A 53,364-nucleotide genomic window follows, 5' to 3' on the forward strand; every position below is an offset into this window, starting at 1 on the left:
TCTGAACTCACTTCAGCCTGTCGACTTGCTCAAGCTCTCCCCTCTTCTGACATGCCGTGACTTTTAGCCCATGATTGCCTAGGGCTCGTGGCAAATGGTGTTCTCTAAAGGCCACAATAAAAACCAAATATTCAATTGTTTTTTAAAAAAAAACCCACCACACTTATCTAAACACAAAGTAAGTCACACGACACACTGTTGAAAAGGTCTGAGTTCCAAGGTTAAATTGGGTATTAGCAATGTTAGAAATCTTACCTCTGCAATGCAACCTGGAAATTCCTTTCACAGCACCACAGACGCCAACGCTAGCTTAAACTGTAGCAGTTTCTTGCAGCAGTGCGTTAGCTCAGTGTCTCCATGCTGAAAAGCTGCACTGACGCTTAACTCAACAGTACGATGCAGGTTAATGTTAATGAGATTCATTGCAGTTGCCCCAAACAATCACCATGCAACGATTTTTGTTACTTTCCAGGTGCACACAGTTAGTTAAAAGACAAAATAATGCAATCGAAGTGCGTCTTTGTGGCTGAAATGCATTTGGTTAATATCCTACCAAGAAAGTTTTAACTCCACACGTAACAACACCAAACACAATGCCATACTGGGAGCTGTGCTAATGTTGCTAGCTCGATCGCGATCAGCGTGCTCTGCCTCTGCCGACATGTTGCATGCCACCTCTGCAACTTAGCTTAAACTCGGATTAAAGTGCTTATTGAACCGCCAGTCCTCTTTGTCCTCTACGGACGTGTTTCCAGTCACACCCCAATAAATCCCTTTGCAATAATGAATGAGCTACATGCTCAATTCATTTTCGCAGTGAAGCTGGGCAGTCTAATTTGTGCAAACATTTCTTCGGGTGGATGCAATTAACTGTAGTGATGCGCTAAATGTGACACAGCAGAGCCGAGTCATAGCGGAGACGGTGACTCAAAATAGGATCTAATGTGTTTCTCTCTAGTTAAATTCATTAGGGCGAAGAAGTCATTTTCTCAGCAAACTTCGATGGCTGAATAATTAATCATCCCATCACTTGTTTGTTTGACCTGAATGTATAACATTTACCCCTCGCGTTTCACCTCCGAAGGAAATCCTTTCTTTAATTTGAGAAAAATCTTGGCACTTCATCTTTAGTCCTTGATTTGCCTAATGCATAATAAATTGCAATTATATGGCACTTTTGAAATTCAAGGCCAGGAGCACCTTGAGATATAACAAAAGACCCTTTTGAATTTCAAAGTAATGACCACATTACTTCTTCATCTAGGACAAATGCATTGAGAGTTTTGCATGTTTCGAGTTAGTTGCCACTGCGGCGGGGTGAGTCTTCACCTTAATTGTCACATGACTCCCACATTTTGTCACATTCATTATTGACTTGAACCTTGTTAAAGTAATTATTCAGTGTCTGTGTTCAGCTCTGGGCTGGTTGTTGAAAGCTCCGCTGGAGAAAAGTCAATGTGCAGTGTGCCAAGCTGTTGTTGTACTTTAACATAAACACCATATTCTCATACTTGCACTGTTATTTATTTTTTATTAGATCTTTCTTTCTAACATTAACTCCATGATGTCAAGAGCATCAGACACTGTTCCTTGACACATATAGCACATAACAGGATCAACAAACTGATTAATCAACTAATCTAAAAGTTTCTATTTTTCTTGAGCACATCATCTATCTCATATGTAAAAATTTAAATATGTAATGTAACTCGTCACTAGCTCTCAGATGAATGCAGTGAAATACAAATAAGAAGTGCATTTATTATTAATAAAGTATAAAGTGTCATAAAACAAGGTTACATACAAACACCTTAAATATGTACTCATGTGCGTCGATTTTTTGTTGGTTGTTTCTCCTTTTAAAACTATTTGAAAACATTTTTGGCTTTCACTGTGTAATAAAAACATACAATGCTATTTGTTACTTGTTTTGTAAAAGCTGACATTTCAGAGCTTCAGAATGGGGCTTTCACATGAAAAGTGTCAAAACGCCACAACAATAGCAGGTGAAAGTAGAAATAGATTTTGCCTGACAATAACCACAACTAATCCGCAATACACTTCCATGTACAATGGGGTTTTCATGCTTTTAAGCCCAAATGAAGTCAAAATAAAACACCCTTTGTGTTCTTATGTGTCCCTCATTTTCCTAGATTGATTTTCCTTTCTGTAATTGATTAGTGCATGAAATGATACAAAGACTGGCTGCGTACACTGTGTGTTGCAGGGTAACATTTGAAAAAACACAGATCGTGTTTTTGTTGGCGGCTGCAAATAAATAGTCATTTAAAGGACTGTGCTGTTCATTAGAAAATGAATTTTTCAAGGGGTTTAAAGAAATGCACTAATCTGAAATCAAGTATCTCATGGCTAACTTTCCCGCTGGTCGCAGTTTGACCCCCATGTCTTCATTGTTGAGTGCACTGCGATGCTCTTGATGAAAGCAACACAAGCTCATGTCATTAATTAAGACACAATGTGCTAAAGTGTTACTGTTCTAAAAGCGTTATAATGAGCATGCTCTACAGAAAACTGAATAAATACTGGCGACATAGAGGAGAAGCTGCTGCTAATCAAAGGGTCTAGTCAGTATATTTTCTTGCATAAACACTTTGTGTAAAGACCTCCTGAGAGGAGGCTGAAGGCAGAGACATTTGGCTCTCAATCAAACAAGGGCTCAGAAACCCCCTCTACTTCTCAGACGTTTGGATTTAAAAGGGAGCCAAAGATCAAATTGCACTTAAGAGACAAAAGTGTGAGCAGTCCAGAGCCGCTGTTTAATGATGCCCTTTGTTTGTTTTCTGGGAAATTCACTTTCTAATCTCCTGGACTCTGTGAAGGCTTGCCAGAGAGTATGGCCACATAAAAACCCCTTGATTTCTTATTTTATCTGTGGACAACCAAATCGATCGTCGTCTTCCCTGCACCTGCTCCACACTCCCTTCCCCGGCACCCCCCCAAAAAAAGATAGGCCCACGCTGTCCTTCCTGCTCTCCAATCAGGACTATTTAGACCAGGCTATTTCATGTGGAGAGTGAGGCACTGGTCAAATGCTCCTCAGTGTCTCAAAAAGCATTGAAATTTCCCAGGACCTTGACGTATCTAATTGAGATTTCATGGCCTATTTTCTCCGAGATCCGAAAGCTTGCTTTGTTTTACTGTGAGCAGTATTTCCCCAAGGGTCGAGATGAAAGAAATTGTTTTCAAGTTTTATTTGTTTGTTTTTTTTGTTGCTTTAAGGGCTTTTTTATCACGCCGGAGCAGCTTTTCAATAGAAAAGTGCGTTGTTGTTGTTGTTTTTTATGTTCAGTAGCCAAAGTGACTGTGTTTGATTTGATATGTCTGAAAGGTAGTGAAGAAAAGTTTCTTTCATCAGAATAATCAGTTTGACTGCATGAATAGATTTGTTATGATTGCTGCAAAAAAAAAAAAAAAAAAGTAATACTTTGCACAGCTGCTTTCACTGTGTTTGACATAGGATTGAAAAAAGTGATGCTTTTTCACTTCTCCTTTAGACCTGGAATGTTTGATCTGGAGCATATCACTTGTTATTGTATGTGAGCTCAAGAAAATGCAATATATGACAAAAAGAAAAACTGATTTGCTTGTGAAGAAATTCTGCTTTTGGCATTTATTGTCATGTAGGGCAAGGACAAACAATAAATGCACAGACTAATTGATTTTCAATAGCGTCCATTTGTTTCACATCATAAATTCCATATAAATTTGTCTCTAAATTTGTACCATGTGCTACGGTGTCAGAGTCATTTTTTATTTTGTCCCTGTGCTCCTACAATGACATCACCCAGTCTTGCATTACACAGCCCTAACAGTCACAGTGGGAGCACTAGCTTCCCAGCACGACTCATATGAGATGGTCTACAATCAGTGACATCATGCACAAGCATCAACCTCAAGTACCTTGGGGAAATATTTAAAAAGGGGGTAGCGAACTGAGCCCCTCCCAAGGCTTTTATTTCCTCTGGTTAAAAGCAGGTGACATGACAGCAAGACCTTAGCATCAATGGAGCAAAGACATTAAGGGATCTTGTTCTTGGGGGTTTGAGATTTGATGTTCTTTCTGTTTGTTCTTTTTATGCTTTACATCTTCACTGCTTGCATGTAAAGTATCAAAAGATTTACTAAGTTACTTTGAATTAAACATTTTGTATCCAAGAAGGCAGAAGCAGAGGGATGCCGTGTCAAGGAGAGAATAAATACTGGAGCAGAGTCTTCTGAATTAGATACAGTACATTTCTACATTACAGCATGCGTCTAACAAGGTGCAGTATGTAGTATTGGGACCGAGACTGTTTGATAAAGGCTGTGAAGAGGTAGCAGATCAGACGTGTTGGTGATCCGTTTGACCCAAATTGGCATGAAGTATGTGTCTGTCTCATTCTTCCTCCTAGGTAGCAGGTTCCCACCTGCGAGTCTCACCTCTCACCTCTCACTAGCTGATTCAGTCTGAGACAAGAGGCCTCCGCCACGTGAGAAGATCTGGGGCACGAGGATGTCTTTGTTTTCTGTCTGAGATCTGTTGTGTTTGGGTGTGTTGGTAGTGGAGAGGATAGACAGGTCTTCTCCATGTCAGAGAAGTTTGTCCCCAGTCACCTACATTAGCAAAAGAAACTGGAATAAATACACCAAGCGAAGACTGTTTCAGTGTTTACATTTGCACCTCGTTATTATTTTCAGAAAGACTTTAAAAGCTGTGAACCATTTTGTGATATGATACATTTAGTCGACTCTATTGGTCAATATTCATCCTCTCCATTGTGCATGAAAAGTGCTGTTTACTGTGAATAAAAATGACTTTACTTCAAACCATGTCTCAGCTCAGGTATTTACTGTATTTACAGTCACCACTCCTGAGTCAAACCACTGGACTAGTTTGAGCCATGGCTCCTTGTCAAGCACCTTACAGATACTGTATATTAACTTTATCAAGGTCAGGATTGGAACAGGACTCTAGAACAGCGTCATGTCTATTCGATTCAAATGTGATGTTGGGCTATATAAAGCTAAGAGAACCACTGACAACACCCTAGACTTGCCAGGTCATGTAACCTGTACAGTCTTCTTTAAAATTCTGGGTCTACTGGATTTTTGTTCTGACCACAGCAGTGTTTGCTCTAAAGGAGGAAAGGGGAAAAACACACTCAACAAGATATTCTGCAGCTGTTTTGCTAGTACTCTCTTTTTGAAACCATTTGAAAGAGCTCATCTCAACATATTGTTGTCCAGTCCCAGCAGGGAGCAGTAATAATCACCTCCATGCAACACTGAGATCCTTGTCATACAAGAGGCTCCAGCAAAGCAAATGTTAATGTCTCAGGGGAACCACTATTGACATCTTAGTCTCTTTGCTACTGACTGTATTGGGGACACCTTCGTGTGATTAAAATGCTCAACTGTAAGGTTGCCAGTAAGCATGCAGGGAGGGCAGCAAGGTCAGCCACCCTTAATAGCAGAAGGTGGGACCACACCCAACAGTAGTGAGGCGTAGATTCCTCTGGAGCCAGTTTGAAGCCCAGTTGCGTCTTGACGTTGGCACCATATTTTCCTCCAGGATCCAGGACCTTTGACACAAGATGCCTTTACCCTGGTACCTCGGACGGATCGCTGTCTTAGAACGAAAACACCACCCACACTCCCCTTCTGCTACCTTCCAACCTACAAAATGTTATGATGCACACTGCCAAGTGATTTCGACTCTCTGCTAAATGTTAAGACACTTGGCTTCATCCTACAGACATGGTAGCTGCCGTCTGGGTAGGACCCACTGGATCATGGATAGAAATGATTGATGAGTAGAGGAAGAGATGGAAGTGGAAATATTTTATGACTTGCACTTGTTTTTTCACCATTGTGGTTGCCTGTGAAAGAAAACATCAACTTTCCTTAACAAAATAAAATAAAACACAAATGTATTTTTATCACCAGTTACGAGTGAGTTGTTTATATTTTTTACTTACTTGTTCGCTGCGGGCTGCCATTTGGATTCATTAAGTTCTTTTTACATTATAATGTGAAGTTGTGGATAAATATTTATACTTTACTCAGTTAAGAAAAGGTTTTAGTGCCATAGTATTAAAACACATCATTGCAAGTAAATATAATGACTAAGACGTTCATGTTTTGGTTGGAAACGTTTAATCTGAGGTGTAATGTGATATTTTTCATGGCCTGTAGATGAAATGCGCAGCGCAAAAGCCTCTAATAATTCTGAAGTGCAGCATTTGAGCTAATTTCCTTTCCACAGCTGAATACATGTATGACTTTTTGTTCTGTCTCTTGCTGAGTTTCATCTAGTACTCCACTCACTATAACCTAGATTAGCTACAGACCACGAAAAGAAGAGAGCGCCCCCTACTGTGCTTGATAATCCACCTGGATCAAGTTAAAAAGGATTTCCAATATCTACCGCCCAACCAGGTCGAGACCTTGGCCCTCCACATTAGAAAGATGGATTAGGTAAATGACCGTGGCATTGACCTGCGCTCCCTCTGAGAGGCTGTACTGTACATGTTCCACACTTGTTCATATTTGTGGCCCTGATGTACTGTATAAATGGCTTTCTGATCCCCAGTCGGGTTTGTATGCAAGCATTTTCTCTCCATTAGAGTTATATTGCTTTACAGGAATGAGTCCCTGATGAGCCTGTTTGACACCTCTTAGCCCATGGCCAGTGAGTACTGTGCAGCATGCCGTGACCATGGCTCCCAGGTGGAATATTGTCTTATTCTAACCTAAATCCCCTGTACTGTATTATAGCCTTTAGTCCACAGCAGATCACATGTCCACGCAGTTCACATTTTTTTGATACTTATAAAATAGCATCTTTTTTATTTAAACATGCCAAAAAGTAAGTGTAGAGGTTTTGTGTGTGTGTTTTTTTTTTAAAGCTATTCCTTTAAGGCCACACCCCTTAGACAGCCAATCACGGTGTAACCAGGAAACCACCACACTATCAGTGTGCAGGCCAAAGCAGGAAGTTTGGTTCATGAGAGAAGAAGAAACTATGGTTTAAACAAACAAACAAACAAATGTTAAATGTACTGAAGGCTGCTGTTGGTGGGACGAGCTAAAAGCTGCTAGTTGAACACTTTGTCCAGACAGGGGAGTAGCAGGAAGAGGAAGAAGGCTGTGAACTGTTGTTTGTTAGCTGGTTCATCACTGTGAACAGTGTTTGAACTTCCTGAACCTTTCACTTTAACCATTTGTGTCATGTTCACATGTTGAATTCTAATTGTAAACGTTTTGCTCTTCTCCCGATTAATGTTTTATGCCTCCACCCGGAGGAGTAACCTAACTATCTATAGTTAAACATGTCCGCATCTCCCACATTGTTGTTTTTCTTTGTCTCCACGGTGGAATCAAGGTGGTTGTTTTCTGCTCCCTGGGTATGGGATGGTGTAGCTGGCCAGGAGCATGCTGTGAGGCTCTGACAGGAAGATGGTGCTGGACCAAAGCTACAGGAGTCTGGTAGGAGTTTCTAATGATTGTTGCCTTGGATGCCATGCAGGGCAACCTCCTGGGTAGAATAGTATTTAATACACCGGTGCTCAGAGAGTTTTTGCATGTGTTCAAACCCCAGAGCCAAAAATATTGACTGTCAGTCTGTGACGATGATGTCTCTGGATATTTAACTTCACGCAAGTAAGAAGTTAATAAGGAAGTCAGCTGTACTCAAAGTGAAAAATTAGCTTTGCAGCCCCTTTTTATTAGGTGTTAATTTGCTGCCTCCATATTTTTCCTGTCCAACTCTATTCATAGAAACAAGTCAGAAGTACTGCAGTCTGTACATTCCCCTGATTCATCTTGATACACTGACCTTCCTTGTTTCTGATCTTTTAAATATAATCTACCTACCGAGTAAGTCTTTCTGACATTCTTTTGAGACACACTTTCACAAATCACCATTAAAAATAGGGCCAATAGGTCCGTGTTCACTTTCATTTTAAGAATTCTTATATGCTATCTAAATGCTAATGATCTAATTGATATTTGTGGGCATGAAAGCCAGAAACCAGAGCAGCAAGCCTTTAACATGTGCTGTCATCAAGATGTAAAAGCTGGAAATACCAGAATTAGAAGATTGAATTTTTTTATTATTTTTTATTTTACCTTAAAATATTGGACTTTTTTTTAATGCAAATTTTAATTAGCCTGCTGGAGCTGGAAAATTGAACCTACATCAAACTATGTTAACTGATTTTCAGTGGGGCTGTACCCCAGTAATACAGCTCAGATAGTAGCAGGACAACTCTTGTAGTGTTCAGCAGCACACGCGTCACGTCCTTATACATACAGTGTCATGCTAATAGTGTACATTACTGCCAAAGAAATAAATGTACTTCATCATGTTTTACTAGAAGCAAAGAGCACCAGCAGAAGCCATTCAGATGTGACTGAACAATGAAAACACCAAGTCCCACCTTGAATTATCTAGATTTTTAAAACTTTTTAAATTTGTTAGCCATGACCCAAGCTGTTGGGTCAATTTCAGAGATTCGTGATTAAGCTTTTTTTTTTTTTTTTTTTGGAAGAACCTTTCTTTGTACTCATTACCAGACCACATCCATTTTGTTTACTAAAGGAACCCAAACATAGAAACCTATAGCGTATTCAAGAACTACAGGCTGCGGCTAAAACCTAATCAAATTCAGTGATACTTCATTGAATATTTCACTTCCTTCTTTTTCTATAATCTGTCGCTTGAAAGCTGTGCACAGTATAGACACCATCTTGGTGGCTGGATAATTGATTATTTGTTGTTTGCAGTCAATTTACATTGTATGTTAGTTGCCGACTATCGTTGCAGCCGTTCACTGCCACTGAAAGTGAACTGGCTCACTTCAGACATTTCTATAGCACACTTTCTATTTTAGATTAGGCCTTAAAGAAGAATATGGAACATAATAATACCTTAAATTCACAGATACTTATCCTTTTTTCATGCTAAAGGTTGGCTTTTCAGTTTAATTTCTTTACTTACTCTACTTATTTCCCCACCAGGACATGAGTTAAGACTTCAGTAGACACATTTAAATATAAACCGAATGCAACACTGGATGAATGTTGCACCATTCATGACTGTATGCTGTTTGTGTTTAAGGAGCAGGATGGTTGCTGTGTGATGTCCACAGGTGGAGGTGTTTCTGATTTCCATGCAGCTATGTGATTTCATTGTAATGAGTAAAGCACGCATGTGACTATGCACATGAGGATTATTGGACTACATGTTTTCACTAATATTCTATGTTGTATATTAGAAAGTTTTCTGCATTTAGCTCGTGGACTGATAGCATATAATCAGCTTACCCATAACCTGTAGGCTAATAATCTCCCCTCCACGTACATCCGAGCGAGCCTAACTGTTGCTCCACCCTCTGAGAGATGTGCATGGGATAAGTGCTGCTGCCACCCCTGCTGCAAAGTGTGCCTCTCCACTGTGCACCGTGCTCACACTGCTGTAACACCAGTGCAAAAAAGAAAAAGAGAGAAACGCTTAGAGAAAGCGTTTTCTATTGTTTAAATCTGCCAGGGGAGCCCAAATTACCGCCCACCTTTGTTGCTAGCCTGTAGGTCGAGTACCGAGGGCTGACCATTGACTGTGAGGGTGTGAGGCAGACAGTGGGAAGCACGCAGGCTGCTCCGCGGCTGCCGGAGCGGAGAGCTGCGCTGTCCGCGGTGCTGAAACCGCGCAGGACGCACGGAACCGGGCGCAGATTTCCACATGTAGTTATTCTGACAAGTGATGAAATGAGAGATGAGAGTGCGCAAATGGCGCAGGCAGCGAGGAGGAGGAGGAGGAGGAGGAGGGGGACATCATGATGTGGCAAAAACAAAACACACACACAAAAAAAAAAAAAAAAACGACGAGTGCGGTTGGAGCAGTGTTTGTGAGTTGTTTCATTGTCTGGTGGTGTGAAGGTTGCTGCAGCAGCTCACACACACACACACACACACACACACAAAGCTAAAATGACTTTGACGCGTGGTCGTTTGTCCCTTTTCCCGACGGCAGTGGCTGTGGTGTAAAACACATTTGTGAAAGAAGAGAGAGGGTGGTGGGGGGTGGGTGCACGAAATACTCAAGCCAGGGTGTTCCTCCCGCCTGCTGCAATGTGCACGTCTCGGCGAGGCGATGTTTGACTTCAAATGCCATATTTAGGAAAAATGCTTGATCGCTTTGAGTGACTGGGGCGCGGACGAATGGCACCTTGCGCTTTGGAAAGACGGTCGAGCCCAAACGAGGACCGCGCGAGAGCCAATAGCGATTGGAGAGCTTGCGTGTGCATATGAGGTGGATGGAGCCACTCTGGGTATACTTCCGCGTCCAATGCGTGTTCATGTGTAGGTTGAATGGATGAAACGGAGAGAGCGGAGAGGTATAGGCACGCTGTGATACGGCCCTATATATTTGCCGGCAGGACTATCTTCCTTTTAAAGACAACCTCCTCCTTGCATTGGTTTTCACTCAGTGATGTCGCGTATTTGTGTGGCGCACCTGTAAAGAGCGAGACAGGCAGAAGCCGGCTTTTTTAATGATTTGATTCCTTTTATTTCTTCTGTTCCTTTTTTTGCTTTTGTTCCATGCATTTGCTGAAAGGAAATCATTTCTGTGTTTTGATTTAATAAATATTTCATTTCCTCATTTTCTCTTGTTTGTGTTGGCTTTTTATGTTTCCAAGTTTGAACTAAAGAGAGAGCGGAATTCATCATTTCACAAGCTATTGGCCAGGTGTTTCATTCTGAGATTGTTTGCCTAAGGACGTCCATAACTTTCATTTATAGAAACGGTAAGATATTTTTACACATTTGCTCATTCACCTGAAACATTTCAAGTCGATATTTGAGCCTGTGTCAATTCGCTGAGGACAGTGAGTAACGCAGTTCATGCATCCACTGTAGTCTCATCTTATTGCATGTGAAACGCGACAGCAAAGTCACCGTGATGCATTCATGTTTCCATTGACGGCTGATTTTCAACTCTGAATTGCGGTGCCTTGGCATATCATAGACTCACACGGATAGGATAAGTAGACGATCTCCTCACATGTGCTCAATTCAGAGCTCACAAGGTTGCAGACGTGGACGGACGCTGTTATAGTCCTAGTGTGTAGAAATATAGGCCTTGGTAGATTGCTGAAACGCAGGATCCGCAGAGTAGTCGGTTATTTTAACGCATGTGAAGTAAAATAGCGTTTGCATGTTGGAAAACAAAATGGGCTTATTGCGCTTTTTTAATATGCAGAAATCCACATCAGCTAAATAGGCGCATTTTGAATTGTTATCTCTTTCTCATCAATATCAAAAGTTGAATTTTATTTAGGATATGAATCTAAAAATACGGAGAAATACCAATGTGATTTAAAAAAAAAAAGTGGATTTTATGGATCAATTCTTCAATTTCTATATTATATTTGTCACAGAGTAGAGTATTCTCTCCTAATTCAAAAAAGGACCTGTGCTATTCAATCCAAGTTAAGTGAAGACTGTGTGTTGCCCTTGGAGTTGCTGGATGATATTTTGTAAGTTATGCTATCACAGGAATAATTGTTATTTTTGAAATTGAATGCAGATATTAATGTAGTTTGTGGCAGCTTTCTACTTAAGACACACTGGATTTGAATACCAACCTTTTCATACCAAAGGCCACCTATTCGTATTTTCAATTTCTTTTTATTCTTATTAATTTCAGATACCCTGTAGACCTATGTACCTGTGCTGAAATGTGTATACTAGAAACACCAATACTCGCAGCCTTAATTCATACAGCAATCGCAGTGGATCCAATTAAATTATCTCTAATTTTGCTGCTTCCCCCCCCTTAAAAACTCAAGGGACCCTGGTGACGCTATCCTTTAAGGATCACTACTTAAGCATTTTAGTTTTTGTATATGTTTTATCACTGCGTTGACAGTCGGCTTGAAAAGACGCGAGACTCTCCAAAGACCGCTACGACATGCAAGGCAGTGGATCACGTGATAGGGCGAAGCCAGTCGTAGCGGTCCCCGGAGAATCTCAAAGTACACCTGCAGCAAATCAATTAGTTAATAGTGTACTTCCGGGATGGAGCCAGGCTCTTCGCTGATTGGCTGAGGGTCTGATTTGTGACCGCGTTCCCGCCGCCGCCCTCTGTTCCGCCGCGTAGAGCCCGACACCAAAGTTTGATGTCTGCAGAATAAACATCAATAAATATCCGCGACGCCGATTCAACACCTCAAGGTAAGACACCGCAGAGGTTTAGCTGAAAATGATGAAAAGACGGCATCGTTTGTGGCTAAAATAGACGCAGTGCAAACGCATTTCAGGAGTTACGGTAGCTAGCAAAGGCCAAACAAGAGCTGGCGCAGCGAGCGAGCGGTAGCTGAAGAACTCCATTGGAAATTTGGGTGTTTTTTTAAATGGACTTGATGTTTCGCCGTTTTATTTAGTTTTATGCTAGATGAATTAATGGTTGCTGTAATATCAAGAGCAGGACAAAACCTCGGTGCTAGCTAACAAGCAACACTGCTCCTGTGTGTGCGTGTGGGTGGAGGAAACAGTCCCGCACTTAGTTTCGTACACGTTACATGCGGCATAAAATAGCTCGATTTGTGCTCGTTTAAATTTACATTTTCTACACGCAAACACGGTCGAGGAAGGTTTCTTTCTAATTTTGTAGTGATTTTTTTTTTTTTTTTTTTAATTCTTGCATGAGCAGAGTTTCACCCGCAGGAGCACAGGTGTCACAGGTTAACTAATTAAACCAGACCAGTTCAGTCTGTAGTCCACCTAAACCTACAGTGCCCTTTATTAACATGACTGTGGATTTTATTAAAACCTTTCATGCATTTTATATAAGTTAAGTTTTTTTTTTGTTGGTGTATTTTACAGATTAAAAAAAAAAAAAAAAAAGAATGCCCACTGTGTACCCACAATGCATTTGAAGTTTTCGGTTTATGTACAGTACATGAAATTGTACTTAACCATGTGTGGTTATTAAAAGCGTCTTAACCTTAACCTGTTATCGCGAGGAGGCCTAATGAGGGTACTTGTACCAATGGGCGTGTCACGGTTGGCAATCTGGTAAAGGGTAAAGGATGCGTTTGACTAATGCGGCTTAGGCGGTCAACTGTGGTATAGATCTTCTTTTTCCCGTGGTTGATTGTAGTACTGTATGTGGCTTTGAATTTTGAACAGGTTGAATGTGTTCAAGCCACAGACATCTGAGCTGTAGTTGGCAGTCTGCAGTGACTAATAGTCAGTTGGTAGGTCACGGAAAGATTGCATATCGTTGAGCAAGCAGCTAAGCCCCCAAGCAGTTAATTTGCCCAGGGGTTGCCAAAACAGGACATCTTGTGGTCCTGTGGGTGTTGGGGTACAACCCAGTGATAAGGGCAAAAGGAAATGGGTTAGCTTACAGAGGTTTAAGGGTGTGTTGAATTTTTGATGGTGCATCCCTGGTATTCCTTTAAGACGTGTTGGTTTACTTTACTTTCCTGGATAATAAAAGATCCCACATAGATTAAGTATGATTACACATCTAGTCACACGAGCTTCAGCATAGGTTCAGTAGGAGATGCTAGTGTCTCTGTTTCTATGTATATCTGCTGCTTTTAAGCAATTTTTTTTTTGTGTTCATGCAACTTCCAGAGATTCTGCAGACTGTGCTCCTGAGAGGGACACAAGATAAGAGCAGTTGTCTTTATGTATTATTGAGCTCCCACGTTTGCCTTTCTAAATAAAGGCTGCTGACAGAGTGAGTAAAATGCAGGACAGTGAGTGAACTTGCAAAGGCCACATCACTGTGCTCTGTGCAGCAATGTGTGTCGCTGTCACAACTGGGTTAGTATACAGTGGCTAGTATGTAGTGGCTTTAGCAACAAGCCAATTTTACCCCCTTTGTCCTTCTTAAATGTCCACCCCATCCCCCTTTCTCCTCTCTGCAGCTGATTTAATCTGGGCTCTATGGGTGGCGCACAGGACTGTTTTCATTGGGTCTTTATTTTCTGTTGGCCACAGGGTGGCCCTCCCTCTACATGTGTGGGTCATCACTGGAGGCCAACATTGCAGTGACCTTGAACCATGTCACTGCATCACAGCAGCTTTAATAGATCACAGTATCTTGTGATCTTTACATAGGTGTGATGAGTGTTTTGTGTAGTTTAATGTTTGGCTGCAGTAGTAAGTAGGGGAAGTGTAAATATGCCTAGAGTTGTAAACGATGTGTAATTATTGGATTTGACCTCCTATGGTAAGTAACTTTATTGTAACGTCTAAACCTAATTTCATTGTTTGGTCCTTGACTGCTAATTTGAATCAGTCACTTTTGAGGGTATGTCTCCTGTTAAATTGTAAAATAGCTGACAATGAAGCAACATGTCAATGCTAAACTAATCTACATCACTTTCTTTTTTTTGTCGCTTCAGTTATTTTAGTGTCTCTGGAGCACAGTATCCGCTTTCACTATTAACCCAGCTTTACACAAGTCTCTATTTTATGTCCCATGCATCTCTTTATATAATGGCAGACAATAATGTCTGTTCCAGTATCCGAAAATTACTGATAAAGTAAGTGTTACGGTTTAATTATCAGTAAATTATCTAAATCAGTATATTTGCATGGATTACTTGGTGTTAAATACTAATCAGTCGGTTAAGTTTTATTCATACTGTAACTGAGGCTTCGCATATTAACAATTAATATAATCTTAATGGATTTTCTTAATGAAATAAACCATTTCAATGGAACAGATACAGCATTAAGGGCATTCATTCTCAATTACTCATATTTTTTACATTGGTTCTGTAACATTGTCGAGCCAGAAAGCATCAAAACTGCCTCTGGTGAAAATTTCAGAATAAGTCAATATTGATGAACATGTGTTGCAGTCTCTTGTGCAATACGAACTATTTGAATTTTATTTCAGGCAGAACTCACAATTGCATCACTCGCTGTATTATTCTGACATGCTCTGGCTGGCATGTGGGAGCTGCTGCAGAACTACCCTGCTCGTGACTCTGCCCACTGTAGCCTGGCACCTTCAGGACACACTTTAAGTATACATTTATATTGAGACAGTATTGCTAATATTAATTAATAAATGTGAATCTACAGCGAAGGCTTACTATTGGAAGCAGAGTGACAATGCTGGGAAATATTTTTGGGGTGTGGACTGCGAAGAAATGTTAGATATGAGATGTGTCCTGCTGGTTTGTGACAATGTAAATTACATGTGCTGCTGTGTATCTTTCTTAATAAAACTATTCTAAGAATTTAACAGCCCACATTAGACCTTTATTTTTCTCAAGGTAAAACTAGTCTGAACGTCTGTACAGTGTTTTATGTAGCTTTTCTACACTTCAGCGTGTGTGGGTAGACTAGTCACATCTGTGTTTTCAGCTGGGATATTTTGAACCGTTACTTGTGGGCTTTTAGTTTTCAAGGACAGGCCGTGCATGTCAGTGGTGGGCACTCTGGAGTTCTTCACTCTGCAGCTTGTCACGCATACTTGGTCAATTTAATCCTCTGAGGAGCTAGTAGCAGAGTTTCGTGCCTCCTCACTTTAAGTGCGGAGTGTCACATGAGTACACGCTGTTGGCTTCAGGTTTAAGTTAAAGGAGGTTTATAGTTGGTCAGATGACTGAGTTGGTGCTTGTTCCATAGTCGGTACAAAATCTGAACTTTTTATTTAGATTCCTTTCACCAGCTTGGTGTTTAAGAAAAGACGGTACCTAGAGTACATTTGTCTCTATAATCCCTGAAGTAATCTTTGCCAGAAAGGGTGGGATTGAACCAATCATGTGCAGGCAGATTTGTAGATGGTGCTTTTTGTGTTAAAATAGTTTTATAAATCTTTAAAAAGGGGAAAATGACAAATTCCAAGATCTCACTCCGATGACTTCTTTATAATTTACTTTGTCTCAATATTAGTCCCAATGTTAAAGATATTTAGTATACAGTTATATAAAATACCAGAAAAACTAAAGAAAATCACTCACTTTAGAGAAACCGGTGCCTTCAAATAGATGTTTTTGCCTAATAAGTATTCAAGTACAAAAATAGACTAAATTAATCAGAGGAGGATACAGGTTTGAAATGTCAGGTTGATGGATTCTGTATCATCCGACTTGATGCTGTCAGTTCGATCAGCTGTGTTTCTTCTAAACGCCCACTCAGTCACTTTTTTAATTAATTGGCACAGTTAGTGATTTGTTAAAACAGAGCTACCAGCTTCAGAGGGTGAAGGATTGCACATTACATTTTTTTGAATGACTTGAGTGGACCACTTGCATCTAAGGTAACATCTTTCGTTTCCAAATACTCCCTTTTGCATGTTGTCATAGATGCAGTATAAACTCTTCGTTTGTGTGTAAAGTCTGTATTTAATAGGAATACTGTATTGTCTTCATTTTAAAACGCAGCATGCAGAGACTTTTCTCTCCCCCTTGTGAAAAGTCTTTAGAAACCTGAGAGTACTAATAACTAAACACACTAAAAGCCAATCTGCACAGTGGGGTCACAGTGAAGGTGAATAGGGAATTTTAAGTTGGTTTTAAAAAGCTGGTCTTTATCTGGGGCTGGTTTCTGATGAAAACTGAGGCAAGGCCTCTAGGAGAACAAGACGGTCTGCACCAAGAGGAGGGTGCTGGCTGCACACAGTGAAAGCCTTGACTGAAATTGTTGGGGAGAGGCGTGTTGCCAAGCTTCCTCTTCCAAATGTTTATCTAATGAAATATTTATGCCTTGTGGCACAATCGCAAATGGGATAATAGCCAATATTTGTGCTTTGTAGTTGGAATAAAAGGTGAAACATATGAAATGGAGATTGAAGTAAGCCATTTTCTTCAACAACAGTATGTTCTCCTGTGGCCTGCTTTCTCTCTGACTGTGCACGTGGGGGAGGCTGCTTGTGGAGTGGATAACTGCTTAGAATTGCAATTTTGGCAAATGAACATTTTTGGCTGAGTATCACATAGTTTTTATTTTTTTTTTACTGTCCTTGTATCATTTCTGTCATGTTATTAAAACACCAAGAGTCGACATGTGAAAGCAGCACCTCTTGTACATTTGTCCCCCCCCCCCAAGTCACCAACTGGTTTCATTTTTAAGATAAATGACAGATGGAAAGTGCAGCAGGAGGGTTGCCCTTGTGAAGTTTAAACCCCCATCCTTGTGCAGCTGGAATTTTCTCTGTATTTGATGTTGACTAGTTGTTGTAATTAGTATGGTTTTAAATTATTGAAGCTGAAGGCTAAGAGCCAAACTGATTTTGATTTGATTTTTTTGGATGGGTAATATTATTGGCCTAAACTAACATACCAGGACTACAATCTCATGTCAGATGTAGTACAGAACTGCAACTGAATTCTTTACATTTAGATTTTTCCTCCCTTAGTTGTGATACCATATTATAACTTTTCACTATGTCGCTAAAAGGTTAAAGTCTATTTAATGTCTGGTCCAACGTCTTCAGACATATCTAGATAACTTTCATGATTTCAGTTTGTCTTAAAATGGTTTGTTACATGTTATAAGGGATGTTTTAATTGAAGAATAACTTGCCAACCTGGCTGATTTGTTACCAAAGTTGTTTTTCCATAGTCGGAGACATAACCAAAATCATAAGTGGTGGTAAAATCCATTGTATCCATTGAATTTTCTGGCAAACAAAAAAACAAACAAAAAAACAAACAAAAAAAAAAACCTATAAACAAAATGGATATAAATCTGTCAGCAAATTTGTAGCCTCTCCTGGTGTGGATTGTCGTACTGTGGGGGTAATGGCACAGTAAAAGTTGGAGGTTTAAGTGTGGAGGCATTTATTGCTTTTAGTCTACAGCTGTTGTAACTCATTTACTGCTTTGACCATGTCTTTGCTGCATCTGAAAAGCATCCACAATGCAGGTAAAATGATGAGACGGCTCAAACCACTGTTATAAGATGCTGATTCCTGGCATGGTCTTAAAGATTAATGCAGTTTAGTCTTGTTTGATTTAGCAGGATGAACCTCACATGTGGTACACCTGGCTAAGGTCATTTGTTTGCAGTTGGAAACGATAGCTACACAATTTGTGTCAGTAGGAAACTGTATGATTGATCACACTGCAGGAGAATTGGCCATTACTAAATGTGTAGACAAGATTTTAATGCTTGATATGTTTAATTGTCTCAATAACTTTAGTGCTTTCCCAAATATGAACAACACAACACAACAGGTTTCTAAGATCCCTTTGTTATTGTTGAGATGTTTCTACTAATGTATTTTGTGGTAATTGGTCATGTGGTTCAACAACATTTACTGTATGATTAGTTTCTATTTTTGCTTGGGTTATGTAGTTGGAGGATTGTGACCTTGGTTTAGGGACATACCAGTGACTGCATATATTTGAGCAGTTATTTATTTTGAAGATTAAGAGTGGAAAGTAGGATATTTTTCCTAAACCAGAAATGATATGAAATGAGTATGAATTGTTCTGATAGTTGCAGTGACACTCTCCTGCTTCCTGATTTTTAATTTTAATCCTTGCTGTGATAATTCTTCAGTAGTTTTAATGTCAAAAACAGTGAAATATGAAACACAAGTAGCTAATTCAGTTATGTCCCAGTCCTCGGTCATTTTGCAGAGGCAAGCTAAGGTGACGTATGTGAACTGCAGCATATCTGCTCGTACTGAAGGGTGTTTCACAGGACGTTCTACAGTTGTCGTTATTGCACTGGTTTCAACAACATGCCTGACTCAACCGAAGTAATGGTAGGAGTCTGTCACACTGATTGTACAAGTTTTAACTTAAACAAGTGAAGATGTGAAGATATATTGCACCAATTTGCAGTGTTTTGTTCTAATGACGTGATTATTATTATTATTTTTTTTTTTTTTTCTTCTCTCCTCCTTTTTAATGTAGTACTTCAAATAAGGAGGAACAGAGTGTGGGATTCTTCTGCGTCAGTAATGTCTGGAACCAAATATTTAAATTTCCATAACATATTTCGGCCCATGTCTTATTTTTGTCATTTTCTTTATAACGTTTGGGCAATTTGGAGAGTGTAAAATAATTAACAAAGCTATTGGCAGCATGTCATGTTGATTAGTGCATTTGAGCTTTGGCAAAAAAAAAAGCACATTAATTTTACTGGCATATCAACACTAGCTCGAGTAATAAAATATCTAGATGAATAACTCTAAGTAAGCTTTGTGGTGTGGACCTTAGTCACTTCACCACCAGTTTTCAAAACGCATAAGCTTATATTATGTTCTAACCAATTAATGACAGTGTGTTTGTGCAGATGTTTAGTCTGAGTTGTTTTCTGCCATTTTAGTTCACATACAGTACATATGTTGGTGACACCCGAACTTTGGCATTGATTCAAGTAACAGGAAAAAATAAGGGGTAATGCTTGTTTTAGTGTCTTCGTTTAAACGTTTCAGGGCACACAATGGTATATTCCACACGGCAGGAAATCTTAAACAAAACAAACTTTTAAGTCTTTGAAATGATGATTTAAATCAATTGTCATCCGTCTCTTTGGCTGAGTATGCTGAAACGCTAAAAATGTTACTTGACATGACTGGTTTGAGATCCTCACCACCATGATATTGATCAGATTTATTGGGTTATATCTAACAGTGACACGGTTTTCAGCACTTGAGTGGAGAAAATCAATTTGCATCTGAGTTGTGGCAAGTTGACATTTTCACTAGATGCAACCAACAAGGTGAAACAAATTGATCAATGGGGCACCAAATGCTCACTCTCTTGCTGAAATTTAATGTGTGCGTTTGGTTTTTAACATTTCCACCTGAAAATCATCTGAAGTACTTTACAGTTTAAACATGTTCATTTGCACAGTACAGAAAAATGAAAGTCTTGGGCAACAATCTGAAGAAATAATTTATTTAATATGTATAATTCCAGTCATGTTTTGCCTGACAAGCTGAATATGGAGCTCGTCTGGATGCAGATGCAGCTAATTTTACTAGGTCTAGCACAACATTAAATGTAGATACACAGGGTTTCCCCCATGAAGTTGGCTAAGAGGGCTTTGATCAGTAACTAAGTGTACAAAATACTTCAGATATTAGCAGAAACACAAAACCATGCAGGAAACACTGAGCATTTTGAAATCTGCATATCACCTGGAGTGGTAAATGACCAGACATCTGATAAATTATGTACATTCTGTTGAAACGTCAAATGTGTCTGAAGTGCCCCAGCTGTTTTCTTGTGGTGATGATGGTTGAACAGATTGTCTTTTTGCATTATAGGCCTTTTGTTATTCTTGTCAAACACAGTTTAATGGTGAGCTGTGTCGCCTCACTTAGGTCAGTGGCTCCTTTCAGTAGTATATTTGTATTTAATCACTTAATTGTGGATGTTTAGCACTAAAGGCACTGAAATGCTAAAGACTGACTTGGTGGTTTTAGCAAATGCAGGATTTGTCAGTGTAAGTTCACCGCTGTTGCTGGGTGTGAGTGGTCTGAGGAGACGGGATGATTGATTTTTGTGCTTTCCAATTTCAGCCCTCCATCCATTTTGCCAATTGTCATTGCTCATGCTTTTTGTGTCTGTTGTTCCGGCCAGGTTTCTCTCTTGACTGAACACTGCACTTCTTGGTTCTGCTGTTTGCTCCTTACTGAAGATGAATTGTGACTAAGTGAAACATTGCTTTTTGCTTCACTGTGGTTTAAGCCAATCTGCATGGACAGCTAGTTCAAAGAATATAGTCTTCCCCCCTCCCTTCCCCCAACAGTGACATGTGATCACCTCTGACTGTTGCTTTTGTTCTTGTTGATCTAACATGAAGTACTTTTTGTGTCCACATTTTCAGACGGCAACTCCAAACTAACATGGCAGTCAGACTGTGCGATGTGGCTTCTCTGCTTAGAAGTGGTTCGTGGGCATCTGAGCCTTGGACTGGGGTCTGTGGCACTTTTTATTTTTTACTTGAAATTATTTGGCCATAAGGCCTGCTCTTTGTCTCAGTGCTCAGGCCATACCAATGACGTTAGCTCTCAATCATGTCGACATTGAATTAAAGTTAATTAGACATTAAATTTGGGTATGTTTATTGTGTAAAAGTCCCTAAGTTAATGCTTGACTGTATTGGTATGGTCTAAATGTCAGCTACACTATGTTTAATCTTAAATCCTTAAAAAAATGGCTTTTTGCACAGATTAATCACAATTGCGTAAGATAATATGCATAGTTGTGATGACACTGACCTGCTTTCTGCACCTGGTGAATCTGTTATTAAAGGATGACTCTTCATACATGAACCTGTTGGTGGTTGCCTTAAGTGATCACGTCAATTACGGCGTGTTGTCCGATGCTAGCGTACCGGTCGGTGGTTGCCGATTGTATGGTGATGCTGTAGAATCTGCATTTGTAGTATATTTTGCTGAATGAAATGTTTCCCTTTGGTCTCCACATTTAACCTTGAGATGTTTAAACATGCCAACTTCAACAGACTTCAGGCAGGTTAATAGACCATCACATTCCTCTGTAGTCTCTTCTGTCAACCCAGAAACAGATGCAGCAGTCATGCGTAGCTGAGGGAATTCTTCCTAGATTCAGCTTCGTTTGGTTTATTTTTTTATTTGTGTTAGGATTGGACAGTTCTATGCTTTTTGTCATTTAAATATATTACTTTTACAGCTTCTACATTTTAATGTGATGACCTATAATGTAACTTTATGCAATGTTTCACTATATGACTAAACAAAACACAATATTTAGATGGTTTTCTTGTAAATTTCCTGCAATTTAGTTGCCCTTTGATGTTTTGAGTTGAGGTTAAGAGATTTTAATTTTGTTCATCTAAAAAAACTCCAGGTGTTATTTCACGAAGCAACGTTTCAACGTGTGAAGAGCGTCCTTTTTTAACCGGTTTATATTTGATGTTTGTTTGTTTTGCGTCTGGTCTTAACCTCATTTTCTTTTTTTCTTTCTGTCTCTTTAGCAGGTAATTGCTGCCATGGAAACACAGCTGTCCAACGGGCCAACTTGCAACAACACAAGCAACGGTCCTTCAACAATCTCAAACAACTGCTCCTCACCTGTAGAGTCAGGGAGCATAGAGGACAGTAAAACTAACTTGATAGTCAACTATCTGCCTCAGAACATGACCCAAGAGGAGCTGAAGAGTTTGTTTGGCAGCATCGGAGAAATTGAGTCCTGTAAGCTAGTCCGAGACAAAATAACAGGTAACTAATTTGTTTTTGTTATGGGGAGTTAATAGTTGTGGGCTAAACTCTGTATTCCTTCTCCCTAGCATAATAATGGCATTCATTACCCTGGATAAAGAGAGACAGTCATTCTCTTCCTCTTACTATGGCAACTATCAAGCTGTCTTGGCATAGAGCAATTATAAAACCTGCCAAGCAGCAACTTAAAGGGAGATTTAAATGCTATATATAAATATACTGCTTTATATCTAGGACCATTAGCAAATGTCGTTTCCAAAAAAAGACCCTGGGTGAAACTGAAATAAAAAGTTTGGGCTATAAGGAGGGTATTTAGGATAAAGGATTAGGCTCAACTAAGTGTGTTAAAACAAAAGTCAGGTCCCAATTTTAACCCAGAATGCATACACTGGCCACTATAATAGGTGCACCTGTACAATTTAATGCAATCCAATATAGCAGCTCTGCCATGAATTTTGTTGAAACTGTCAGAAAGGTGCTAATTCTGCTTATTATTGACATCATAGTGGATGGTGTTGTACTGGAGGGCATTACATTAAAATGTGTAAAGGTGGGTTCTCTTAAAATTTGATATGGACAGGATGACAGATTACAGTAAGTATGCAAACTACTGAATAAAAAAATTGTGAACCTATCCTGCTTACATTTAATTGCACCAATACTTTTCTTATAGATGGGCAGGTAAAGTGATTTTGTTTTAATGGGAGGAATGCACTCGGCAGAGGTGCACACTGACATGGCCTGTCTGACAGGTGGATAATGGCTGAGGCTGCTGGATTCTTACTGCTGTTTTCGGTCAAGGTCACCCAGACCTTCCTTTTCTGCTGCTTGTAAGTCAGTCTGATCAGCCACATAAGCCTCTTGGGCATTTTCTTTTTTAAGGGTGTGTATATACCCATCTGTTTGGATATCCATGTTGTGGTGAAACATCAACGGCCTTAGTTCACTGAGCAGAGGCTGAAGGGCAGAGAGCTCTTATTGTGAAGTGCTGTTGAACTGAGAGGCCTGAGCTTGAATTATAGATTATATTTTTATTTTGAGACACCAAGGTCTTGCTCTTTAGAGTCACAGACTAAATCCTTAATTAAATTAACACGAAAGATGTACACGCAACCACATCTGGGTATAAAATATTAATGTTTTATTAATATTTAAAATTTCACTGCGTGTGTATAGCTCGAGTATTCACAAGTCTGCTTGCATAGCTGATAAAACACAGACACGCGGTCTTCTAAAAATGTCAGGTCCTTCAAGTTTGAGAAATTGTTTCTGCCAAAAACGGTATTTGGATTTTCTTTTACCTTTCTCTTAACCATCTGTTAGAGGTGCTCATGTTGGTTGTTGTGGTAGTTTAATTGGTGGTGCTGCAGCCCAAATAAGCTTTAGTATTTTGTCACTGGTAACAAATGGCAGCAAGAGGTAGACCACAAGCCAAGCATGTTGTTTGTGGGTGCCTCATTTTGTGTTTGCAGAGTGTAGACTTTTGACAATTTTTATCATTGCGGTATGCCAAGTGTTTAGTCTCGTGTGGAATAAATGTCCTTGTGTAGCCATCCATCCACAAGAAATGCATTTGATAATGTGTGAAATGGGTTAAGTTGAATTGACAAGTGATCTTCGTTTAAAATCAGCGTTTGGCACGATCTGCTGTGATTTTTAAAAGCAAGGAACAAGTTGTTTGAAATTGTTTTTAAGTGAAAAGACTCAAGGCAAATATACATGTGCCCAGTAGAAATACAGATTGTTTTGTCAAACATAATTGTTTTTGTGGGATCATTTTGACTTTCTCTGTGATTCAAATCTTTAAACTAGAACTAGATAACAGGTCTGTTTTAGGTTTAGTATAAACCACAAATAAAAATAAGTAATGTGCCACCTTTAAGCCTTTAAATTATTTAATTAAATGCAGAAAAGACACACATTGGTCACATCAGACAGCTTGACCTTGTAAACTTGCTCTCTGTGTTTTAATGTTTTAGACTCAAAGGTCTGTAAATATTTAAAGTTTTGGTTTTATAAATTAAAAAAGTAGGCTGAATACCATCATAAATTGGTTTTGAATCTGATGGTGACGATATATTTTCAGTTTTTTGGAACTCGTAATGTCTCAAAATTTTGGACCAATGATGGAAGGATGATGTAAGATTTGACAATTACAAATTGAAACGGATATTTTGGACTATTCTTGGATGAAGTACTGAAAATGTGCATTAATAGTTTAGATCAGATGGAGATCTAGAATTTGCACTTTACAGTAAATTTCACACTGCACAATGTGACCACACATTTCCTACATGTCTGATTTTATTTTAATCATTAAGTATTAAATAGAATAGAAAATAGAAATTCTTGAACAACCTGAGTCATGACTTCATGATATGCAGGGTTAAATGCATCAGTTACCACCGAGGACTGCTTTAAAGCATTTTACATAACAGCTTCCTTTTGTTTAATATTTAGTTAAAATTCTCTCAAACCATCAAAGAACGCGCCATCGCTGTTACTACATGGATATGTTATTGTACAGTGTTTGCATTTTATGATGGTTTGATACCGAAATCAACAGCTGTAGTCGCAGATAAACTGGGAGATAACTCTTTTAACAGGCTGTGTGTGTTCCTGTTGGCAGGAATCAGTTCTTGGTGGACAATCACTTTTTGGCACAACATGCCACTAATTTTCACTAAAGTGAAAATGGATGAATATGAGCGTTTGTCAGTTTTTTTTCCATTTTTGATTTGGTCACGAAACAGTTTTTTTGTTTGTTTTTTTTGGGTGACTAATCATACATGATAACACATGTATGGTAAGGAAATGTAACCACCAAGAATGTGTAGAGTCCTCTTTTTAGAGGGGGGGGAAAGAAAAAAGACCTGAAATAGACCTGTAGGAAAGCTACCTTAACCTGAGAACGTGTGTACACCTCTAATAAAGGAGATCCAGATGGACTAGAAGGTAATTAGACCACATCCAAAATGTGGTCAACCTGAACAGATCCAAACAGAGCACAAACAGCCACATCATGCTGCCACCAATTAATTCAATTAACAAGCAGCTGTGGTTTAAAAAAGGCAGTATAATCACCTGACATGACTGTAGTCTGTAGTTAGTAATAATTAAAAACCAATTTAAAGTAATAAACTTTATATAAGTAGCTGTATTTCCATGTCCTGCACTGAAACTCTTCTGTTTCCCTTCAATGGATGAAACACAATGTTCTACAGTATTTAAAATGTCAACTTCTGAAACTCAGTTTAATTGTATAAATTACATAGCCTAATGATTTACCTAAAATGAGTGGTAGACATCTTTTTAGACGGTATACCTGAAGAAGGCAGCTTTTCGTTTTTAAACATCCCTGGTAAGACTTGAGTGTTTGGCTCAAACAAAAGTACTTAAATCAGGTCTGTTGTTCCAAAGTAGTGGGATAAATTAATGACTTTGTCCATCTGCAGTATGTAACAGGATGCTATTTTAAGAGACAGTTAAGCTAGTATTTTTTAAAAACTCCTTTTTGATAAAAGCTTGAATTGGGGCAGCAAAAACTGACTTTAAACAGAGTTGGAAAAAATTATAAACCCTTAATTTTATTCAAAGCCTCCGAGACATTTCTCAAACGATGCTCTGATTTCAATTTCAGCAGTACATAAAAATCTATCCCCGCCAGACTGTTGCTTTTGTCTTTCCCTTGGCCCTGTGGCAATGGATTTAAGCCAGCCTACATCTGTGTACTGGTGCAGCATCAGATGTTGAGTAATCACCAGAGAGATGCATGCTTACTCTTTGCTTTAAATGTTCTCGCCTTGGCTGCTGCAGCTTATGTCTTTGTCATTTTCCTCCCACCGTGGACAACTCTCGTCTTACTGTAGGCCGGGTGCAGTTCTCTGCATGAAAGTGCATCCCAGCATGCCGCCTCTATTCATTTTAATGACAGCTGAGAGAGGGCAAGTTGTTGAATTATTTGTTTATATGAACATGTCTAAAGCCTCCTAGTTATTTCACTGGATTTAGCAGCTATTGGATGTTCTATATGAAGCATTTCCTGTAAGCGCGCAGTAGGCAGGGAGTTTACCCTCTAGGCTTAAGTAAAAGTAACTTCTAAGGCTGTTGGATGCAAGGTGAAATTAAGTTGATGAACTACATTTGATCAGAGCTGAACAGCCCCTGAGAGCAGTGACTCATGCTGGTAAAATGCGTAAAGCCAGTATTAAAGCATAGAGGGCATTGAGCGTGTACAGTAAACTTAACTCATAGCAATTTAGAAGACGGTGTTGATTGTCTGCTTGCGTTTATCTTACTAATACACCAGTTTGTTCTGTACTTATCATATGTCAAACTTGGTAATGACACAATTGTACACGTTTGTATATTTTAGTCTTGGTGCGTAATGTAAAAGCTAAACTAAGATAACCTATGATAAAATAGTGTTGTATGGACATTTCCATTAACACATTTGCTGTGTCTATCATCTCCAGCACATCCCAAAGATTCTCAATGGGGTTGAGGTCTGATCTCTGTGGTGGCCAGTCCATGTGTGAAAGTGGACTTTCACAATTTGAGCCTGATGAATCCTGGTATTGTCATTTTGGAATGTGGCCAGTCAGTAATAACCTGGTCATTCAGTATATTCAGGTAGTCGGCTGACCTTAATCTTTGGACACATAATGTTGCTGAACCTAGACCTGACCAACTGCAGCAACCCCAGGTCATAGCACAATCCCCACAGGTATGGTAGGCAATAGGCATAATGGGTGCATCACTTCACCCACCACCCGTCTCTTTGCTTGATTCATGCCAATAATTTGACGCTTCTAAAACAAATTAACATCTTTCCTCGACCACAGGATGTGTCTTCAGACGTGGTTGTTTAATAAAATGAGAAGCTACTCACTGCATTAGTTTGGGCTAAATAACTTGTTGCCAGCTGAAAAATATTCATTCATGCAATAATTATCCAATGGGAGGCTCATACCTACTTGCTCGGTTAAATCCAGGTGGTGACTTTTTTTTTTCTTGGGCAGACAGTGTAAATAAAAATAAAAAACAAACGTTGATTAGATAAAGTTCTCTATAAAATTCAACTTGGTTATGTACCATATTAATATGCTGAAGCTACTTGAGTTGGTGAACTTGACCGGCAGTGGAATTGCAGAGAGACCCAGCAGTGTGGGTGGAGGAAATTGAATTGCCTCTGTGCACATAAAGAGTGGGTGTCAATCTATTGTACATTTTAGAGCTAAACCGTAGAGGGAGGAGAACACATTGAGCCACGGTTACTGCACTGTGTCATATGAGTTGGTGTGAAATCAGTTTTTAATTTAAAACATGTTTGTCAAAGAGTTCGAGGGTTTGAGAATTTACTATAGGTTGTAAGACAAATTGTATTTTTTCGGATCACCTACTGTATGTCGAATATGCTCATGAAATACTGCTCTTCTGTATGTCCTTGTATTTATTTTTGAGCAGAGCTTTATTGAAGCCATTCATTGATTCATAAAGCTACTTTTAATGTCCTTATTCTGTACTAATGCCATACTTGTATTCAGAAGTCACTTTTCAATTTGTATGAAGTGTTAACGTATTTGGATGCATTTTCTTGTCTTGTGGTTGCAGGGCAAAGTCTCGGTTATGGATTTGTGAATTATGTGGATCCGAAGGATGCGGAAAAAGCCATCAATACCCTAAATGGCTTGAGACTTCAGACTAAAACCATCAAGGTAAGTGTTGTTAAAAAATGTGTGTATATATATATATATATATATATATATATATATATATATATATATATATATAGATATATATATATATATATATATATATATATATATATATATATATATATATATATATATATATATATATATATATATATATATATATATATATATATATATATATTTTTTTTTTTTTTTCTAACTAAACATTTACATTAATTACTTTCTCCCTTAGAGTTAATTATCCACAATCAACTCACTGGAATGTATTGCCCTTCATGACCACTTGCAAAAATCCAAGATATGCTGCTCATTTGTAGCTGTCTGGGTTGAAGTTGAAGCATAATGAGGCTGGAGAAATGTGGAGGGGGGGGGAGTCTATTGTTAATCTGGGCACAGGCGGCTTTGCCTGGGCCTCAAGTAGAGCAGAACTGTTTCTATGGTTGCATGTGCTGTAGCACTGCTATATGCCTTTACAGGGAGGTGGCTGCCATTAGCATTCATCAGGCAATGTAGCACTCGGTGTGCTGGTGGGGGGAAAAAAACTTGTTTGCTTCATATAGCGCTGCAGGATTTGTGGATGGTGGAGCAAGATTATCAGCCGTATATATATTTTTTTTCTCTCCCCTCCCTGCAGCGGCTTTACAAGGAGCTAGCTAGATCCCTCCTTACATCAGGCAGTGAGGTTTTAGTGTCTGCGGGCAAAAACACATTTTGATAGAAAGCACCAAATATTTAATCAAGCTCTATGCTTGATTATTTCTGTATTTATCATTTAAATATTGTGATGATGTACCATGTTAAGTCCTATCACTTTATTATTGTAAATGAAATGGAACACATCTCCCCTTTCTCAGTTCGTATCTCTGAAAGTAGAACATGGGAACGTGTTTGTTTTTTTTGTTTTTTTTTCTTCTTCTTCCCCCTTTTCTCATATCACACAAAATTTTCTAGTTGCTCTGTCAGAAGTGCAAATAAACCCCGGCGAGGTAGAGGAATATACTTTGCAAATATTAGCATCAAATGAAGTGTGAAGGTGAGGTTGGGAGGGAGGCAGGGATGAGAAGTGAGGGTGTTGCCTGGCTGAGGGCAGGGAGCTTTAGCTTTCACGTTCACTTTGTCAGCCTTCCCTTCAGGGTATGTTTTGAGGTAGGTTGACCAAGCGGAGTTATCAATCTGAGTGCAAAAGAATTCTTTTTGAAGGTTTAATTAAAAGTGAGCACTCCCCCCCCCCCCTACAATCTATTGCACAAGATTGCAGAGTGGGGCTTGATGTAAGATCATTTAACACTTCCACAGCTGTATTTAATTACAGCTGTGATTCTACTCAGGTAATTGACAGTCAAGTCACAAGAACCTGCAGCCACCAGACAGGGTAAAATAGCAAGACACAGCAGAGTCTTGACTGCACTATTTCATAGTTTTTCCTCTCCCTCTCTGTGGCTCTCATTTAGTCCTCCACACAACCATCCCTGAACCATTCTTGCACATCAACTCCTAAATTTAGACTGCGGGTTCCTGCATGGTATTGTGTAAATGTCTACAAGACTGAAAATGGGATGGTGCACAGAGAAAAATGACTTGATGACTACTCTAGGGTGTAATGATGTATTGATCCACATGAACTGGTAGATGACTCTCTGGTCCCCCACTGTTTTCAATGACTCTGCTGTATTTATGGACAAATGTTGATTTATGCTGCATATTTATCCAGCCCTAGCTCTTAGAATATGTTCTGACTTTAGAGACGGGAATGGGTGAGATTAGTTTTAAGAGGCAGTCGCACTGCTGTCTATAGCAATTTTCAAGAAATGTTGAATTTATAAATTGGAGCGGTCTAGACAGGCCTGATGCTGCATCTATCTATCTCTGTCAGGTTTCCAACTGAGTTGATGGACAGAGAAAGTGCCAGTTTAACTTTTTCTCGACAGACTGATTTGTCACTGTCCATTTAACTGATAAGTCATTCTTAAGTTTGCACTGGGGAAAGAGGAAATGTGTTGATAAACACAACCATGGAACAGACAGATGACACCACCCTATTGTTGTACACCACAGGCATGAACCAGTTTGTTCTTGCTCTACAACCCAACATGTATGTTTATGTTAAATCTACTTTTTTTTTTTTAAAAAAAAAAACAGGAAGCACATTAGTTTTGCTTTATTTGTGCTAATGTAACAGCTGTGAAATGTATTTTTGCAGTCTATTAGCCACAGACCGCCAACAACGGCCAAGATGTTTGCTGTGCTAAAATTCAAGCTAATCTTGATTCTTACCAGGAAATCAATTTGCTTATTTACCCCAGACCCTTCGCTCTTTAATCATTGGTATAATAGTTTTTTTGTCAACCTATGAGTAGTTATTGCAATTTAATATGCTGCCAGGTCCAGACTTCACAATATTTTTCCTGATATGATCACTGTGTCACATTCTGTAGACTGGCTTCACTCAGCTGTCATTGTGCTGGTGTTCATACTGTACCAGCAATCTCAGTACTTTAGAGAACATAATGGGAGCCTTGCTAGCTTAATGCTAATGGAAATACTTGGCCACACAACTTTATTTGTGGTCACAGCTCTGCTGTGTAGCATGAATGGCAACATCATCCCTCTTTTTCACTTGAGCATATTTACAGTTGCAGGCAATGACATGTTGGATGTGGAGCCTTTTATTGTTCCTGACTCTCTGTTGGGTTGTGCTGTTATTGGGCTTATTGTTTAGGATTAGGCTCAACCCAACATCAAGGATAATGCTGATAAAATGTATTAAACATTTGTGAATTCATTAATTACTGCATTTACAGAAACCGGTTGTAATGGTAATGTACTGGTGATCATGTGAGCTTTCCCTTCTTGCAGGTTTCCTATGCGCGTCCGAGCTCCGCCTCCATCAGAGATGCAAATTTGTACGTCAGTGGTTTGCCAAAAACAATGACTCAGAAAGAACTGGAGCAGCTTTTCTCTCAGTACGGACGCATCATTACCTCACGCATTCTGGTCGACCAGGTGACTGGTGAGTACAACATGAAAGCGGTCCACACTGTTTTGCTTTTCCTTTTTGTTTTGTTTTGTATTTTTCTCCTTTGCCTCTTTCCCTTAGCGACTTTCTAAGCCAGGCCTGAGAAATATGTCAGAGGTCTCCAAAAGGCAATTTTCCACTAGATGTGTTCATAAATATGCACAGATGGCTGGAATATGAAGAGGGTGTAAAGTAGCAGGACTCAATGCTTTATAATTTTTACCCTTCACTGCACTTACTTTGTCGTGCTCTTTCTTTTTCCGTCCCCAAGGTGCATATGCAACGCCTGTTTCATGACAAAAAAAAATGAAATGCATTTAGAGTAGTTATATTCTCCATTTCTCAGCTGTCATGAGGAAACAGAACCCTCATGAAACTCCAATAAACAGAATCTTTCACTGAGACGTTTCCCAGTCGTTCTGTCCCTGTGCACTCGTGAAACATGCCATTCCTTCAGGCATGCGCTATGGGAATGGTTGTCTTGATTTCCCAAACATAAAACTACTTGTTTCTAGAGATTTCACTTTGTTTTACTTAAGTATTAATAGTACAGTCATTGAGTCAGCTGTTAAAAAACCAAAGCAGGATTGGAACCTCCTGTTGGCCCTAAACTAACATGGAAAGTTAGTTATTTAATATAGTGGGTTTGAAGGACAAAAGACATGCAAGTATTAAAGCGGACTATATGGAAATGCACTGAAAATCAAATATCACTTTTAATTATAAGAAGAATTCAGATCTTAACAAATGTCAAAATGACAACTATGCAACAAGTTGTACCGCGAGCAACAGGGGGAGACTAGCTACAGGCTAATTGTCAGGCAAAAAGAAGAAACAAGAGCCAAAACAAATGCATAGATCTGCACATGCATGGAAGGAAGAGGTAAATAAGTTGAAGGAATAATACTTAAATTGCCTTATAAACATATGTTGGCTACAGTCTAACTTGAAGTAAATAAGTAGCTTCAATAGCTAGTTCACTACAGTGAAAACAGTATAGTAGCTAGATGATACTACTGGCTCTCTACTCTAATGTTGGTTTTCACTTAATACAGAAGCTACAGTTACCTTGATTTCACACTGGTGAAGAAACTGTTTTGTCACCTTTCTGCCATCTTTGGACCAGGCTTGGTTTTGTTTGTCTGACAATGTAACACAGTAGAGAAAAAATATTCTCAAATCAAATCAAGTCCACTTTCACCAATGTTGTTCTTGCTAGACATTTTTTGTGCGTCTGGTCTTCTGCAGCTTTTGTTGTATTTGAAATGATTACCACTAATGATCGTGCTGCTACTTGTGGGTTTTGGTATTTGCCGAATATCGGGATGTGAATTGCATACCTTAATGTCGTGTAAATGTTGAGCTTGTATTTCTACTAAGTAATGTACAAATGCAATTCTTGTACAAAAATGTTAATAATCTCAATAGTGTAAACACATTAATTGTGAGCTGTTTTTATTGGTTTTAAAACTCCATAGCATTGCTGGACAGTGATGCACCTTCACTGCACTGTTTCAAAGCAGTCCTCACTAACGGGGTTAATTTGTAATCTGTAAATTTAAAGAAACTCTGCTTTTATTCCTCTTTTTACTCAGTTTCAGTGAAGTTCATGCACCAGTACACTAATGTTTTCATGATTGTAAAGAAACTAATTTAATAATCTTAAGATTATATATTCTCCTCAGGGGTTTCCAGAGGGGTTGGCTTTATTCGTTTTGACCGGCGAATTGAGGCTGAGGAGGCCATCAAGGGTCTGAACTGTCAGAAGCCGCCCGGTGCCACCGAACCCATTACAGTCAAGTTTGCGAACAACCCAAGCCAGAAGACCAGCCAGGCCCTGCTGTCCCAGCTGTATCAGTCACCCAATCGAAGGTACCCAGGACCCCTCGCACAGCAGGCACAACGCTTCAGGTAAAAGGGGCACACCAAAAAACTAAATCTGATTAGAGCCGAGCCTAGATAATACTGCTAGTGATGATTGTGTTGACCCTCTGAGGCTTTTTCAAATTAGCATTTAAATGGTCTCACAGCAGTATTATGAAAATATTCTGTGTTGGAGCTCATCAATCCTCTGCACAGAATAACTCATTCCCATATTCACGCTCCCAACTTTGCTGTGTTCCTCCTGTTGCAGACTTAGGCCTACAACACAATTGGGTCTGAGCAGATTTTGACTAAAATGGAAATGAGATGAGCAATACTCTGGTGGGGAAATTCAATACGTGGCCTTTTTTTTTTTTTTTCTTAAATATTTTTTTTTTTTATTAGTTTGAACAGTTGGCCCGGTTAGTGGTCGTAAATGTGGAATTTAATCTATGAATGAATTTGCTCTTCAGTCTGAAGATGACCTCAGTGGTATTCCAAAAAAAAATCACAATTTATGCAAATTAAGAGTTTAGTCTGTGGGCTAAAGAGGACAGAAGGGATTTATTTTGGTAAAACATGACTTGTCTCAGAACTATTACTCATCTCTGTCATCTGTCAACTGCGTCATCAACATCCAACAGTTATTTTATTTATTTATTTTTTTTTTGGTTTCCTTTTTATAATGAAATGTGTAAATTTGTATTCATTTTAGGTTGGACAATCTGCTGAATATGGCCTATGGAGTGAAAAGGTAAATAACTTCCCATTTTAGATGTGCATCAATAGTCATAATAAATCACAATGTCACAAACATGACCTCTGACACTGACATACAATTGAAACAGGGGCAAGTTCAGTCATTTGAGCAGTAAACTTAATTTTGACTGGGTCCAATTTGTTGCCCTCTAAATAAGACTTGTGAAGCTCTTTAATCTTGACATAATGTCACAATACATCTAGATTAAACAATTCTCTACATAACAAGCACCTACCTTACTACTTATTGCATACCATTGCACACTTGTATTTGGAGTTCCGTACTCTCACCTTGACCTATTCTAGACAGCCCTATCCTGTTTTTATACTTGGTTGCGTCAGACGTCTTTCAGGATACCAGTTTGTCTAAGTTGAGGTTTTAAAGAATTCTTCCCCGAGTATGATTGAAGTCCAGTCCCCTGAAAGCTCAAAAGCCCATCACCAGCGACAATAGACTTGTGATTTCTTTTCTGCCCCGCTCGTGGGTTGACATCTTCGTTGTCAAATCTCTCTCTGGGTCCTTGATGCTGGGAGCACACCTGTCATGGTGGATGTTCCCTGAGAGACCAACTGGAGCAGCTAATCTTACTTGACACCTACTGCAATAATTCATAGGCTTTCCATGCACTCTGAATTTTGTGTTATGAATTTGCCAAATGCCAGGGCTTTTGCATACTTTTTTTTATTCCAGTGTTGGCACAAATTCTTATCATTATATGGTACTTAATTCCCATTTGCCACTATTTACTTTTATCTCTGTAAGCACATGAGCTCAAACAGGGGCTACGTTGTCTTAGGTGTGTGAAAAGCTTAAATCGTAGTTTTTATATCTTGATCATTTATGGAAAAAAAACATGAAATGATAGGATGTTAACGCTGACTGTAAGAGCAGTGTAAACATGGCACAGAATGGAGCCTGGCTGTTTCTGATCCCTGTAGAGACTTGTCAGACTCTATTAGGCTCGTTGACATGAGCTCTTGTCTTATAAAAGTTATGTTTTGTCCTCGCTTTGGCTTTGAACAGTGTTACTTTTTGTATTTTGCTGCAGGTTCTCTCCCATGGCCATTGATGGGGTGACCAGCTTGGCTGGCATCAACATCCCGGGGCACGCAGGCACTGGCTGGTGTATCTTTGTCTACAACCTGGCTCCAGATGCAGATGAAAGCATCCTCTGGCAGATGTTCGGGCCGTTTGGTGCCGTCACAAACGTCAAGGTTATTCGCGACTTCAACACAAACAAGTGCAAAGGATTTGGTTTTGTCACCATGACTAACTACGATGAGGCAGCAGTGGCTATCGCCAGTTTGAATGGATACCGCCTCGGAGACAGAGTGCTGCAAGTCTCGTTCAAAACCAACAAAACACACAAAGCCTAATACCCACTGAGATTGTTTCTAGAAAACTCAGCAGAAACAGAAAATGGAAGCGTAACGAACGTAACTTTCTACATTAGTAACAGCTTTGTAAATCAGTGTTACGAAGAAAAACAATATTTAGCATCCAACAATGTGATTTTTTTTTTCCTTTTTTTTTTTTTCATTGCTACGCTTTGAATCTTCTCAATATACTTTACAACAGAAAAAATACTACAGGTTTCGATGCTTGTGATGTTGAATTCTCTTGCTGTCTTTACAGATGGACCATCTAAAACGTTACTATAGGTTTGTCATTTTGTTGCACATCTGCTTTGAAACAGTAAGTCTTGTACGGTTATGTGTAGTGATTTTCTTTGTATTTTTGTGTCCTGATTTGCCTTAGGTGCGTTATGCCTTCAGTGGTTAGCAAGTACTTACTTTGAACTATTTGCAGTTTTGTTTTTGTAAGTATTCCGTTTATTGTAATATAAGTTGGTTATTGGTTGGCTGCATAATGTTGCTTATTGTAAACTTAATGGATAAAAGACAAAAAAAATTCTTAAAGCAGTACCTTGCCAAAGAGCTAAGAACCTCTTTGATGTGGGTTTGAAAAGCATCTATTTTTATAAAAAGAAAAATTTGGAGAAACTTTTTACTGGACCTGGAACAAAATATTTTGACTTGGATACTTTGAGAAATATCTTCATATGACACCTTGTGAGCTTTTGAACTTTACAAGAAAGTTTGCAGTGGTTGAAATTTCTGGAGAGATTTATGATGTAAAAGATACCTTTTGAGATCTTTGTATTATCTTTAGATTATAGAATCAATGGCAGTGCTGGTTTCATTTGTAAAATCATCTGTGGGTCCCCTGTCATCTTGGTTGTTACGACTAGTAACTCGTTTTCCGATTTGACTTGGAAACGGGACAAAATATAAAGGTTTATTCGCAAAAAGTGCATGCAAAATTATAACCTGGAGATATCTTAAAAGGTAATGGAGGATAAAAATCAGTTCTTCCGAAAGGATTCCCTTCAGACGGAGCTCATGGTGTTTTGTGGCGTACCTACAATGTATCATTAGACAGATTTTTGTCTTAATATCAACCAATAAGGGTTTTTACATACTTTGTATGAAGATTGAGGACAAGCCAGTGAAGGCAGCAGCTTAAGAAAACTAGTGAAGAATAGAACGGATTATTCCTGAGCTTTGAGCTATGTAAATAAGTCCTTTTTTATGTTGGATATTTGGCAAACTTTTGGTTCTAGTTTGGACTTCATTGGAAAATGTGATATGATATATACCATTTCTTTTCTTTTATGGAGTATGTGAGGTATCTTCATTTTGGATATTAACCTTGATTTCAGTTTCACCTCAGTTGAAATACTTGATTTGTTGTCCCATGGACTAGCATTAACGTGCATCAAATTTGTTGGTTGTTTGGTCTGTAGATAGTCTTGCTTCGTAAAAAAAGGTACTAAGAAACTATAGACATTTGTTTTGTTTGTTTTTTTTATATATAAACATTATAGATATATATTTATGTGGTAAAGAATGGATATAAACCACAGTTTTGAACTATTTGATTACTTTTTTTTTTTTTTCATACTCATATATACGTAATGCATATAACCTGTCTTTAAAATCGTAAAAAGGTGTATATTGCTTTATTCACTTTGGGGGGAAGGCCAGTGAAGCAGTTCCATTAATGATAGCTGAATTGGTTGTCGAACAAACTCATCTCGAACAAACAGTGGAGGCTGGTCAAGCCTTAGATGCACTGAATCCTGCACCTGCATCCTGCTTGGTATCTAAACCAATTACTAGTCATGCTTCCCCTTAAATGAGCAGTGTGCTATGCATTATATAATTATATTTGCAACTGCTTTTTCTTTATCTATTCCTTCTTTGTGTTATTGTAAAAGTTAAACTTTAAGTCTAGAGGATTTGTGAAACTTGCTGCTGTGGGGTAGAGAGCACATTTTTCATGCCTGACCCGTCATTGTGGAAAATTTCTTTCTTTCTTTTTGTATCTTCATGATTTGATCTTGACAAATTGTGCTGCTGGTCTGGCATGAAAAAGTTTTCCTCTCACCCCCTCTTATCTCGATTCTTAATATGAGAATGATTATTTATTTGAAGTTGTATAGTCAGACTTGGTTCACAGCATTTTTGGAATAGAATATCTTTTGAGTATTTAAAAGGATGTACATGTTCTTTACTTTGTGTTTGGATACTTTGGATTTTTTTCCATGTTCAGTACATCAATAAATAAGTTGAAGGGCAATGCAGCTTTGTGAATGGTTCCCATCATTCCTTTCCTCATTTGCTTTTAAAAGAAAGTGTCTACAGCTCATGTCTTCACATTCTGTCCTGTGAATTTCCCCATCTTGACTTTTGCTGTCTGTTTTAAACAGGAACATTGATCATTTAATGTTATTCTTTTAAAATGCACCAGGAAGTACTTTCATAAATTGGAATGATGCCACTTTAATTTCTTTATAGGACCTAATGAGCTTTATTTCCATTTTAATTCTCTAGTATACTGATCTGAAATAGTTTGCTAGTGATTAAAGCCATAATGCATAGAAGGCACATCACACCTTCCTATTTTAATCTGAGGTCAAAGAAATAAAGTGTATTTCCTAAAATGTTAGTTTTTTGTTTACTGAATCACAGACTTGTTAGTGTAATTCATAACTTGTTTGGAGTGGAATATTTCAGAACATTGTTTTGTTAGAATAAATTAACAGTAAAAGTTGAATCTCAGGCTGTGTAACCATTTTGCTACAAGTTAAAATAACAAAAAGTTGTTTAAATGCAAAGTATTTCCAGCTTTCAAGTTCATATGTCGGGCAGAAAAAAAAACAACCTTGTCGATTTTGAAGTTACCTCAACAGGTAATTGGAGCTCAGGCTTTGGCTTGAATGTGCCGTCACAAAGAGCAGCACGAGGCTTGAAGGGAGAAGCCCGATATAGAGTATTGATTTTTCTTATCTCATGCTCCACTTGAGGCCAACAGCCTTGCGGAAGATGAAATGGCCTACTTTGAAGTGCGCTTCCCCACTGCGCAGCCTCCTCGCACACTGCCCGGCTGTCGTTTTAGGGGCACCGCAAAGACACCAATGGAAGTCGCTGAAGAAACCACGCTGCCTTTTTTTTTTTTTTTTTTTTTTTTTTTTTTTTTGTAAAGTGCTTCTCTAAAGTATTCATTGTTTGGGGGGTGTGGGAGTTCAGCACATTGCTCAGTTTAATGAAAACAATATTTATGGCACGCTCAATCATGTAGTCATTCTAGCGCTGTTTGGCTTGCAGAAGATAAGGAGGCTAATCTGTGTGCTGCTTAAAAAGCTTTCAGTCTCTGCGATATTTACTGTTCCATTAGCCTGCATGTTGGAACAGAAGTAATCTTTCCTGACAGCAGTTTTTACTATGAAAGGAGTCATTTTTGCAGTTTAAAAGCATCCCGTCTGTCAATATTAAGATTGCAAGGCACTTCTCTGGTTTGCTGTGCTTTACTGGAAACAGATATTGATGTGAGGAGCTTTGGCTAAATGACAGTGTGTCTGGTTGTTATCTGGCATGTTTGAGGCTCTTCTCCCAGCTGAAACTGGTTTTATCATGGCAGACAAATGACGCGATTGGGCACGCTTCAGCTATATGTTGTGATTACATGCTGCTAGGAAAAAATAGAAATAGGATTAGTCTTCAGCCTAAGTTGCTGTAAGTTGATGTCACATTCTCCTCAGTGTTTTTTTTTTTTTGACGTAAAACAAATTTTTGAGTCGTGGGTTTCCTCCAGCAACACACTTGAATCATCAGGGCTTTTGACTGGTGCATGAAAATTACGCTGACTCCTCATTGAATGTTTTGGACAAGCAGTCATTCAGCTCAGATGATGCACAAGGAACAAAAACGAGCTTTTAAATTTCAAGAGGACACCATGTTATCCTCTGTGGCATCTGTTTCCTTGGAAAAAGGCTTAAATGTTATTGTTTTAATGAAAAGTGCCAAATGAACACTAGCCCAGCTATAGAAGAGGAACGTCTTAAAGTCCTTATCTTGATGTGGCACCCATCTGTTATCTTGTGATTCCCAATGTTTTTAGTTAGACGTACCCCCATGGCCCTTTTAGTTGACCCTGTTTTTTTTTTAGTACCAACACCACAGGTAGTAAAGAGTTTAAGAAATATTCTGTACTAATGGATTGAATTTTATAAAGTGGTGTATCTTGTATGTCAACTGACCAGAAATCTAATCGGAGTAGTGTGTGGGTGTGCAGAATCCAGATTTAGTTTTATTTGTCGCTATTACAACCATTTTTCCGTTGCTTCCATTTCAGCACGTGCCCCATTTTAACCATTCAATCCAACAATCCATTATTTTTAGTGAACTGCTGTGTTTTATTTTCAACTGTTCATGCATTATTTCAGCTCTAAACCATTTATCAATCATTTCCCATTTGTACAGTTTCATCTTTTCGCTTTTCCGCTCGTCCATTAAAGTTAATTGTGGCGGCTGGAACGGACACCGGCAGACGTTCGGCTCCAACTCCAGACAGGACCAATTAGCATAACCTCCATGTCTTTGGATTGTAGGAGATGCACATTCAGAGGGAGAGCTCCACACAGAAAGGTCCCAGCTGACCAGTGGCCCAAACCCTCAACCTTCTTGCTAGGAAGCGACCTGTATGCTCTCGATGTACAGTAGCTGTAAGGTGTTGTACCTTTGACATGCAGTTCCCACATAGGCAGAGTGTCCTCTGTATATTTTCTTTTCCTAACCCACATTTCAGCATGTGCTGATGAAGGGAAGGGTCACACAGATGGTCCTTCCATTATCATGCCACCCATTCGCTGCTCTCATCCTCGTGACCCTCTCCCAGAAAGCCCCTCATGCTCTTGTGAAACTTGACATACTGTAGCATGGTAGTAGAGAGACAGGAGATAAATAAAACATGCTTGTACATTTTTCCAGAGCTGCTGATGTCAGCAGGCACACGTAATCACATTTGCATATAGTCTGTCTGCTGATGTGATTTATGGCCCACCGCATTTTCTATTATGCTCATTTATTATTTGCACCTAGCATCCTTTTCAGATTTACCAGCGTAACAGAGGCACAAAGCCTTTTTTTTTTTTTTTTTTTTTTTTTTCCATCTTCCACGTTTTCCTCCCATTGTGTACGTTGAGAGGTTGTATTCAAGCACTGATAAACTGGATAATAGCACTTTGTTAATGACAAAATGCTTCTACTTTTGTGCATAAAAGTTGCTAAATTTAAAACACCAGCACTCTGTTTACTTTCAAATTCTAAGCAAGAGCTATCACAATTAAATTTGGTGGTGCATGAAAGCTTTAATGCACTGTTACAAAGTTAGTTTTTTTTTTTTTTTTTTTTTTTTTTGGTGGGGGGGCTGGTCTCATCTTCACCCAATATATTCCTGTACCTGACAAGTTGCTTTGTTAGAGGAATAAATAATCAGTAACTTTGAAATTCTTGTGCATCAAATACTTTTTGTTTTTTTGTTTTTCCTATGTGCCGTTTGTGACACTCCACATGAGCCCATCAGAGTAATTTGGAAACGATGAAACGTAATGAGATGCATCAACACTTTAGCTACAGGAGAGTCATTTCTGGGCTGAAATGAAATAAAATGACTTGCTATCAGCACATTACCTAGTATGTGACATGTACGAGGTGCAACACGAGTCTCGTTTTTGCTTGTGCGACTGTATTTTCCAACACGGCCTGTATTTTGTTAATGGGTAATGTAAATCTGTAAACCAGTTGCCATCTGCTGGTAGATGGTTTACTTGATATCACAAACGCACACCCCTCATTACATGTTAATACAGCTGTTCACCATTCGTCCTCTGCAGAATAGTCTTTCATCCACCAGTGAAATGCTCTTGAACATTTTTAATAAAGAGGCCTTTATGTTGATTGGGGTGGAGTGGATGACTAGTGGTCTTTTATGTGACTTGTATATGATCTCTTTAACAGCCCGGTGTCACTGATAATTCACAGGTAAATTCACAAGTGCCTTGTCTCTGTCAGGTTCTTCCATTAAGTAAATGCAGAAATATTCTTTTTAACAAGCGGTTCTACATGTTGCACCTGTTTAAGAGGGATAAGTGGTGATCAGTGGTCCTTGTTGATGGCGCACAAATCCAAATGAGTCAATTGCCATGTTGAAAGCAGCGAAATGGAGTTAAAGTAGCATTTCTGACCAGCTTGAAATTAATTAAATGTTGAGGGTCAAAGGAAATAATACCCCTTTTTGAACGCACTCCATGTAGAAATGTCATACTCTTCTTCTGCTACTGAGAGATGCCATGTGCGTTACATACTGTAATATACAATGTTGTATGTATTTTGCGTCATATTTCTATTTGTCAGCCATCAAACACTCCGGCTCAGTATAGGACCTTGTTCTGCTGTCTTCCTATTTCTTCCAGTCCACGGTCAAACATGATCAGTGATTGGATTTAGGTTCTTACATCACAAGTGGCTGGAGCTTGGCTTCCTCAAGCCCTGTCAAATCAGCACTAACTTCCATCAACAAGGCATCATCTATCTTCCCTAACTACTCTTAACAGGGCTCCATGTTTTTCTCCCTATGAGGCCTTGGCACCTCTGATCCATAATGAGCCAGTGAAGAAAAGGGGTGCAGATTAGAATAACAGCCTTAACTAATCCATAACAGGCCGATGAGGCGCCACGTTTGGGGAAACCGTGTCATTTCTCATTTTGCAGTGCCATGGCAAAATCTCTCCTCTCTCTCAACCCCCACGCAAAACAAGCCCCAAGAATAGTGACAGTGGCAAGCTGCCGGCATAAGGACGGCAATCGACAAAACGTAGCTTCTTCCCCGTCTCTTTTTCAGCTATCGCCAGTAGTCTAAGAAGAAAAGAGAGGAAATCTGTGCATCTGAATGTTGACTTTGGAAATCAAAGTAGGGTTCAGCTCAAAGGAAACTACTGTGGACTTGAGCCCCATCTCAGGGATTGCAAGGGACAAGTTTTGTTCTTTTAGTTGTGGGCATAAGGGGCTTTTTTTTTTTTTTTTAATGGGTTCATTTCTCTAGGCTTTGAATGCTCGTTAGAGGCCCCTGCTGGTCAGAAGAATTCAGACTGGTGTATTATAGATTTAAATTGTAGTGAAATAAGAGACTTATGTGCAATAACTACTCCAGTTTAGGACTGTAGAACTACTTGTGTAACAAATAAAGATATAGATACAACTGTTGACTGAAAATCAACCTGAATCTGTTAATTAAACAGCATAATATAGTGAGCGTTACAATATATGCTAATAATGCTGATGGTGATTAACTGTGACATTAATTTATTCATGTATAATAACAGGAGAGGACCCAAAATAGACCCCTGAGGTACTACATTAGGTTTAAACTAAATACAATTCACAAGACTTTTACAAAATCTGGAAGCCATATACTTAAAAAAAAGAAAAAAAAGCAATTCCCAACTGCTTATTATAAGAATGATTATTTTCAAATACATTTATTTTGTTTCCACTTTTTGGCTTTTCTCACATGATTTTCTAATAAGGTACAAATATCCTTTTAACAAAACTAAATGTGCATTGGTAGCAATCATAATAATCATAGCTGCTGACAACAGCTGCTGAGTTAGTGTATGTACTGTGGTAAAATCCTAGTTTTCCAGGAGCAGCTGTAGCTGTATTCAAAACAAGTGACTGATTCTCTCATTGCAGCCACACAGTGAGGAGCTGCTGCCATTTTCACCACTTGCACAGCAACTGCAGGCAATGATAAGAATGACAATGGTGAGCAATGCGGCGCACCTTCTGTTGCGTGCTGGGGTCATGTTTATTATTCCAATGGGACTGAAAGCTAGCAGAAGGCTACACACCAAACAGTTTTTTTTATTTCTTTATCTGTTGTTTCATCATAAAATATAATAAAGGAGAAAAATGAGAGAAGCTTTAGACTCACATTTAGTGATAAATGACCGAACACACAGGCTTGATTCAAGCTAAGAATTATAGCGTTAATCCTACAAGTCGGTTCCTGTGTGTTGCACATTTGGATGCGTTTCGCATATTTATGCAATGTGACTTTTGCATCTCTGTAAAGACAGAGGGTGACGTAGCTGCTGGGTGCTTCGCTGGTGTCTGTTCTGCTGTAATAAGGCCTGATTTAAGGTTGACCAGAGCACATCAGAAATAGAGCCTCGTTCCTCATTTCCTCCGCAGCCAGTAGAGATGAGATCCCTTCACAATATTTACTCAGGGAATAATGATGTTTGATTTGACTCTCTTCTGGGTGTGTCTCTGTGAGGGCTATTTTTGCCCACTGCTGCCACCAAGAGAGAAAACAGACAGGAGCTATGTCCACAGGAAAAAAAGCCTCAGATCATTGTTTATGGATGATGCTGGGTTGGTGTATATCTGTGCCTGTCCTTCAGAATGAAGAGCTGTTGTGTTGGCAGTGTGACTCACTCTCTACTTCTTTAGTTTATTTCATTTGACTCTGATGCTCCTGACCAACTCAGGTTAGATTCAGTGTGAAGATGCAACATTGTGGATTGGATTATTGTTTCATGTTCTCAGTTTCTGCCTTTGTTGTGTAATTTGTGCATCCGTTGTAGTTTTTTCTGTAACTTAGTATTGTATTTGTCGATTTTCCTCTCTTTTTGTTGCCCTTTTGAGTCTTTGTAGTTGTGTTATTTTTTATCTCCTTGTAATTATTGTGCACCTTTTTGGATGTTTTGTAAATTTCTTTCAGTAACACACTCCAGGTTAGATCCTCAGGTGCTGAGAAAGCATACGGGAATGAATAGACAATTTCTGCTCAGTGTCTCTCTGACCTCTTCTCTTCTGAGCTTGCACCTTGGCACAGTGATCCAACCACAACAGTAAGAATAACTGTGTTAAAATAGATATTTTGCGTTGCATTTTGACGCAGAAATGAAAGACACCATCATAGCTCTACGTAACCATCACAAATACTTGTGTATACTGTGGTAAACACGACTTACAGTGGAGAAAGACAAGGCAAAAAAGAAAGCTACTGATCGGAACTTATAAATACCTGTTTTCCAAACCTTAACTAGTGACTTGGGAACCCTCTGGGATTGTGATGTATTTACACACCATGAGTTTCCTTAGCAGCTCAGCTTGAATGCTGCTGCCATCCCAGCTGTATAGAAACACACTGTAATATTTACCTCATTATATACTACACTCTCTCTGAGGATTAAAGTCATTTGCATGGCTGCTTGTCAAACCCGTGTTAATATTGACAAAGATTTTTCAGCCATTTTAATCATACCACGCAAAAAGGTATACACAGACTTGTTTACGATTGCTCCACTGCTCAGCAATAGGCACATTCTGTACTGCAGTGCACATTAAAAAAGATTGCACTTTGTTCCAGGCAGCAATTGCAAATCACAGATGTCAGAGAGGTAGAGGAAAAATAGATGACTGTGATGGCAGTTTGACTCTAACGATAAAGCATTTACATATTAAACCACACAGCAGTGTGCAGGGCGACGCTCTGTTTGAATTGCATGCTCCAGCCTGCCTTTCCTCGGTGTGAGGAGTAGCAGGGGACTCGGCGCTGTGACTGCAGTACCGTAAATTTGAAGTTGTTTACGGATGCTGCCATCTTGGTGCTCTCCAGGAGGGAAATTTGGAGCAGGGCCATTTATCGGCAACTTGATGAGAGTGCAGTGAGGCGAGTTAATTAATACAACATCCCTGGGCCCACAGGCTAGACTGCAAAGCTAACCCAGGAGGAAGGAAGAGACCGAGCGAGGAAGGTGGAGAAAAGGGACAGAAAGGAGAAAGAATCATGTCTTATACAGAGAGAATAAAAAAGCTAGGATGCACTGGCAACACCGGGATCTAACCACATGTTGATGATTTAGTTTTTTCAGTGGTCACTATGTGAGTTTAAACAATCAGTGAGGCAAATTCTTGTGGTGAGAAGCAGACAACAACATAAAGCCTGAGAAATTATAGGTTCCAGTCCTTCACGACTCGTGTGTTGCACATAGGTGATGAGTAGGGTGCCGGGGTCTGACACCTGACAGCACCCACTATTATTATTATTATTATTATTATTATTATTATTAGTATTATTATTACCTGTTTTCCCATTGTCTGCTTCCAGCTCCTGTGCAAAATTCAAATGGTTTTGTTTGTTAGGACAGCGTGAGGCGTCACAGATGCCACCTCCATGTTCCGCCACCACATATTACAAATAACAAAACCAGCTACTGTTTCGTAGCCCACATCTGCCAGGTCGAGCTCTTATCAAGCCCACACGTCGGGTTTATCGACTGAGGCGTGGCTTTAACCTTTAGCTTCCTTCTGTGGAGCCACCAACTCACTGCGCTGTCTGCGAAAATCACACCTTGGAGGCTTAAACACCGACTCGAATTCAGTACATGCTTTGGCATTTACTCACCCGAACTACACGATAGACTGTGTTTTAGATTTTGATACTTTACACCCCATTAAATATGTATCTGCTACAATTCCCTACATTTTCTTTCCTGCTGGATTACTGGATACCTCTGCAGAAGGTAGAGTAAAAAGCAAACTGACAGCAACTGTTTGCTCCACTGAAAGAGGACTTTTTTTCTCCAACAAACTTGAAACTAATGGATCCATTGGCCTGCGTGACCTCTTAAACAAAGCAGAAGAGGCCGAACTTTGGTTTTTCCGTCCCCTGCAACCGATTTTTGGTAAATTGCAGGCTGAGACGTGTTCACCCATTGGCTCTGCGACTGCTGCTATCCCTTAACTTTGCCTCAGTGAGAAAACTTGTACGCTGAGCTCCATCGAACAAGAGGAAAAACTTGCCTGAAGATAGAGGAGTCCACAGGGAAGTCCTCGCCTCCCCCTCTCCTTCTCTATCCATTTATTTTAGCTGGCAAAAAACAACTTTGGGACCAAGGTTGTCAAACAACACTGTTTTTTTTTTTTTTTGTTCCCAGCTGAGGTGCTGTGCACGGGAGAAAAAAAGCAAATCGAAATCTGCAGAGTCAGCCTTCTAAGAGTATTCTTTATTGTAATGCATAACAATCTATGTAGACCTTGGGTTGAACACTTGTTTTAAAGAACGGCTCAGAGTGGCCGCTGTGCTAAACAATGATATCATGAATAAGCTCCTTCACTCATTGACTAAGTTTATCACTTTGGCAAATCAGCCAAATGACGGCAGCAGAATACTGTAAATAGCACGGCTCCCAGTAGACACAAAAGAGATAGGGGCTATAAATACTCTAAATAAATCCTCCTAATCAGGAAGCGAGAGAAGCGTGAGTTGTGTTGATATAGGAAACCGGTGGCTGAATCCCATTTTAAATGCTTTCGCCAGCTTTTCCTTTTGGTTAGTGTTTAGAATTCGCTCTAATTACCATATTAAAATGCATGTAGGAGTCTGTGCAGTTGTGGTGGGAAAAGATAAGGCTTCAAGTGTAGGAAAAGGGGGGGAGAAAGTCCACCGGCGGCCTATCAGTCAGTTCTGAATTGCTTTATAATTACTGAGATGCACAGACATAATTTCCTTCTAAAAATAATGCAAAGTTTCATTTCCCTCCTCTGCCTTAATACTGTTGTCTCTCCCCCACCCTCTGTTTTTCTCTCGCTCTGTCTCCCGGGTGCAATAACTTAACCTCTTCCTGTATTTGTCGGTGTGGTGCCATGTTAAGCACAGTGTAGCCTAGTTTCTGCACAGCGTGAATGTTGCCGTCTCCCTGTTTTGGGATCGGAGAAGAATCCAAATTTTGACACATTGGGGTTGTAGTTATGAATATGACATACTGTCTAGCTGAAGTTCTTTTAATGTGTTGCAGTTTTATTTGCATAGATTTCTCCTAACTTTGAATCTTTTGTGTACGCTGACACAAAATGAAAACATAAAATCTGTGCAGGGAGACAATTCCCCATATTGAACAATTAGATCTGTATCGTTTGGCTTTAATTACACTGAACCTGGAGACTGAGATCGTTGAACTTCAAACCATTATGAAACTGGTTGTTTTGTCTTTTTCATAGTTGTTGCTTTTTGTCATATTGGTCCTTAATGTACATGCTAACTTTTCAGCAACCAAATGTATTTGCTAACTTTTTGGCAGCTTCTTGGAAACAAAAACAGCTTGACACGATTCCCCTCTTGTTTATTTGCTTTTGGCATGTTTCCAGTATTTTACACGAAGCTCAAGCACCTACACATTTGGTTTAGTCACTGGGAAAACTAATCAATAAGAAATATCTAATCCATATCTAAGTCTATTGCTGCTTCGGTGCTGGCCAACCTTGTTCTAATAGGGGACCTGCTGGTGCACTGTTTTTCGTTTTTTCCAAAGCTGGTCTCTGTGGACCCAGGTCTTGGTCTTCTCCTCTCAACCAGTAGCTTTCCCCAACCCCCTAAGTATCTGTGTCTCAAGGTTCAGCTCCTGCCAACTCTTGTTTGCCAGGCGTCTTCTGACTCTCATGCTCCCCAGAGGATAAATGCTGATGACTTTCAGGAGCTTTCAACTTCTCTTCGACACATTTCCAGAAAGTTATCAGCACGTTAGCTAAACTCACTATGGTGCTGAAGACAGCACAGCTGCGACGTTTGTCCTCACAGAGCTGCTTCCACAGAACGACTCTTAGTGTCTTTCGAGTCAGTGGAGCGTGTGGGCATTTCTAATCACCACACACCACAATTGAGGAAAACAGAATAGTTCTGTTGGAGGCCCCGTAGTCCACAAAATGATTAGCGGAGAAAGGGAAAGATTGTTGGGCTGTGCGACGACCAGCAGGATCTCCTGTGATGAAATATTGATGCCGCTGACTTTGATTCTGCAATAGGTACTTTTGATCCAGATCTGTTGCAGCAGAAGAGACGACCTCCCCCCTCCGTCTTTCCTTCCTCAGGTGTACCTCTGGTCTTTCGCTTTCGCGTCCACCCTCCTCTCTGCACCTTTGATCAAATGTATGGACTTTGAAGAAGAACTTATAGAGATCGATGCTGTGTGTATACAGGCAGGCGGATACTGTGGGCCTATAACTCAATATGTTGCAGTGTGCTGGATGAGCGCCAGTGACGAGGCTTTGCACTTAGTCAGTTGTTGACTTTTATTTATCACGACTGCTGCTGCTGTAATTGATGACTGAATCAACACAGTCTGGAAAAGTAACCGCTGACTTCTTTGCTTTTTCAGCTGAACAGCAATCATGCCCGTGTTCCCTCGCAGCACTCATCTGAAATTTAAAATCCTACATTTCCAAAAGAGAGAAAAGGGGAGCTGTATGTTTTTTATTTTTTTTAAAGATAGATTTCATTCACAAAAAAAAAAAAAACAGAAACTAAAAACAGATTTGTACATCACCCCCATGTGTCTCTCCATGTCTTTCCTCTTTTATTCTCTTAAAAACAGTCAAGTGCTCTTCTCTTTTGTCTGCCTACAATCCAGTGTGTGTGTGTGTGTGTGTGTGTGGAGTGGAGAGTCTGTGTCCAGTGCAGCGCTGTGTCGTGGGGTAATGGAGCAGAGAGCCATCTGTCTGTCTGGCCGACCATCCGTCCACATCCTCAGATCCTATCAGTGTCTCACCTGCTAATGAAAAGCTACCAGGTATTCTGCTGCAGCCCTTAAAATGGATGACTTCCCTGCACAATGGAGGCTGCTGTGCACACTTGGCTTCCCCATCACTCCTTCTTCTTCGTCTCTTTTCCTTCGCTGCTCTCCCTGCAGCGTGCTAACACTCAACTTTTACTGTTTTTATTTTTAAGGGTCCACTTGTTTGATATAAATCTGTGATCAAATGAGCAAATATGAACTGCGGGAAAAGTGACCCACCTTCTGTTTTCCTCCCTTCATAAATGAAGTTGCAGCACTTGTTTTGAAATCCAAATTGTCTCCTTGTTGTTGTTTACTCTCTTTCTCTTCCTCCTCCCTGGTAACCTGTATAATATAACACAAAAATACCAGCCCGTCCTGACCACGCCATCAAACGCAAAGCAGCGATGCAAAAACGCACTTTCGTTAATAATTGGCATAATTGTATAAGTATGTGGAAACTGCTACACAAAATGGAGCAATGACTATTATCAGGTTGATAACCAATAATTACTTACAAACTCTGTGCTCATTAAGCAGCTCCTGTAGAGAAACTGAGCTCAATATAGCCCTCCAGAATCCCCTCCCCTCGCCCACCAGGATCCCGCTGCTCTCCGTCTCCCTCTCGTTATAATCCCAGCTTCTTCCTTCTCTTCCTTCATCCATATCGGTGCTGTTCTGTTTCAATTACGACCTCCTCGCCCAGGCCTGCTCTTCTTCGCCCTCTCCTTCTCGGCCTTCCATCATCCCTCCATGAGTGGCAATCACTGTAATCTTTCGCCCCCCTCCACACATTTTCCTGCTAAAACCCCAACATCCTGTTTATCTGTTGTGTTCAGGGCACGCTGCCCCCCACCTCCCTCCTCTCCCCCAGTCTCTCTCCCCGCTGAAAGATTAACCATCCCCTCTGCATCTCTTCTCATCTATCATCCTAATGGGGGCTACAAGAAGGGAAAAAACAACAATTTGCAGAGGGAGAAACGGCCACAGAAGGGCGAGGAAAGTGTTTGGATTGCCACTGTCGATCAAGTTCCAGCCTGTCGCCGGCTTTTACTCACGCGGTGCCGGTGGCGCAGGACCAGACCAAATCTCAACAGCTGAGATGTCATCTGCTGAGGTACACGTACATCCACAAACTACACAAACAGCCCCACACACAGACAGTCAAATGACATTTGTGCTTGAGCTGAAGCGAAGAGCTTGATTTCTTCAATACATAGATGCTCATGAAGGTGAATTAACATGATATCTAATGAAAAAAGACTTTACCATGAAAAAGTATAAGTAATATTCAAAAGCAGACTGAACTAGCTGGTCTTCATTACCTGTTGATGCTAACATCTGTTGCAATTCATATATAGGACTCATTATTTTACTTTTCTTATAGGTTAAAATATAAAAAACAAATCAATAATAATAACTAACGATGCAGTTTACAGTGCAAACGCTTGATGCTTTCGAACGCTGTCTGGCACCTAATCAGCAGCTCATTTGCATTTCTCTCTTAACTTTCTATCAATGGAAACATTTTGTGACCTCGCCTCACCGCTGCAGCAAACTGGTAAATTGGAGCAGCAAAGGCATCGACGCTGATTACTTTTTATCTCTGAACACGCTAAATCCTCACCGCACACCCTGCTACAAAGGCATAACATCATTTTATGCAAATAAAGCTGCAGCTCCCGACACGCGTGCACGTTTTTCCTTTTCACTTTCTGCCTCTTTTAGTTCCCCTCGAAATCATCTCTCACTTTTTCTGCAGCCCACCTGAACTTGAGCAACAGATAATGGCCTTGAGCTGTGTTGTTTTCCTGCTGGAGCTCTGATTTCGCCTTCACGCTCACACAAAGTGTAAAATCGCCGATTACTAGCGACACACTGACGGACTGATAAAGTCTGAACATGACTCAACCTTTGTGGAGGTTTGTGTAATTGCCCTTAATCGAATAGATTCTGTATCTTAGTTATTTCTAGGCAGTGCATGAAAAAGCTAAAATGTCCATTTGTTCCTTGGCTTCACAGACCCTCTCCACCATCTCCCTCTGGCTCCAAGTGATGAAGCCGCCTGCGGGAGGCTCCTGGTTGCCACATGCTATCACAGTTCGGCCTTCCAGCCTCCAACCGCGACACGCTTACACTCATCCACTCCACAGGGGAAGTGTTGAGCCTCGCTCGCCGACGTGAGAGCACAAACACACAAACATTCACCCCTCGCTGGATAGGCAGTGCTGCTTACACCCCCCCCCCATGTCTGTTTCACATCCTTCTCTCTCTTTCTGTGCTCCTCCCATTACAGTTTATCTCTCTCCTCCTTTCATAGCGCAGATTTCCCTCAAGCTCTGTCATTTTTGTTGCTGTTTACGTCTCTATCTGTGTATCTTCCTCTCTCTCTCTCTCCCATCCTCCTGTCAATATTAGTCTTTGTTCATCTGCATCTCTAATTCCCCCCTCACCCCTCTCTTCACTCCTATCTGGTATCAGCAGGCTCTCCCACTGAGAAAAGCAATATGTGACGCTGATGCTGCTCTACAGTATATGTACCATTGTTTAGACAAACTGTAGATTTCTAGATCATACGTCAGACTGTGTTTGCCATAATTTCGACAGCCGCGTTCACATTGTTTTGTCGTTCTTCTGAAATATTGCACAGTAAAAATAGCATCAGCCTGTGTAGAAGAAGTTGCCCCTTAGCTTCTCAAAAAACCTTAATTAAGACACAAAGGAGCAACTTTAAAGTGAAACTTTGCAACTTTTGAAGGAAGAAAAACACAGTGTGCCTCTTACTAAACTAGAAATTCATCAGGAAGAAACACAGCCCTGGTCCATTCGGTACACTCAGGGATTTTGCTGCTGCAGCCACACTTATGTAGCTTATTTCAGCAAATGTTAGCGAACTTTTCTTTTACCATCCGGACAGATAGCTGTTTAGCAATAGTTACATAGCCTAACTTGAGTCAATCTTTTAATACTTTAATTAATAAATTGGATGATAATAATAATGTTAATGTTAAAGTGGTCACCTTGCAGTTCTCCTCAGCTGTGGTATAAACCTTCATATGGCTAGGATGGCAACTCTGGACAATACAAACATTATAATACATGCATTTATTGCATTTATTGTATGTGTCTAGTTTACTACATGATGCTCAAGCTTTGAGGTACTTTGAGTACACCATCCATAGTACTTAATGTAAAATATCCTCAAACCAAAAGCTTTTACCGGTGGTGTTTGTAGGCTACAAGCTGACTGAGCATCATCAGTATCGTGACAGAATGGATCGAGCCGGTGTGGACGTGAGGGAGACGGATGCGAGTGTCGCACGCCGACTCAACGTGAGCGCCTTTTATCCCCCCCCGTCGTAGCCCGGAGGGTATAACTGGCCTCCCTTCAAAGAAGGAAGCTTAAAAACAATCTCCAAAAGAGTGAAAGCACCACTGGGATGTGGTGGGCGTCAGTCAACCAGTCAGTCAGTCAGCTAGGCGAAGGCCCCGCCGTCTCCCACTCCAGAGAACAGGTAGCCTGAACTAGTTTCTACAAAGCTGAGTCGGAGATTTAATGCAATATAAAGCCTCTGGGCCCTTTTAGCAATTTGGAGTCAACACACAAATACGCCAACGCACAACTGGAAAGACTTTCCATCCCTGCCCCTTCATGTGCAAATGTGCTGAATGGAGGTGTGTAAGTATGTGCTTTTGTGTGTCTGTGTGTGCTCAGCATGTGCTCCGTTCCCCGACTGAATCCTTCGTACACCTCCCTCGTTCCCTTTTCTGTTCTGCAGCAACACATCAATGGTCAGTCAGTTCAGAAACTCACAGCGCTTTCTCTTTTCTTAAATAACTGTCCATTTCCAGTGTGGTTCCCACCCACGCTGTGTGGGGTGAAGCGCGCAAGTAATTTAACACACGATCACTGCGTAAAGCGAGGAGTTGCTGATCCCCTGCAGATTGTTGCATCGGTTCCTTTGTTAGAGTCATTTTTACCCAAGGAACACTTCTTCCTGCGACACCACGACACGGTTACCATATGGCAATGATGCAATCTAAAGTTTTCTCCAGATGCCTGTAATGCAATGCTGCTTTCTGCATTATTAGACAGCGCGCTGCTCTTGACACAGGCTTTGTGATTGGCAGCATTTCCAGCTGTTGGTAGAGTTGGAGCCTGTTAAGCTGTAGTGTTGTTGTTTTTTTTCTTCATGCTGACATCAGGTTTGGCATCTGTTGCATATTTGAAACACTGAATGAGAGAAAGATTGAAAGATACAGCGATGATGTGTTGTTTCCGCGAGATGGTGAGAAATCAAAGTACATGCTTAGAAAAAGAAAAAAGTTTGTGTCTTGCCAGTGTTGCGGTTCGATTGCAAGATTAACGTGATAATTACGGTGTGAGTTGTCCGATCCTGCTGTATTAACACATCTCAGTATCTATAGGACTTGAAGTCAACCCGACAAAACCTCTGGAGATGATCTTAGGAATGGATTACATCTTCAGCTGGCACTTTCAACAAACTTGACGATTACTCTGAAAACCGAATGTGAAAGCAAATAGTTAGATTGGCCATCAAATAGAGAGGAGAGTGGATGGAAGCTGAAGCCGAATAAATAGAAAGCAGCAGTCCCTGGGCTACAGGGCCTGAGGCTATTGCATTGCTAGCAGGCAAACAGCCACCCAGCTGCCCCAGCAGGGCAGGAATATATCAGGAAGCCTATTGGATACCTGACAACTGATTTAGCTCCGCTTAATGAGCAAAGGGCTCTGCTGCGCAAACTCCACAATCTGTTGGACAACAGCAGATTGTGGAGTGGACATCATACACAGTAAGAAGCAGACTGTCAATGCGTCAATATACG

The 53,364-nt window shown here is 39.9% G+C and overlaps 1 protein-coding gene and 1 long non-coding RNA gene across 7 annotated transcripts; one reads left to right on the forward strand and one right to left on the reverse strand.

Moving 5' to 3' along the window:
- The first annotated feature begins 7,025 nt into the window (after positions 1 to 7,025).
- elavl2 (ELAV like neuron-specific RNA binding protein 2) lies at positions 7,026 to 37,189 on the forward strand. 6 transcript variants are annotated; one of them, XM_026353004.1, is made up of 8 exons: positions 7,026 to 7,488; positions 20,824 to 20,914; positions 21,955 to 22,198; positions 27,812 to 27,915; positions 30,772 to 30,925; positions 32,617 to 32,842; positions 33,510 to 33,548; positions 34,603 to 37,189. In XM_026353004.1, the coding sequence occupies exons 2-8, from the start codon at positions 20,843 to 20,845 to the stop codon at positions 34,928 to 34,930; spliced, it is 1,167 nt and encodes a 388-aa protein (XP_026208789.1). In that variant the 5' UTR covers positions 7,026 to 7,488; positions 20,824 to 20,842; the 3' UTR covers positions 34,931 to 37,189. The 6 variants fall into 6 exon arrangements, with proteins under 6 accessions (XP_026208789.1, XP_026208788.1, XP_026208787.1 ...); XM_026353003.1 differs by lacking the exon at positions 7,026 to 7,488 and adding an exon at positions 10,476 to 10,808; XM_026353002.1 differs by lacking the exon at positions 7,026 to 7,488 and adding an exon at positions 12,153 to 12,237.
- Positions 37,190 to 47,071: 9,882 nt separating this feature from the next.
- Positions 47,072 to 49,229, reverse strand: LOC113157486. Its single transcript, XR_003298497.1, has 2 exons — positions 49,035 to 49,229; positions 47,072 to 48,861 (listed from the first exon to the last, which is right to left on the reverse strand). It is a non-coding gene; the product is annotated as an uncharacterized LOC113157486 (long non-coding RNA).
- Positions 49,230 to 53,364: the final 4,135 nt, after the last annotated feature.

This window comes from Anabas testudineus, chromosome 18 (assembly GCF_900324465.2).
Source record: "Anabas testudineus chromosome 18, fAnaTes1.2, whole genome shotgun sequence".
Lineage (NCBI taxonomy): Eukaryota > Metazoa > Chordata > Actinopteri > Anabantiformes > Anabantidae > Anabas > Anabas testudineus.

Coding starts and splice junctions, on each gene's coding strand:
- elavl2 (XM_026353004.1), top strand. CDS start 20,843: ATGGCAGTCAGACTGTGCGATGTGGCTTCTCTGCTTAGAAGTGGTTCG. Junction 22,199..27,811: donor AGTCCGAGACAAAATAACAG/GTAACTAATTTG, acceptor TTGTGGTTGCAG/GGCAAAGTCTCGGTTATGGA. Junction 33,549..34,602: donor ATGGCCTATGGAGTGAAAAG/GTAAATAACTTC, acceptor ATTTTGCTGCAG/GTTCTCTCCCATGGCCATTG.